Source organism: Pinus tabuliformis, chromosome 5_1 (genome assembly GCF_031772625.1).
Source record: "Pinus tabuliformis cultivar Carrire ecotype Pingquan chromosome 5_1, CPIR1, whole genome shotgun sequence".
Lineage (NCBI taxonomy): Eukaryota > Viridiplantae > Streptophyta > Pinopsida > Pinales > Pinaceae > Pinus > Pinus tabuliformis.
Genome location: NC_142305.1, coordinates 396,446,355 through 396,518,443, shown reverse-complemented (window position 1 = coordinate 396,518,443; position 72,089 = coordinate 396,446,355). Strand labels below are relative to the sequence as shown.

The window sequence follows — 72,089 nt, the reverse complement described above, 5'->3', positions numbered from 1 at the left end:
CATTCAAATTTTGGAGCATATTTCACTATCGTATCTAGTTGTCGCTTTGGTCATCAAGTTTCATTCAGGTTATCCTATATGTTTCAAGTGTTCTTTATTTTTATCATGTGTCATCGCACTAGTTAGAATGTCTTTAGTGCATTTCATGGCCAAGACACCTTTGTTGTTACAAAACGACACTTTTTGGTCGCAGTCACACACACTTTGTTCATTGCACTTGGGGAATGTATGTAAAGTGGTGTTTTTATGTATATTTATCCTTGTTCAAGCTTGTCTATGTTTTCTTTATGAGTTGGTATGTGTCACACATGGTTTTATGTATGAATTCATCATGTTCGCCCTTGTCCCATCTTCCAGAATTAGACAAATTTTGGTTGCAAAGTGAACCTATTAAGACAAGAAGCGCATGGATGCACTTTTAAGCCTTGATTAGCAATACTTCATTGTTCAGAAGTGTGCCATGCACCCTCAAAAATTGCATAGTACACTCCTCAAGCATCATTCCCCTTCCATGTTCCAAAACATGCCCTTTGAGAAACTAAGTCTTCCTTTGAGCACACTCCTTCGACTTGAAGGAATGCACCCTCCTTGAGCACATGAGCGCATCTCGAAGGCCTTAAGGTCCACCCTTCAACTTCCATGATGCTCCATGTTCCCTCTTGACCATTTGAGTGCATGAGCGTACTTAGGAAGCTCGAAGCCTTCTCCTTCATCCTTCAGACTTGCGCCATGTGCGCTACCTTGATTGCTTCTTTATTTTGAGTGCATGAGCACAAGCCGAAGCCTTGAAACCTCTTCCCTTTAACCCTTGAGCCTTACGAAGTGTCCCCTTTCTCCGATAAGCTCTCCTTTCTCTTTCTAAGTTCACTAATAAGGCATGAACATAAAATCTACGTAAATCATGTTATAATAAGATATTTTGAGGCTGATGGTTTCTTTCCATGAGTGATTGCAGCTACAAATATTTCAGGAGCATCACGGAAAGCATGCATAAAGAATCTCGGACAAAGAAGGAACTAAAGGAACCATTAAAATAAAAATAACTCATTGAAGTATTAAGGATTGAAGCACCCAGAAATCTCCACAAGATCGAAGACCCTTTGGAGGGTGAAGACATCAACAATCAGAAGATGCATCTAGAACAAAGACATAAGTGGCAGTCATGTCATCATTGAAGAAAATCCATGTCATTAGTCACTATTAGTCCTAGTCATCAAGGATAGTGACTTGTCATGTCCCATATCATAATGATGTGGATGTCATGATGTAAATATGTAATCATTGTAAAGAGAAATAAGTAGAAGTCCAAGATTCATGTATGGACAATAGAACCATGGAAGTCCAAATGACATGTAATACCAAAATCCACTTAGAAGTCCAAAGGTTGTAGAAATCAAAAGGTAATTATGATTTGGAAATTCAAGAGTCACGGGGATGTGAAAGTTTGTGTGTCAAGTTATAAAAAAACCCTCATTACTCATGCAAAGGACTTTTAATCTTGAGTTCTCTCACAAGGCATTTGTTAGGTCCCTATAATACTAGTGATTCCCCTATTACTATTGTCATTGTGGCCCTTATTGTTATTGTTGTGCCCATATTGTCCCCGTATTGTTATTATAATGCCCCATATAAGCCCACTATTGTTATTTTTGTGCCCTTATATTATTATTGTTATGTCGGCTTTGATTATATTGTGACACCTTAGACTCCTATATATAGAAAGGAGGTTGTCATTTGTATCATCCAATAATTGTTCATTTGTGTAATGTAAATGAGGTTTCCTCTTCGAAGAGGCTAATTTCAAATTCGTTGATCTATCTTTTCTATCTTTTTGTGAGCTGGTTTCATAACATTTGGTATCAGAGCTTTGGATTCTAGGGTTTCGCTACTCCAAAATAGGTCATCCTGGAATTTTTGCTGTAAAGTTTTTTCAGCGACGTTTCAGAAGCTTAGAAAAAAACCCATTTGATCAGAAATTTCACTGATCCTCGAGTCAAAATTGCAGATCTTGTCCTGCTATATTTTCATAGATATGATCCAAGGAAGTTAGGGTTTTTCAAGCTCCCGAATTACATTCCAATAGGTGACATTGGGAAAAGGGTCATAACTTTCTCTCTGAGTATCGAACTAAAATTTCATAAGAAGTTTCAAAAAGTGGATGGACTGTAGTTTTTTGTGTATCTTTTTCAGGTTCAAAGGTTGAAATAGTGACACGCGGAAATTCATACAATTTTGCTCTACTAAAAAAAGTGTATAATCAGGGCATTTTGGGAGATTGGGCATAATGCTTTCTTGGGGAATCCAATTTCGATCAAACTTGTGGCATTGGAAAGAGAACATAGAGGACTACTATAGGTCGTAATTTTAGACCATGGAGATCCGAAATTTTAGAGATACATCAGATACAATATCGAGTGCCTACAAAGTAAAAAAAATTGTGTAGTTTTTGTAAATTTTTGCACAAGTTTGGTTTGAAAAATTAGTTTGAAGGAATTCAAAGGGCATAGTGAAGCATAATTATTATTAATTGATGCCCCGAAGAAAAAAAATGAAAACAACTAGTAAGAAACCTGAAAGCTCTAGCATGACTCATGAAGAAGAGGAAGAAATGCAACATGATATATCAAAATTACGAGACCAAGTGTAACAAAATTCACTCTCACAAAAGGTAACAAAAGCTAAGATGGATGGTTTAAAGGAAGACATGGAAGATAAGATGGATGGTTTAAAAAAATGTGTGGAAGTTAAGATGGATGGTTTAAAGAAAGGCGTAGAATCTAAGATGAATGACGTGGAAGTTAAGATGAATGATGTGGAAGCTAAGATGGATGGCATGGAAGCTAAGATGGATGGTTTAAAGAAAGGTGTGGAAGCTAAGATGGAATATTTGAAGACAAATTTGACAACATTTCTATAACAAATGCTTACTAATGGGAAAAGGGTAGTAAAGGAAACTCATGATGAGAACAAAATAAATGTTAATCACGATTTCATAAAATCTAACATTGGATTGAAAACCCACCATGTTCCAAAGATCGATATGAGGAAGTTTGATGGCAAGGATCTCGTAACATGGATACTACAGATGGAGAAATATTTCAATCTCCATAATGTGAAAAACACAGAAAAAGTTCACATTGTAACTTTATATTTGGAAACAAATTAGTTTGTATGGTATCAATGTCTTTGTTCTCACAAACAAATTGTCACTTGGGCAAGTTTTATAGATGAAATGATAGCACATTATGAGGATACAAAAGAAACACTTTTTTTAGCCAATTGATTAATCTAAAAAAAAAGGTTCAATGATGGAGCACATTGAGGACTTCCAAAAATTGAATATAAGGGTAAAAGATATTCCAAAAGAGCATAGGATTGATGTGTTCATAGGGACTTTAAAGGATAACATCCAACATTAGGTTCGGCTTTGGGAACCTGATTCATTGGAGAAGGCATTCAAGTTGGCAAGAAAAATGTAAAGAAAAATTATGGCAACAAGGAAGCCTACCACTCACAATTATAAAGATGGAAGTGTTGTTGCCCCTAACCTTCCACAACCTACAAGATTGACACCACAACAATCAGAAAAAAAAAAAAAAAAAAAAAAAAAAAAAAAAAAAAAAAAAAAAAGAGAAAAAGGGCTTTGTTACAGCTGTGATAGAAAATACACTAAAGTTCATAAGTGTGCTGAGAAGGAATTATTTTACGTAGATTGTGAAGAGGAGGAAGAAAATGAACAAAAACTGTCAAGAAAAGAGGATATATACCAGGAAAAAACCCTAGATAAAGAAGAAATGAATCCGACCATATCTTGTAATGCATTGGCTGGAATTACCACTCCTCAAACTATCAAGATAGAAGGACATATCAAGAAGAAAAAGGTAATAGTGTTGATTGATTTGGGCAGTACCCATAATTTTATTCATTGTAAGATAGCCAAGGAATTGAATTTCTTCCTGTATCTAGCACCAGAGTGTCAAGTGATGGTTGCAAGTGGAGGAACCATAAATTGCTCTGGAAAGTGACATAATATCAAGCTATCCATGGGAGAATATGTATTGAATAGTTGAATGCTTTCCATTCCAATGGGTGGTCTTGATGTTGTACTAGGAGTCCAATGGCTATAATCCTTGGGTACAATAGCTTTTAATTTTCAAGAACTTTTCATGAAATTTTCTTCAGAAGGAAAGGAAGTTGAATTAAGGGGTATCGCAGGGAAACTGGGAAAGATAATCAACTCTAACAGAATGAAAAATGTTGTAAAGTAATAACAACGAGGCATAATTGCACAATTATGTTCACTAGAGGCTCCCACATCGAAATCATCTATTTCTCTAGATCTCCAAAATGTCTTGGACAATCATTCCAAGGTACTTGAGACTCCCAAAGGCTTCCCACCTATTAGTGATCATGATCATGCTATTCATTTGATTCCAGTAAGTGTTCCTCCAAACAACAGGCCTTACAGATATCCCTATGCCCAAAAGAGTGAAATTGAACGTATGGTTGCAGAAATGCTAGAGGCTGGTAAAATTCAACCTAGTCAAATTTCTTTCTCTGCTCCAGTAGTATTGGTTCACAAGAAGGATGTGTCATGGTGCATGTGTTTGGATTATAGGGAACTCAACAAGCTCACTATTAAAGATAAATTTCCCATTCCTGTCATTGATGAATTATTGGATGAATTGCATGGATCAATTTACTTCACCAAGTAAGATCTTTAAGTAAACAGTAGTTGGGTCGTATTCTGTATGGGACTCCTGCACCAAACAGTGTGAGGTCTAATTGGGACCTCATATCGGGGATATCCCTTTTATATTGTTGGTGGTATCCAGCACTATCAACACTTGGAAGTTGAGGGTTTGGGACATGCTATCAATTTTTTTATAGTAGAGAGGAAACTTAAGAGACTCAAGTTGTTTGAGGAAGAAGATCTGACCTCCCAACAATAGTTTGTCAATGACATAATGTTAATGGGATGTCCTACTATCAGGGAAGCCCTAAAATTTTCTAAGGTGTTGGAATAATTTATGGCTACTTGTATGATTGGGATTAATCTTGTCAAATATGAAATATTGTTCTTGAACACTGCACCAACTATTCAAGGACATATCACTAGAATTATGGGGAATAAGTGATGCAAGATAACTTCCAAATACCTAGGATCCCCTCTCATTACAAAATATCTCAAGATAAAACATTGGACTAAAATCATTCATAATATAACAAATCAGTTAGACAGTTGGACATTCCATTCTCTTAACATAGTAGGCCAACTTGTGCTTCTCAAAGTGGTTATCCAAGCTATTCCCATGTATCTATTCCTCATCCAATGTTGCTCCTAATTGTATCTTGAGTCAAATTTACTCACTGTAATTCTCTTTTCTGAGGGGGCGGGGGGTGCGGGCAGGGGCGGGTCACCCTCATGTGAAAGGAAATGGGCTTTAGTATCATAGGAAAGACTACACCTCCTTAAATCCAAGGGCATGCTTGGACTATGAGATCCATAAAATCTTAAGAAAAATTTGGGTGCAATTTGATGGTGGTGATGGCTCCAAGGAGGTAAGTGGTTTAAATATGGAACAAAAAATATAGTGAAAATATACCAAGCCAAAAACATGTCAAGATCCAACATTTCCCCATGGGCTCGTCCATATTGAACCTTGCTTTTGAAGGAAAGCACCTTATTCAAGATCATTGTTTCTAGGAGGTAAAGAATGGAAAAACTGCTCAAGTTTGGAATGTTTCTTTGCATCAATTTCCCAAATTTTCTCCTCGAGTCGAGTTTGAAGACCTCATTCCATTATGAAGTCTCATCAAATCCTCTTAGTAGCTAACTATTTTAGTGGATCCTCAACATAAGCCAACTAAGATTCATGGAAGTCCAAAGACTCATGTAGTGTCATGCCAACACACATATACATGGGCATGCTTAGGGATATTCATTAGTAAAGGCACATCTCTCTCTCTCTGAAGATCCAAGTAAATTGAGGTAGGGATAGACCTCTCAATGCACTTTATTTGTCAAGGAGGCCTATCAAATTGAAGCCAAACAATATCAAACCCCTCACTTACAAATATGGTCATAGATTTCAGGACAAAATTATGCCATAACATCACTCATTTTGTCTAGCTTCTTGCTCATAAGAAAACTTCGACATGGGACAAGCCCCTATGCAAAGGATTTGAAGGCCCTTCCATGTGTTTCTTCTATCACATCTCATAAGAAACCAATGAACACCTACTTAATCTCTGTCCAGTTTTAGGAAACCTTTGGCAAATATTTCTAACTATATTTGATCAAACTAGCATATATTCAACTTGCATCATTAACACGTCATCTTCTTGGTGATCCTCCCCCCTTTCAAAATCGATTCTCAATAGGGCTTGGACTCTACTCTTGGGGTTCCTTTTGTGGGCCATATGGAAAGAAAGAAACACTAGGATCTTCCAAGGCTCCAATTCATTAGTGGAATCTCTCTGGAATCTCCTTTTCAATTACTTCTAGGAAACCATTCTTATTTGCTCATAGTCATCATCTAACAGGGAAGTCATTCAAGAAGAAGTGCTTATTTTAAGAGGTTGGAAACTCTCTCCAAATGTTAGGGCACTCTATCACTCCATTAGTATATTTCTTCAATCATCTCTACAACATTGGTCAAGCCCTCTTATGAATTTTTCTAAGTTCAATTTTGATGGTGAATTAAAGGACAACACTGGAAAGGTTAGGTTTGGTAGGGTGTTCCATTCACACATAGGTGTAATCCTATATCTGTAGGTAGGTCATATGGGGGTAAACATTAATAATTCCCCAAAACTCTACGCCCTTGAGTTTGGACTCATCCAAGCTATCAAATTGAACCTTGCCAAACTCTACATGGAAGGTGACTCTCAACTAAGTAGTTGCTAAGTTGGTTCACACTCACTTATGGTTCATCTTCACTACAAATCTTGTATAGTTGGTGGTTGAAAATTTTCCTATCTAGAATTGCTCCATTTCTCCTTCAGGTTTTGGTGGTTCTCCCTTCCCATATAAGATGTAGTGGGAAGAAGCTAGTAGAAAAGCTTGCTAATGAAGGGTGTCAAACTTCTTCCTCCTTAATCAACTTCCTATCTAATTCTAACCCTACCTCTTAGCTTAAGGAGGACATCTCTATTATGGACTAGAAATATCTATCTTCCCCAATTAGGGTGACCAACGGGGGGCATGGAATAGGATGTTTTATAGTGTTCCACTTCCCTATGCCATATCACCCTCTAGTTCACCACCCTGATTGACGTAGCACTAAATGGTGTCTCGAAGGAGTCACTTGCCAAACTGCATGTCACTTTGCATTGATTTCCTCTTTTGTGGTAGTCTCCATCTCTTGTTTTGACGTATTGCTTTCTATTCTCATATTGATAACCATCCTTTGGTTGTTTCTCCTTCGCCTACCATGACTTTCAGTTGCAATTCTTATCCATATTTATGAAGAAATGAAATGAAATATAGATATAAATAGAAACACAAAGATACAACGAAAGCAAAAGTTCAATTCATTAATAACAAAGTACTTAAAATTGTTTATATGCGGAATGGAAATAAATTAGCTTAGGCGATGATAGCTTATCTCTGAGAAGAGATGTGGCAACTACATGCCTTTTGAACTATGTTATAATGAGGATCGAAGGTCTATTTATTATTAAGAAACAATGGAAAACCCAAAACATCCAAAAACCTAACCCTAAGAGATGAGGCACAAAAAGTTTGTGGGCCCTGCTGGGGTAAATTGGTACAACAACTTCCCAGGGTTGTAACTTTGGTATACGATCTTCGTTTGACGTGTATGATACCTTGTTAGAAAGATCAACCCAATAACTAAAATTTTCGACTACAAACCCTATGCTATTATCAATGAGTTTGCCCGTTTTCCAAAAAAACGTCATTTAGGGCCTCAAAATGACTCTGGAAGTTTAGGACCTGAAAAACTACCAAAAATAGTAAATTGTGCTACAATTAATGAAATTGAAAGAAACAATGGTGGGGGTCCAAGTGGAATAGGTGGGTGGCCATTAACACCCACTTGGATCAAAATTTTGCCTGCTTTTTTCCTCCTCTTGGTTATCTTACTCCGACATTCCTCTCACCTTCGTTTGTGTTGATAGGAAGCACAAGAATATCTACAGTGCTCTCCAACTTGTCCTTTGTATTATAGGAGAGCATTACCATTTTCTTTGGTTTGCATTTTGTCCTTTGGTCTTATAGAATCTCTTCCTTTCTCAGTTCGTTCTCCTCTTGATATCCATGATGCACTAGAGAGCTATATGTCACCGTGGTGATGGAGGATGTGGCAATATTGGGGGTTCACGAGCTCAATTTCATGTTAAGGCCTATGCGTGACATTATCATGCCCATACACCCCCTAAGATACAATCACAGTACATGTAATTGAGGAAGAGGTTCCATAAGAGAGATAGGGTATACTGGACTTTGAGGTGGTGGATAACATTGCAACTTGGATCCCTGACATGGGGAATGCCAAGGAAAGACAAAATCACTACTTTGTAGATAGTGTAATTGTATTGGCACATCAAACTACTCTCGAACAAAGTGTTGGTTAACAAACCAGAGGACAGGGACAATATCCTACATAGTTTAGATGAACTGAAGTTGTTGATGACTTGCTCACCTAGAAAGTCTTATATAGTTTAGATGATGTTGATGACTTGCTCACCTAGAAATGTGTTCACTCCAGGCCTAGTAGTGGAGCCCCGTTGCAAGAATGCAAACTATCCCATCAATCTGGACAATTCTTTATCAACTTGATATCATGTTTCTCTATTTGTTGTTATATATATGACACTTAAATTCTTGTTCAAATAGTTACTATTCGTTTAGTTGGTTGTTCCTACATATAGTAGGACTATCTTCTTTTTGTTACCTTCTTGTCATACTCTAAATTAATATGACAGCAATATCAATTGTGTAAGGGCAACAATAGTAACCTTTACTGAAACCAAAAACTTAAAATTACAAAATTAAAAATGTGTAGGTAATGAAGATGAAATTGATACACAGGACCAAAAATAGGTTACATGCACTCGAGTTCGTTGAATGAAAGAATGCGGGTAACATGTGTCCACTTCATTGATGAAAGAATGCTAACGGTTTGAGGATGTTGCCTCAATGGACGCCTACAAATATTACGTCAACCTTGAACTATGGACTGTAACTGCCATCATCACCAGTGGGCGAAACATAATTCGTCTATTACAGTAACTGCCATCATCACCAGTGGGCGAAACACAATTCGTCTATGACAGCGCTCTGTATTGTTAAAGCTGGGAAAGAATAATCTCAAAATGAATCATTCTATCTCTATATTTTCTGCGAATTCTTTATTATTATGTGCAGTGAGGATGTGGCCATGGTGGGATTAACAGATAATTTTTCTTTAAGGTCTACACAGGTAGTAATGAAAGTCTGGGATTAATTGATCAAAAAATTGGAGGGCGACCATCAGTTTGTAAAAGGACTGAAATTGGTGATTGTATCAGTGAGAGTTCCACCAGTACAACTCAATCAAATCAGGTTTGCTTCTCTGGGCATTCTTGAATGGATCTTACACAATTTTCAGTTCAGTTGATGAGAATTCAGGTTAAAGCCGTAGATTTTATAACCAGTTAATGTTAAAATTAATGAAATTGTTTTTTTAGAGTAATTATGTTGATTTATTTAAATTTTCGGACTATTTAATGTTGTTCATCCTAACGATCAGATAATGTAGTTCATAATGACTACCACATTTTTTTGGAAATAAACTGTATTCACAGTTTTGAAACTTATAATGAATTGAATTGGGCGTCTGTCGGTTAGCCTGGTTTTGAATTAGCAACAAACTTTAAATTCAGGGGGAACTAAAATTTGATTCTTCAAAAAGTTATCAATGCTGCAGGTTGTTCACAGCTGTTAAGTTTGATATAATCTTGAGTTGAAACTTTTTAGGTTCTGGGTTTGACTGAGGTAAAGTGTGTGGGCTGTGCTGTTAATGGAGTTTCAGCCATGGCGAAACAGAGAAAGAGAGCTAGGAAGGTGGAGGGATCAGTGGTGGGGTTGGTGAAGTGTATGGCGACTGTAGTAGAACGAACGCTGCTTTTGACACCATTGTTCTTTATTTTTTTTATATGTTTTTGGGCTATCAGAAACATGTTGCCTTTATCTGTTCTCCATGTCTGTCTTTCGAGCAGTAAGTTGAATAGGTATTGCTTGTCGGCCAGCACTACGCGCTTCCCACTTGAGGATGGCAAGATTAGTCTTGGTAGTGATGAGGAGAATCAAGAGCTCAGGCTGGCGAGTTCTGGCTTGAAGCTTGGGTCGCCATTGGTAAATGAGACTGTTAATGCGCTTGGAGGGTCTCTGAAACTGGAGATTACAGATACCAATGTGGAGATTTCATCGCCACAGAAATTTGGAAATGTGTCAAATGAATTGACCATAATTGGGAATAAGAGCATTGGTGGAGAAAACGTTACATTTGCTCGTGAATTGGTGAAAATATATGGAGCAATGTCACAGTCTGATTCCATTGTTCAATCTCTGTGATTATTTTACAAATGGAGGAATGGGGAAGGTCATCGAAAATTTTTATGAGCATTGGTATCAGACTTATCAATATGCCCTAGAGATTGCCTTCCATTCCAGAATCTCAAAGCACCCATGTCTGATTTCAAATCCCGAGGAGGCCAATTTGTTCTACATTCCCTTCTATGGAGGCCTCGATGTGCTGAGATGGAACTTCAGGGAAAATATCAGTAGCCAGAAACGAGATGAACTCGCCATGGAGCTTGCGAATTGGCTTCAAGGTCAGCCATGGTGGAGGAGGTATGAGGGAAGAGATCATGTTCTGGTTCTGGGCAAGATCTCGTGGGATTTCAGGCGATTTCGGGATGGGGACCATTGGGGAAGCAGGCTGTTACACTTGCCTGAAATGCAGCTGGTTACGAAGCTTCTGATTGAACGCCATCCATGGGATGTGAATGAAATTGGAGTCCCACATCCCACTTTCTTCCATCCTCGTTCTGATAAAGATATTTGGCAATGGCAATGGCAGATCAACATGGCACAGAGACCTCATCTGATGAGCTTCGCAGGTGCCCGGAGACTCAACAGCGAAGAAAGCATTCGTTCCATCCTCATCGACCAGTGTTTACGCAGACCCGAGAGTTGCGAATATTTTAATCGCAATCCCGGCGTTTGTGAGACTTCTGAAAGCGCAGTGAAACTCTTCATGAAAATCAATTGTTATTTATGGTTTATAAATTTATAAAAATCAATTGGTATAAAGGAGACAGTGGAGAGAAGCTTGGGAAGATTGGGTAGTCGAATTAGAAAAACATTTTATCTTGGACTGTGATGCTTTCAATTTCACAGGGGAAAGAACCTTCAGAAGATTTTGGCTAGTGGAATCAGAAAAACATTTCATTTTGGACTGTGATGCTTTCAGAACATTATGACAATATATTAGCAACAATTTTTTGGCATTATCTAAATTTTAAAATAAAGAACTAAAAAATATCAACCAACTCATCATCAATTTAAATAAAAAAAAATTAAAATGCAAAAAAACATGAACTTTAAAATCTCATTAATATTATTAGATATTAAGCAAATCTCGTTTATTTTTAAATAAATTATTTCATCTTGAAAATATTTTCATCTTTTTATTATCATATAATTAAATTATAATAAATAATAATATCATTTTACAATTTAATTATAATAAATATAAGTTGGGGTCGTCCAAAACTGAAATTGGTTTTTTGTTATTTGAATTTGAATATTAAAATATCCCCAATATATGCTGTCGCAATATTGATTTTTATCTATGGTGTGCGGGTAATCTCTACGAACTAATATTGCAGAGTAGCGAAATTCTATGGTCTGAGCCACAGACTCTCCCTTTCGTGTATAGATTGCGGACTAGCGAAATTCTGTGGTCTGAGCCAGAGACTCTCCCGTTTGTATAGATTTAATCCCTGAGGTGCAGGTTTCGCTTGGTTGAAATCATTTTCTTATTAGTAATAATTAATTGAGTTTATTCGAGCAGAAAAGAGAGTGCACTGCAGTTACTGGTGTGTGCGTGATATCCGCAGAATGACCTGAAAAGTACAGGCATAGTCGCCAATCTTTCGGAGATCTGGCCGCTATTATCTTCCCTCAATTTGAGAGATTTGAACTAACAATCACGTTGCAGTGTCTGGGAAAACCACGGAGGCAGAACCCTAGCAGGCACTGATATTTATAAATGAAGATCTCATTCATTTGAACTTAAGAAATAAGTAAAAAAGTCAAGGAGAGTTGTAATGATCATAAATTAGATATACTTAGGAAATCCCCAAGCCTAAACGGAACAAACATATTTATAAATGAAGATCTCATTCAGTTGAACTTAAGAAATAAGTACAAAAAGTCAAGGAGGCAAGAAAAGAAAAGAAATGGGCAATCATTAGTAATTGAAAAGCTATTATTAGAGTCTGAAATACGAGTGATAAATAGGGAATAACATCACTCTGGATCCTTTTCTGGAACTGTCGTGGTTTTCCACGGTGTGAAGGTCCTATGTTAAGTTGGATCCTGATTGATATTGATCTTATTCTTTTAGTTGATCTTATTCTTTTAGTTGAAACTAGGGAGCATGACGAATCTAAGGTCCCTTTCACTCTTTGGTCTGTTTGGAATATGAAATCCTCTAGGAGAGGTTTTGGTGGTATAGCCTATTATATTAGGAACATTGTTTCCTCTCACATCTGGCTTCATAAAACCGACCCATTCAATCAATACATTTGGATCAAGATCTCTGATTCTATAACCAATAGGATCTTTCTTGCAATCTATTATTTCGCGCCTATTAACTCTACATCCTATAAGAAAAACAACCTCGATAAGAATTGTCCTTTCAATACCTTAGAAAAAAATATCTACAACCTTAGGAATGAAGGCAATATCCTTTTGCTTGGAGACTGTAATGCTTGAACTATCACTAAACAAGTTGTTTGTTAAGAAACAACTCTAACCCCGACCCCTTGTGGCTTGATGAGGATGGTAACTTAACTAATACATTCAAGAGAAAATTTGAAGACATGATCGAGAACTTATTCAACACCGAGCTCCTCAAACTTTGTAGCTCCTAGGACCTAATCATTTGTAATGGTATTAATAAATGGCATCTCTCCAGTTAGATCACTTGTTTTCATGGGCTGGGTAGCAGCGTCGTGGATTATGCAATTTTTGACATCGATGTCCTCAACCATATTACAAACTTTTATCTTTTTAATGGGTACACGCAACCTGACTCTAACCACATACCTTTGTCTTTACCCCTCAATCTTGTTGTTCATACCATCCACATGCAGGAGAACAGTGAAAGAAAAAGTCATATTCCTTTCGATAGAAGTAAGGTTGACATTTTCTTAAGGGATTTGGAAAGGGATTTAGGCTCCTTGATTGACAATAACAACATTGACCAAATCTATTACCATTTTACTACTATCCTTTCCACTGCCATTAGCAAATTCTCTGATAAGACTTCATATGAGAAAAATACTAGAACTTCTAATCCTTGGTATGACAAAGATTGTAAGATTGCCAAGAAAGAAATCAGAGATGCCCCTAATGAAAGAATTAAGCTCCACAATATAAGTATTTACAAAGCTCTCGTTAAGAGGAAGAAGTGGTCATATATTAATAAGAGACAAGATCATATTCACAACCTTTCTAAAGTTTCACTCATAAAGTTTTGGCGAAATGTGCTTGTTCATAAAACTAAAGATAATCATTCTATCCCCCTAAAAAATTGGGATAACTATCTTAAGAAGTTATATGACTCTCCGGACACCATGGGCATCATCTTCAACACTCCTATTACGGATGATATTTTTTCTCTGGAAGACGTTGAGTCTGGGATTAATAAGCTCGATAATGGGAAAGCCAAAGATATTAAAGGTTACCAAGCTGAGATATTTAAAATGGGAAAATCTATCCTCATTCCTCATCTTCACAAGCTTCTCAATTTCGTTGTAAATAATGGCTTCCCTGAGCTTTGGACACAAAGCCTTATTGTTCCTATCTTCAAAAATGGGGACAAATGCATTCCCTCTAATTACAGGACCATTATGATTAGCCACATCCTAGGACCATTGGGGTTGCAATATATCTAGAGAGTCGTGGAGAAGGATTGAGATGATCTAAAAGAAATTCATAACCTATAACCTCAAGATCAAGGGAAATACTCCCTATCCTATCCTCTTATCGAAATTGGCCTGTCCCCCATTGAAAGTGAAACTATGTTTAGATATATGCTGCATAAGAATAAGCTTCACAATATGGAATACAAGAGGCTCCCAAAAATTGCTTCTAAATTTAGTCAAAACCCCCACCTGTCCCTCAAGCACGGGTGGCATCATGATGCTTAGTCTTGGCTCAACCTTTGGGGGATTAAGGAGGAGATCATCATGGGAAACAATGACAGTATCAAAGATAGAATTATCTCTAGTTTTAAGGACAAGATGTGGGTTGCTAAGGAGCTGGAAGGTAAAAGGAAGTTAAGGTACTATAAGGAGGTGATCAACCCCACCCTTGATAACCAAAATTATCTCTCTATGTTGACTAGCAATAAGAAGAAAATGAACATCACTAGGATTAGAACTAACTTTCATGAGCTTCGGAGTGAGACAGGGTGGTGGTCTACTCCCAAGACTCAATGAGACGATATAATCTGTCAGATTTATGATACTAAGAAAGTGCAAGATGAAAATAACTTCTTTTTAGACTTCCCGGGTCTTGCCCACATCTGCTCTCAATTCCCTATCATCAGCGACACCTCCAATCTTCTTGAATTATTAAGTCAACCCAACTATAGCAATCTTGGAATGCTTATTTCCTTGCTCCTTGATCATAGAAACAAGATTTTGAAGAATGACAACTAGACTCTCTTTTCTTGAGGTCTGATAGACCACTTTGGTCTTAGTGGATGTTAATCATCATCATTATCATCAATATTATCATACCTTCTAATAAATTATAAAAATAATAATATTTTATATTATCATATAATTTAATTATAATAAATAATAATATTATTTTACAGTTTAATTATAATAAATATAATTTTATTTTTTTTACAAGAACAGTTATGGGATTTCATTAACTGATTGGCTAAGAGCCACAAATTTGGTTACAAAAGGAGAAGCAGATTTCTGCATAACTTTCCAACAAGAGGAATATAACGCCTACTCTAATCAGGTTCCTCTTTTTACATTTAATATAGTGCACTTCTGCTGCGAATTTCCCGAGCTGAAAGATACACGCAAACTGTTGCAAAAGAATGCAATAAAACTTGGATCTTAAGGGGATTGGTTCCCAAAGGATTTCCTTATCTCTGAGAATAGTACCGGCAGCTAAATGGACTGCCTTGTTTGCCTCAATGTCTACTTCTTTGTTATTTGTTCTCAAAAAATGAAAATAATTCAAATTTAGAGACTTTGCCATGCCTTTGATCCTTGTAATTATCCTTGCTAGCTACAGGCCACTGGATTAGAATTGGTCGCCACTGCTTTGATGATAACCTAGGAGTCCCCAAATACATTTGCCTCCTCAAGGCCTAGCTCTTTGAGGAGTTTGATTCCTTGAAAAAGGGTCATCGCTTCAGCTTGTATGCTTGAGGAATGGCCTAATCCCCAAGCAAATATGTGCGAAGATGTGTCATCTGGGTTAATGATGAGCTGTCCAGCTCCAGCAATTCCTGGATTCCCTTTGGCTGCCCCATCAAAGAAGAGAGAGGGAAGAGGCTGATTAGACAGCCAGGATTGAAAATATTCTTTGTTTTTCTTGATTTTCCATTCTTTGAGGGATGACAGATAGCTGTTCGATTTTTGAAACTTGAAATTGAGGGCAGTACCCAAATCTATGTCCTGCTGGCTTAGATTTGAATCATCTCCTTTGTCTTCTATCCATTCAACTAGCTGACTTTTCATTGAGTTGGCAACTATTCTGTAGTCCTGTTCATTATTCCAGAATATCCTTATGTTCCTTTCCAGTCAGACTTGCCAGCTGATGAATTTTGGCAGAGCACTCCACGCTGTCCTGATTGTTTTATTTTTTGGAAATGGGCCTAGATATTTGGCCATCCAGCTCGCGAACAGATCCGAAACTGAGGAGGGGAAGATGAACTTGTATTTCCAGGAAACAAGAAGCTCCTGCCATATGGAAGCTGCGAACTTGCACTCGATCATGAGATGGAAGGCGGATTCTAAGTTTTCCTTGCAAAGCATGCATCTAGAAGGCCCATAGATGCCCCTTTTCTGAAGCCTGTCTTCAGTGAGAATTTTTTGATGGCAAAGAAGCCAACAGAAGTGGTCAACTTTTGGAATTGAAGGGATTTTCCATATGCCTACCCAGGGGGCAGGGTTGGGAGGCACGTGGGGTCACTCTAGACATTTAACATATCCCTGAGCTATCGTGTAGCCTGCCGGATTTGTGCCCCAACCTCTCACGTCCTGCCTGCGCACATGAATAGGAGCCAGCCCGTGCATCTTCGTGGTGAGCGTTACCAGCTCTGAATGCAAGTCGGGAGGAACTGGGAGTTGTTTCTAGCCCGTCCAAGCATCATCCTTCCAGTTCGAGAGGTCCCACAGTGTGTTGATGCTAGCATCTAACATCCAACGTTTCAACTCTGTCATGTCTCTCGATTCTGCGAGCGAAGGTCTATTCAAGATACTGTCATTCCACAGGTGGATACGTTTTCCATTTCCTAGTATCCAGAAGGAGTGATTTCTTATCAGCGAGCCAATTCTGTTGATGAACATGCTGAAAGGAGTTTTGAGTTGATTTTTGGGCTGATCCAGGCATCTAAGTCTCATTCCTCTGAAGTATTTCCTCCACAGTGCAACTTGTACCCAACCTGGATTAGGAGCTATTATTTTCCAAATCAATTTGGCTCCCATGGCTAGGTTTTGAGCACTAAGATCTTTGAAGTTCAGTCCTCCCTCCTGAATTGGTCTGGTGACTGTTTCCCAATTGACTAGGGAAATTCTCTTCTCATTATATTTGCCTCCTTTCCAGAAAAACTGTCTGATTAGCTCCTCCATCTTTTTGATGATTCCCACAGGCGCCAAGAGAACAAATAATTTGAATAACGGAAGGCTGTTGAGCACTGCTTTAATGAGCACTGATTTTCCGGCAATGTTGAGCCAAGAGGATCCCCAAGCTTGCATTTTTGCTTTGAATTTGTCTAACTGAGGATACCAGTCTTTGCTCAAGGCCCTCTTATGAAAGATGGGCAGACCAAGATATTTAAATGAGGACCAAGAAGTTGAGGCTGCAAATCCGAGGCATCTGGCAATGGAGCTAGCAGTTGAAGCATGAATATTCCAACAGTAGATGTGGCATTTGCATTGTTTAATATGCTGCCTGAGACCTTACAGTAGTCTTCCAGTACATCTTTGAATTTAATAGTTGAATGAAGAGAAGCAACCCCCAGTAGTAATGTATCATCAGCGAAGAGGGCGTGAATGATGCTTTTCACCCCTCTTTCAATGCACATGCCAGCGATGTCTTGATCTTGCTGCTTTTTATCTAGATAAAAGATGAGGATAGAGGCCTATAGGACGAATAGGAGGGGTGAAAGGGGACACCCCTGCCTCAGCCCTCTAGAGGCTTTGAAAAATTCAGCAGCCCTACCATTCACCAGGGGGGAAATCCAAGGCTCCGAAATACATGCTCTGATCCACTTGATGAAATTTTGACCGAACCCCAGTTTGTGCAAGACATCAAACAAAAACCTATGTCTAACACGATCAAAAGCATTTGCTAGATCTAATTTAATAACCATACCTTTTTCCTTTCAATGTAGGCTGGAATGAATTGCCTCTTGAACCAGAACGAAGTTGTCCACCAGCTGCCTGCCATGAATAAATCCACCTTGATTATCCAGGATGATTTTGGGGAGAATTCTTTTCAACCTATTAGCTATCACTTTGTACCCAATATTGCATAAGGAGATTGGGCGAAATCTGCTGAAAGAGTTTGCTCCTTTCTCTTTGGGAATGAGGGTGAGAAAGGCTGAATTTGTGTAGCCTCCAATCTTCTGACAGTCTTGGGACTTCTGAATCATTTTGTAGAACTCCTTCTCAACAATCTGCCAACAGGTCTGGAGAAATCTAGGCGTAAAACCGTTCGGTCCTGGAGCTTTATCGGGATCCATTGCAAAAAGGGCCTCCTTGACTTCCTTTTGCATGATTTTTCTTTCAAGTTCCTGGTTCATCTTGGAGGTGATAAGGCTAGGGACAACGTCCAACAAAATGTCATTTTTCCCAGCTCCTAGATCTTCCCTATACAGCTTCTCAAAGTGCTCTGAGGCTGCCTTTTTTATGCTTGCAAAGTCCTTCAGTATGCAGTTGTCTTCTTTTATTTCAATGATGGAATTGCGGCCTTTCCTGGCTTGGGCTTGTTTATGGAAAAAGGAGGAGTTTCTATTGCCAGATTTGAGCCAAAGACTTCTGGACTTGAGCCTCCAATATTCTTCTTCTGCCAGACAGGCCTTATGGAAACTTTGCTGAAGCTTGGCCTCCTTATCCAACTCGTCTTTAGTGATTTCAGCTGCTTCAAGATGGAGATGCTGACTTTCTAGAGCGATTTGTATTTTTTTCCTTTCCGCAGCAGGGTTGGGTAGGGTCTTAGCCCAATTTTTTAGCATGGCTTTAACCCTTCTGAGTTTTTCCTCCCAAACAAAAAAGGTTGATCCCTTGACTGGATCTTTCCAGCAGTCTCTGACCTTTTCCATGAAGTCTGTCTCTTTGGTCCAGAGAGAGCTGAATCTGAAAGGAATAGGCCCCAGATCCTTGGGGGGCAGTAGCTCTAGGCTAATAGGCTTGTGATCTGATACGTTGTTGTGAAGAATGCGCATTCTAGCTTCTAGTCCAAGAAGTAGGAAGGAGCTTTGCACCAAAAATCTGTCAAGTCTTGCCGCTATGTAACCCAGGCCGACTCTCTTATTTGACCACGTGAACTTGCCAGTAGTCGGCTTAATGTCTATCAGATCCCAATCTTGCATGAGATCTTCCGCTAATTCTCTTGCCAGATCCTTGACGATACTGCCTCCTCTTTTTTCTGACGAGAGGAGGGTGAGGTTGAGGTCTCTGGTTATGATTATATTCTCTAGATTCTCTAGATCTGCTAATTTTTTGATGGAATCCCAGCATAATTTTTTCTCACCTACATTATTAGGAGCAAATACATTGAACAGGTAAATAATTTCCTTAGATTCTAAGTGCTGCATTTTTAACAAAATCCAATGAGTGTTTAGGGACTCAGAGATTAATGAGAACTTATTTGGATTCTAGAGCGACCCAAGTCCTCCTGATGCTCCATAGGAAAAGGTTGCTTGTGCTTCGTCTTTCTTCCAAAATTTTTTGCTTGCCTAGAGGAAGACTGAATCCTCCAATTTAGTCTCCTGGATGAGAAGAATGTCTGGGGCTTCCAGTCTTATTAAACTATTCATTGCTTCTTCCTTAGCTTTAGTGCCCATTCCCCTACAGTTCCAGGAGACTATCTTCATCATTTACTTTTGTTGTGATGAGCTCCTTTGGAGCTCTGGGTTTGGATCCTCTTCATCTTCGGGGTTTTTGCTAGGAGTTTCTCTAGCGTTGGCTGGCTGCCCTGAAGCTTGTCCTTGTAAGTTTCTTGGTCTCTTTTTTCCTTTGCTGACATGCGCCCTCTTGTAGATCTTCTAGGGGTAGACTGTGATTCACCTATTTCCCCTTCTTCCTCTGATTCCTCGGACTCTTGGGTTTCCTCTTCTTCTTCTGACATCCTCCCTTTGGATCTCTCTGGTACACTTTTGGATTTAGATGGAGAGATCTCCTTTGGGATTTCTGTCTCCTGCGTGTTCATGATTTCTGATCCAAGGATCTCAAATTTATTCCCTTGGCTTTCCATGGATGGTTTCTGGGCAGGGCCCGCTTGGGGAGCTTTTGCATTTGCATTTGCATTCTTCCTGTGTGAAGTTTTGGGTCGCTTTGCCTGATTCCATCCTTCTTCCTTCCCTTTTTCTTCTACCCCTTTGGACGGGCAGTCTCTGGCGAAGTGTCCGTAGACGTGACACTTCCGACATTTGAATGGCAGCTGTTCATAGTCCAATTTCTGTACATGCGTCCAGGGACCTACAATTATTTTGATGGCTTCTGGTAGTCCGACCTCCAAATCTACCTCCACACAAATTCTGGCGCAATCATACTGATCTTTGTTGTTGGCCTTGTCTATAAATTTCCCAAGAGTGTTTCCTATATGTTTCAAAGAGTCCCAGTTCCAGCGGTGAACGGGAAGATTAGGGAGTCTTACCCACACCGAGACCGTTGAAGGCACATCCACCACCGGATCGAAGTCTAGCATCCATTTATTTAAATACAGGTCTTTAGGGCCCATGAAGTAGGGGCCATTCCTGAAAATGAGATCTTTGTCCTCTTTTTCAGAAAATTCAAATAAGAAATATCCTCTTCTGAGGAAGTAAGAGGTTACCTTGTTTTTTTTCAGAGGAGCCCAGTTCCTAGCGACCCAGTTCTCTGTTGATTTCAGGGAAGGCCAAAGACCTATAAACTAACCAACCAGAGCACGATCTGCCATAGATAAGACTACCTGAATCGGACCTTCAAGCGGAAGGGCGATCTTGGGGATATCTTCTAATTGTTTCACGAAATTAGCAGCTTCCACGCATTTCTTCTTAGGTAGAGAGGCCAGCAAGGTTCTGAAGGCCTTAGCGGTAGAAGGCGGAGGAGGGGAGGAAGAACCCTAGGGGGAGTCATCTTCCTCCCCTCCTCCATGAAGGGCTAGCAAATCCAACCAGATTGGTTGCAGCTTGAAGCGAAGCCCTTAGTGGACACGCCCGTAGGGATCAGTATTTGCAGAGAGCGGGCACGCTCGCAGTCTTTAGATCGTGCGGAATGCGGATCTCGTAGGTTGCAGAGCGGGAGCCGAACCAAGAAAATCAGATATTATGTTATTGCTCGACTATAATAAATATAATATTATCATAACTTCTACTAAAAAAATAAAAATAAATAAAATAAAATAAAAAATTATATAATAAAAAAATATTATTTATTATTATAATAATAAAAATCATATTTATAATATTTTTATATAATAAACCAATATTATTTATCTTTAAATAATAAAAAGATAATATTTATATATAATAATAAAAATTTATAGGATTTTTTTTTTTTCAATTTTTTTCATTTCGTTTTTTAATATTTATTTCGAATGTGCTATTTCCATTAAAAAGCTCTGATTTGAAAAAGTTATATAGTCAAATTTCCACATTTAAGATTTTGACGTGTTGTGTCTTATTATGTAAACATTTTGTATAAAAATAAGAATAAGAATTAAATAATAATAATTAAAATAAAATTGTGGTAAATGAATTAATTTATTGTTGGTTTAGATGCATATTAATTGCTAAGATTTGATTCTTTATCATTTAATATTTTAGAAATTTTTAATAGTCTTTTTAGTATGAAAACATCTAAAACATTGTTTTATATCATATTCAAAAGCGTGATATATCTACTCAATTTTTTTTTATAAATATTTCATTTTATTTTTATAAGTATTTTCTTTTCTTTTTAAATATATACTACAAATTGTTTATGGGTTTTGGATAGATGTGGATCGGGTGCTCTTTAAGGTACTTTTTGATGTGAAGTCACATGTTCAATTCCCTGCCCTAATCGGGGTGATATATTGGACATGATGAAGATGTAGTCCTGCCAAGCTTACAAAAAAAATTAGTCCACGAGGTATTGGATAGATGTTGATGGAGTTCTTTGTTAAAGCACTCCTTGATGTGAAGTCACCAATTCTGGATAGACGTTTATCGAGTGCTTTGTTAAGGCACTCCTTGATGTGAAGTCATCTATTCAATTCCTTACCCAGATCAAAATGATATATTAAACATGATTAACATATAATCCTGTAAAACCAGTCTCATCAAAACCATGATATCATGTTATGCTCTATATATAACGATATGATAGTTATTAAAAACTTATTTTGGTGTGGTAGATTGTTATTTGTTTTTCTTCTCATATTAATTTTATAATGTGTTTTTTATTCTTTATTTATTTTTACATATTATTATTTTATAGGTTGACAAATAATTTTATGTATTAATAGATATTAATTTTTATATATAGATATTAATGTAAATTTTATGTATTAATAGATATTAATTTAAAAGAATATATATATATATATATATATATATATATATATATATATTTATTTATTTATTTATTAATTAATTAATGTAAATAATATATATATAAAATTGAAGGTCTCTGTCTTTCCATTTTCTTATACTAAATAATAAAAATGTTTGAATATTTTCATTCTTTATCATGGTGTCCTTATTCTTTTTCACAACCCTTGTGGCGTCCCAATTCCCTTTTTACAAACCTTTTATTACATTGCGCTTTCTCTATCTTATCAATGAATACTCTATTCTTCATCTACCTTTCAATTAATGATCAGTTGGATTATACTTCTTAAATATGTACCTAAGTACCATGCAGTGGAGACATGGAGGTCATGGCGGCAGTAGAAGTAAGATTGGTCATATGAATAAAAATTTTTAAGCAATTGTATAATTGGAAACCAATATATATTTCCCAATATGTATATATTTTATTGAATGAGAAATACACACTAGGTTCTAGATGTATGGTATAATTTCAATCGATCATAAAAATACTTTTAAAATCAAATTATTAAGTAATATTCCTTTATTTATATAGCTATCAAATATTTGCATCACTAGAATGAGTTGTCCCTTAATTTTTTATCCACACACAAAAGTAGAAAGAGACCAAGTTACATATAGTTGAAATATAATGGTTTCCATTAATTTTAATTGTATACATCATTACATATTTAGAACTCATTATTTAATTCTAACATTCTTCACTGGTCCCTTATTAGTCCCTGCCCCTTCGGGGCTGCAGGGACTATAGTAATCGTTTGTAGTCCCACTATTGGCTGGGCACAAAAATCAAAGAAGCTTTTTAGTCTTTAACCAAAGTACAAAAATCAAAGAAACTTTTTAGTCTTTAACCAAAGTATTTTTTCAATATTTAAATGAGTATTCGTTATCATCTAATGAACATGCGTTAATATTCGTTATGATCCAATCGACAAGTTTTTCATCTTAGTTGGCCTCATATCGAGGCAAATTTTAAATAAACGAGAAGTTTTTTTTATCTTATTTGGCTTCATATCGAAGCATACTTTAGATAAACGTCATATATATTTTAGATAAATGTTATATATACTTTAGATAAAGTTAGGATATGAGGTTAATTTAGATAAACGTCATATATACTTTAGATAAAGTTAGGATATGAGGCCAACTTTAGATAAATGTCATATATATTTTAAATAAAGGTAGAATAAACCGTAGATTTGATGAACGGTTTTTTGGGTTAAAATAACGCTATATTACTTGGCTAATACCCAATGCTAAGTTTGTTTAATTATTTTGTTTCCATTACCTATGACATCTAAGTTTCATAGGTCCATCTGATATCTGCTTCTTTGTGACAGGTGACATTTGCTTCTCTGTGACATCTGCCGGTCTTTGTGATAGGTGACATCTGCTTTGTGACATCTACAAACACAAAGGAGCTCGCATAAGGCGTTTGTGCCCAGGGCGTCTGTGACATCTGCCAGCATAAGGCGTCTGTGGAAAAGGCGCCTATGACATCTGCCAACACATAGGAGCTCGCATAAGGCGTTTGTGACCTCTGCCACATCTGCCAGACATCTGCCAACACATAGGTCATCTTCCTGGTGTTGTGTTGTTACCTCTGTTGTGGTAAACAATTCATTTTGCAACTTAATCTGCAATGGGATGGCCGGAACAGTTGCTGGTAGTTTTGCAACTGAATTGCAAGGAGATTGGCCATATCGCACAGAACTTCCCTTTGCCCAGAAGATTGTGGTGCAACCATTGCAAAATAATAGACCAGACCACCGAACACTGCCCGAACCTTCTTGAAAGGTGGAAGGCTCATAAGGCAACGAAATGAAAACTTGGTTAACTTTGAACCAAGGACACCAAGTAGATAAGCTGGATCAACAATGAATGTTAGTACTACAGGAGGAACGAGGATCAGAGTAGACAAAGAGAACACAAAACCTGCATAGATCAAGAAAGATGGCACAGGAGCGTTCGATCCCACACAAAACAAACAATTTTGAAAGGTTGCGGTGGTGAGACCGGGAAGGTCTATGTCAGTTTAGGCAACTACTACTCCCGTTCCAATGTCTACAACAGCCGCTATTCTTGTGCCTAGGCCTCATTCTTTCCCTGAGTGAGTTCCGTGCGAAGTCATTCTCGAAAGCTACCCTTCCTTCCAGCCTGCCATCAATCCTAATCTGATAGTCGGAACTCGCCCGCCAGCGTAGCGTACCAACTGAAAGCCCACTCGGAAACAGCGAGCAGCGAGTGAAGGGATTGAACCTTAACCTTAGGGTTTGAATTTCAGTTTCATTACTTTCACGCTGGAAATGCATTTTCTTGAGAATAAGCCTGCTTTCTGTTTTCAAGAATGTTTCTATTTCTGTATTTTCACTTTCTGCTTTCAAACTTGAAAAAATGATTCTATTTCTTCTTGCAATTTTGAAGAGACTGTTTCTATTTCTATTTGCAAGGGTATTCATGCTTTCTGCTTTCTATGACAAATTAATCAACACAGAATAAAAGCTCGATTTTCATCTAAAGATTTCACAATAAAGCTATGTACTTTGTTGAATTGTAAACTCAAACAATCTTAACCAATTAACAGAAATAATAGGAATAACAAATCCGCAATTTCAACTACAATTGAAAATGAGAAAAAAACCAACAACTACAATTGAAAATGAGAAAAAAACCAACAACTACAAAATGACTGAAACTGAAAAATTTAGCACCTGCTATGAGGAGTGGGACCTGCCTCCTTGGAACAGAGTGCTGTGGAAAGACTTAAGGAGTTACTAAATGAACTTATTCAATGCACACAAAAACTGTCAGATTGCAAACCAACTTCTTCTATTAATCAAGCCAATATAGGTAATGTATCATAGCGCAGTCTAGCCTCTTTCATGAAGAGAGACTCTATGCTAAGAAAATATTGATAATATGATAGATTCTCAAGCTGTTATAACTAATAGTTATACAAAGAGTCTTCAAAAAGTATCTTAGTTTACGAATGCCAGAAAAGACCAGAATCGGGGGAAGGAGGTGTCCTTAAATGGGCTCTCACTTGACGAATGCGCCTTACTGTAACGAAGTGTACACTAGACCCTTATCTCCTTGGCTGGCTGGAATGACACAGGAGAATTCGTACGACCTTCCTTAGACCTGTAATAGCAGTTGTTGCACAAATTCCGACTTCCTTCCTTAATGGCTTGCCAGGAAGCCTAGGATCCATAGTTCATTCGCCAAGCTTGCCTACTGCTTGCCTAACTTGCTTACTAACTTTCAATAATTTGCTAAAGGACTTGCTAAGCGGTCATGGCCAGGGTCTTTGTGCACACCAATCTTCGACCACGCAAATGCAACCACGATCACGCCTAAGTTCTTTGTGCACACCCAGCGGCCAACCAACACATTAACTGATGTTCAAAAGGATCTCCACGCACAACGTCAACGCAGACGATCATCAACAACATTTGGCATTCAACATTAAAACATATGCACAACTCAATGTTGAACGCAGAAACTGGATTTCGAGGATTTCCTACTTGGGAAAAGAGGGCATGTAATGCGAGTGCCATTTAAGAAACAGAAAAAATCACAATCACTAAAGCTATATTAAATTTTAAACGCACTTCCTTAACCCAAGTGCCTGAGCTCTACTGTATCGCCTCGCCTGGAATTGCTTGGGCTTGAATTCAAAGATTTTGAGCGCTTACCTATTCTGTAACCCAAATCATCGTCAGACAACATGGGTTCATTCACATTGGGAAGAAAATGTAAGGTTGATAAGGTAAGGTTGTACGAGTAAACGACGTAGATGATCCAAAGTGTGGTAACTAATGGAGCACCAAAGGACACGTGAAGTGCATGTAAGCTCCCCGTCACAAGTCAAGTATTTTCCTTCTTTCTTTTGGCATAATAATAGACGATCATTATTTCCAAAGTGCCACATCATATGCTTGTTTGAAGGTAAACCCTTATCTCGATTGCAGGGTCTCATTACATACTTACGTGGTTATTTGGGCCCACCTCTCCGTACATCGAGAATTCTCAAAGACGGACATTGAGAATTCGTTATCGGAATTGTTTATCGTCTAAATGGTTTCTTGTAGCCAGATGTTTTACCTCTGACATCTGTCATTGTCTCCGCACCGTTTGTTGGGAGCTCGAGGCATGGAAATCAATTCAACCTACCATGCTACACCGACCCGCTCGCAAATTCCCAATCAAATAGTTAACGCATTGTAATTTAGGTGAACAAATAGCTATCCTACTCCATACTCCATAGAGTAGTTCGCTTTAACACTCATGGTAAGTCAATTTATTTATAATTATTAGAATTTTTATAAGAATGAATTGTATTGATTTAGGATAATGTTAGGTTTTAAAAAAAATTATAAATATTAATATTAGAGAAATTATTATTAATAATTATTGAATTGAGGCTTCAGTGATCCATATCAAGTTTAAGAGAAATTTTTCTGCATAAATCATTAGATATATCATCTGTCCACGCGTTTCGAACCAACCAGTTCATCGTCAGGACAAGTTGAAAAATCAGTAAAATTAGATCCATCTTTCCCTGTTAAATAGTTTGAGCAGAGCCTCCAACAGCTAACTAGGACAACGGCTAAATTTGACTTGGGACCAAGGTCAAACAAACTAGTTATAAATAAAAGTAAGTTAGTTATAATAAGGGACCTTACCTTTACATGAATATAATATAATTTATACATATATAAATTATATGTCTAAATTATATGTATAAAGTAATTTTAATTAAATTGGTGGTTGAGTTAATAAATAGTTAAAAGTATTAACTATTTAATAGATAAATAGAAAATATAAATATTAGAGTAGAACGTATAACTAAGATATAGAGGTATAACTAACTAATTAAAAAGTTAAAAATATATATATAAATTATATGTATATGTATATAATTTTTAAAAATAGTAGGTTAAGTAAAAAGTTAGTTGAAAAAAAAATAAAATAAAACAAAAATAAAAATAAAAATAAAAATAAAATAGAATAAATAATAAAATAAATAAATAAATATATTAGAATAAAATAATATTCACTTTAAAAAAAATCTTATCAAATCAAATTTTATGAATATATATATGAAATAAATAAATAAATTAAGATGGTAGATACTTAAAAAAATAAAAATAAAAAATAAATAAATATTAGAATAAAATAATATACAGTTAATTGAAAAAAAAATAACAGATAAAAGAATATACATGAAGGATTAAACTACCTTACAAAATTAAATTTATATATATGTATATATAATAAATTAATTAATTAAGAGGGTAGATAGTTATAAAGGCACTTAAAAAAAAGAAGGCCAAGGGGGAACAAAATAAAATATTTTAACTAATCAGAAAAATAATTGTATATATTTTAATAATCTAATAGATCAGGAAGAAAGCGACTAGGAAAAGAGAGCTGGGACCCGACACCTACTGATTTTCCAGCCATCCTCTTTATTGAGATTGCTCGGCCTCTTTTCAATCTCAAGAGCTTCTCTGAATTTCCGATGATGGAACTGCGAAACATGATGATTGGTTTTTTCCGCATGCTCAGCTAAAGCGGAAGACTTTGATCTCCTATGCTTGAGGTCAGCTACATGTTCACTGATCCTTTGATTGATGGAGCGACCTGTCTCACCAATATAGGGGGTCCCACAGGAACAAGGGATAATATATACCCCTTTCATATCTTTAGGGTCGATAGGATCCTTTGTTGATCTGAGGGACATACGAATGGTGTTAAGGGGCCTAAAGGTCATAGGGACACTATGCATCTTGAGAATCCTTGCAATCTTATCAGTGGTCCCTTGAACAAACGGAAGATGGACACCTATAATCCGCTCCTTCGGTTCCCTTTTAACAAGAGAATTCTTGGCAGCTTTTAGGAAAGCCTTCTGACCCATGTATCTACTATAAACATTCTCAAAAAAGACATCAAGGAGATGGGATTTTTCCTTCTCAAAACTCTTTTTATCCGAGATCCTTAGGGCCCGAGTAGCAAGGGTATTGAGAACACCCATCTTCTGAGTTTGGAAATGGTGGGAACTGGCATGAAGATATTGCTCCGTATGCATTTTCTTTCGAAAAACTTGGTGGGAAAGGGAACCATCACTATTCTTAGAAATAAGAATATTAAAGAAAGGGAGGCAACCATCAACTTCCTGCTCTTTAGTGAACTTAATGGCTGAGGATTGATTGTTGAGATGATCGAAGAAGAGATCTAATTCCTCTTGGCCGTGAGACAAGATAACATTGGTGTCATCCACATACCTTTTCCAAAGCTTGGGCAGGAGACGAAAAGAGTTTAGAGCCTTAGACTCAAAGTCTTCCATAAAAAGATTCGCAACGACAAGGGATAGGGGTGAGTCCCTGGCAACTCCACAGGTTTTCTCAAAGAACTCTCCCTCAAAACTGAAAAAGGTGGAAGTGAGGCAGATCTCAACTAATCGAGCGTTGTCAGGATCTGTTAGGCAGTTGATAACCTCCAAGGCCTCATTAATAGGGATGCAGGTGAACAGGGAAACCACATCAAAACTAACAAGAATGTCCCCAGGGTCAAGCTTAATGTCCTTAAGTTCATCAATAAAGGAAGCAGAGTCTTTTATGAAGGACTTCGTACGACCAACTAAGGGCTTAAGCCTTAACGCAAGGAACTTAGCAAGAAGGTAGGTAGACCTCCAATGGTGTTGACGATGGGCCTCAATGGAGCTCCTTCCTTGTGAATTTTGGGGAGACCATAGATCCTAGGAGTGATAGGGTTGCTCTTAATGAGTTTATGGTGCAAGGAACTCACCGAGCTAATGGATTTAATGGCAAGAGCCACATTCGTAGCAACCTTTTTTAATGGGTTTTTGGAAGGAAAAATCCCATCTCCTTGATGTCTTTGTTGAGAATGGTTATAGTAGATACATGGGTCAGAAGGCTTTCCTAAAAGCTGCCAAGAATTCTCTTGTTAAAAGGGAACCGAAGGAGTGGATTCCAGGTGTCCATCTTCCATTTGTTCAAGGGACCACTGATAAGATTGCAAGGATTCTCAAGATGCATAATGTCCCTGTGACCTTTAGGCCCCTTAACACCATTTGTATGTCCCTTAGATCAGCAAAGGATCCTATCGACCCTAAAGATATGAAAGGGGTATATATTATCTCTTGTTCATGTTGGACCTCCTATATTGGTGAGACGGATCGCTCCATCAATCAAAGGATTAGTGAACACACAGCTGACCTCAAGCATAGGAGATCAAAGTCTTCCGCTTTAGCTAAGCATGTGGAAAAAACCAATCACCATGTTTGTATTGAGGAGGCTAGTGTCATTGTTAGAGTTTCGCAGTTCCATCATCGGAAATTCAGAGAATCTCTTGAGATTGAAAAGAGGCTGAGCAATCTCAATAGAGAGGATGGCTGGAAAATCAGTAGGTGTTGTGTCCCAGCTCTCTCTTCCTAGTGGCTTCTCTTCCTAGTAGCTTTCTTCTTGATCTATTAGATTATTAAAATATATACAATTATTTTTTCTGATTAGCTAAAATATTTTATTCTATTCCCCCTGGCCGTTTTTTTTAGTTCCTTTATAACTATCTACCCTCTTAATTAATTAATATATATATAAATTTAATTTTGTAAGGTAGTTTAATCCTTCAGTTATATTCTTTTTTTTTTTTTAAGTATCTACCATCTTAATTAATTAATTAATTTCATATATATATATATATATATATATATAATTTTTAATTTGGTAAGATTTTTTTTTTTTTTACTGAATATTATTTTATTCTAATTTATTTATTTATTTATTTTATTTTATTTTATGTTTATTTTTATTTTTATTTTTATTTTCTTTTCAACTAACTTTTAACTTAACCTCCTATTTTTAAAAATTATATATATAATTAGTTAGTTATACCTCTATATCTCGTTAGTTATACGTTCTACTCTAATATTTATATTTTATATTTATCTATTAAATAGTTAATACTTTTAACTATTTATTAACTCAACAACCAATTTATTTAAAATTACTTTATACATATAATTTATATATTTATGTAAAGGTAAGGTCCCTTATTGTAACTAATTTACTTTTAATTTATAACTGTTTTGTTTGACTCTGGTCCCAAGTCAAATTTAGTCGTTGTCCTAGTTAGCCGTTGGAAGCTCTGCTCAAACTATTTAATAGGCAAAGAAGGATCTGATTTTTCAACTTATCCTGACTATGAACCACACTAGTTGGTTTGAAACGCGTCGACAAATGATATATCTTGTGATTTACCCCGAAAAATTTCTATTAATAATTATTTTAAAAGTTATATTTAAATAGTTTTATATTTTAAAATTAATAAAAAAATCAATTTAGAAGAGTCAGTATATGAATATCGTTTGTATATATATATATATATATATATATATATATATATTCTAAATAAAAAATAATGTTGATCGTAATTAAAAAGAAAAATAAACATTCTCGATCTGGGTTAGACTCCCTAACCTTCCGGCGCATTTATGGAGCTATGTTGTATTTGAAGCCATCGGCAACACCTTAGGTCGTTTCCTTGAAACAGATACCTCAAGAGGGCTTAAAGGATTTTATACCTACGCCAGAATCTGTGCAGAAATAGACATAAGCAAAGGACTTCCTGATCAGATCATTCTCAAAATAGGAAATCTATATATATATATATATATATATATATATATATTCTAAATAAAAAATAATGTTGATCGTAATTAAAAAGAAAAATAAACATTCCCGATCTGGGTTAGACTCCCTAACCTTCCGGCGCATTTATGGAGCTATGTTGTATTTGAAGCCATCGGCAACTCCTTAGGTCGTTTCCTTGAAACAGATACCTCAAGAGGGAGTAAAGGATTTTATACCTACGCCAGAATCTGTGCAGAAATAGACATAAGCAAAGGACTTCCTGATCAGATCATTCTCAAAATAGGTGATTTCCATTGGTCTCAACCCCTGGATTTCGAGAATACAGCATTTCGATGCCGAAATTGTCATCTCACAGGGCACCTTCAAAGTTCGTGTCCTACATTGCCCTTCCAAAAAAAGAAAGCCAAGGCCAAGCCAAAATCTAAAAGCTGGAAACTTCATGATCCTCCTCCAGTGCACGTTGTTTCCAGCTCAGATGATGAGGACGTGGAGGAAGATGTGGAAGTCGTAGAAGAAATGTCAGAACAGGTTTCTCCCACAGTGCGTCTCGAGGAAGCATCAGTTCCTCCCAGCTCTCAGAAACGAACTCATGAGTCTTCTCCCTCGGAGTCAGACAAGGAGCTATCGTCTCCAGTCCAACACAGTTTACAAATTGTTCTGAACCATCAAGATCCAAATGGTTGGGTCAAAGTCGGCAAAAAGAAAGGGAAAAAAAGTCGACCAAGTGATTCCACCCTCGGTGGGTAGTTTCTTTGGCTTGGACCGGACTCCCTTCTTCTTCTGGTTCTGTTTGTTCAGCTCTGTTTTTGTCTCTTCTTCTCTTGGGAGCCGAGGTGGATTTTATCCTTTCCGGCTGCCCTTTCAGTCTTTTGGTTCTTGCCACCCTGCGTGGTGGGCAGTCGTCTCTTTCTTGCTCCCTGTAGTCCAGTTGGATCTCCTTTTGTCTTTTGGAAGTATAGGTCCCTCAGCTCTGTTTTCCCTTCGGGGCAGACTGAGGCCCTAAGCTATGTACTTTTATAATGGTTGTAGATAATAGAATTACCGCAGCTTACAAAAAAAAAAAAAAAAAAAAAAAACATATTTATTTGGTTTGTGGTTTTTTAATTAAATACATAATTTATAAAACATCAATAATCTCTTTTTCATTGTGTTTACTGGATTTTTTTTGTTGACATTACGACTAAGAAGATGTGGTAAGAATATTTCACTATCACTCTCAACCATAAATAAAAGACATAGTCTAACTCACGAAATGACCATTTTCTGAGATATCAATATATATGTTAAGATGTTATGTTGATGTATACACTATGTATATGTATGGTATATATACAAGTATATATACCAACTAGAACAAAATGTATATCCATACCATCATGTATTCAGTCATAGATTAGAGCCAAGTTATAAGCCCATTTTCAGTGATTTTAGCCACACTATCCACCAAAATACATGACCATTGAACAAACTTGACTAGACAATGACCTATTATATTAGGCCACGTCAAATTGAGCACATGTATAAACTGATATATTGTTATAAATCGATGTATTGACATATTGATATCGATGTGTTGTCAGTATATATATATATATATATATATATATATATATATATATATATATATATATATATATATATATATATATATATATATATACATATACATATATACATATATATATGCATATATATATATATATATACATATATACATATATGCATATATGCATATACATATATACATATATGCATATATGCATATACATATATACATATATACATATACATATACATACATACATACATACATACATACATACATATATATATATATATATAGCTAAATGCTTCTATGAATTCATCCAAAGATTACACCATGGATGTCCAATATTCACTATTCTTTTGGCCTCTCTCCTACCTAATTTGTTGGCCATAAGAGAAGCATAAAAACTAATTACAAATTGTCAGAATTGACTAAGAACCCAAAAATAGAAAGATCATAATGTCCAAAAGACCCCTAAGATAAAGATAACCCACATAAATCAAGGCGTAGGAGGATTAACCAGATGGTTACGCATTGAATTTGGATTCCTGTGTTCCCCGTGGACATGGAATTCTAAATGACCCAATCTCCCCCATGTGTTCAATTATCTTAGATAGTCTCCTCTGGTCCACCAAAGTGGAGCCAAACGATCCTGAATATTTCATTGATTGTGCTACAAATCATTCATGAAACTTATGACTTAATTATGATCATCATGATGGTTTTTCCCCAGTTGTTCCAGGAGAAGGGTGACATGCCACAACTAGTACTTCAAGGTGCCAAAAGGTGCAGGAAGAGCTACATGAACAAGAGAAGGGTCAAATTATGAGCCACCACCTCCTCTAATTCTGCTTCCATTCCTCCTTCTCCCTCCATCTCCATAGCTTCCCACAGTGTGCTCAGCTCTCTGCCCTCTTGGTTCTATCCCTTTTCACACTCTATCATGTTGCTTGTACATTTTCAAACCAACCCTAGCCTGTTGATACCAACACCTTACCTCTAATGTTACATGAAGATCCGACAATACCTCCAAACCCCAGTACCTGACACTGAATTTTTGGAAAAGCCAATTCCATACCTCTATTAAGAAAGGCAACCCCCAACAAGAGTTGTTACCTTTCTTTGTCGAATTGCTTTCACATGATGGCAATGTCCTCTTGCCCACAATGACTTCGTCACCAACCAAATTAATAAAACAACACCTAGAATAGAAGTGTTGATTAAGAAGCTATGAATACAAATGAGATGATGGGGTCTACAATAATCAACACTAGGATGAGGAGTCCTGCTTGCAGGATAATTGCATAAACATAAATACACATGGAAAAGAACATTGGGCTCCCTATGCATACTACCACATCAACCCCTATCTCCTCCCTCAACTAGAGGGCATTTAAGCCAAACCAAACTCCCATGTAACCAACTCAAACCTCGGGGACCAAGCATATGCTTTTGGCCCTCAATTGCAACCACAATTGACCTTGTTGCCTCCAAAACCCAAGCTTCCCTCAACAGAAAATGGGAGCGCAAGATGAAAACATAGCTAAATGACTCCACCCCCCAACTAAAGAAAAGAACTACACTATGAAGGCTGAAGGAAAAACCAAGGAATCTTACTAGATTGATTGATACAGAACACCAGTTCAGAAATGCCCCACCATTTGTTGAATTTAGAGTGTGCTCTCTTCGCTCTGAAATTTTCTAGTGGAAACATGAACCCCAACTATTAGCCTCACTAAGATCCCAAACTTGGTACGACTGGCCTCCAACAATACCATAGGGAAATCCCCACTTGCATACAAAAATCTTTATTGAAGAGTACCATAATCTAAGGAGCATGCACAGGTTGGTGACCTGCACAAACTCTTCACATTCTTTGCCACCATCGAAACCATCTATACCCAAGCTTGCAAACACCAAGATTAACTTCGCCATCTCGCATATAGGCCTACCACCCAAGATCTCAAAACTTCCATGTGTTATGTTATGCATGTTGCCCATACACCACATGTACCCTAGTTCAAATAATGAGAAGGGGATGAGCCCCTCCCCCATCCCCCATATGACCTTGATCATCTACCTCCATTGGGGGCTTTGTGTCACTCTCCAGGATACTACTCAACTACTCGGTTCAAATATTGAAATTTTGGGGTAGCAAATTCTGAGTGAGCTCCAGGCTAGAATCTTGGATTCCCTAATTCACCAAAAAATCTGAAGCTTTGTTCCCCAGTCATTTTGAATGTGTCGTGATGACATAAGGGAAGGAGATCACTAGGTTTTGAATTCTATTCACCAAAATATCAAGGCACCAACTCTTAATGACTTTTTGAATCAGAGATCCATTGATTATTTTTGAACCACATTCACAACCAACTATGAATCTCCATTAGCCTATTACTTGGTATATCCTTCTTCATGAGCCAGGAATAGACCTATTTCGAGAGCTTTTAATTCCACCATGTTATTACTAGTATACCCAAATTATCCAACATAAAACCTAAAAGGATGGTCGCGATCATCACGAAATATTCCCCCATACCCAGTAGGCCCAAGATTTTCTTTAGAGGCCCCATCGAAATTAAGCTTGATAAATCCTTATGGAGGAAGGGAAAATGTTGTTGGAGACAAGCCAATACCACTAACTCACTGAGAGTCATCCAATGCCACCATATTTTGCAAGATTTCTAAGTCTCGTAAAATTTGAGCTTCCTCGCCTTCCACATTCCAATCGTCTTCTGCCTACTTCTTAGTCAGTATCATTTCTTTCATATTAAGCTTCGTGTATTGCCATATAGAATCCTTTGTGTTATTTAGATCCTTGAATATGATTCTATTATGTTATTTCCATACGTTCCACAAAAGGAAACCCAAAACCAAACCACAAACCCTATTCACAATCAGATTTTTTAAATGAGAGGGGTTCCAAGATTCAATTGTTTCCCACAAACTCTTAGGGGAGAAGTCTAAATAGCCAAAAAGGCTACAAATCCTGAACCAGAGAAGTTCCATGCTTGAAAAAGTGTTGAACAGATGGTTAATGCTTTCCTCATATTGTTGAGAGATGGGGCACCACGATGGTCCTATATAGCATTTTCTCCTCAAAAAGTCCCATGTTAGGAGTCGACATCAACCAACTAACTAGAGGAAGCTCGCTACCTTCGACCATAACTTTCCTTCCCAAATATTCCATTGGAGGGGATCCTTTGGGATTTCCTTGTGATTTTCCATAATTCCATAAGTCTCTTTGATGGTGAACAAAGCCTATGTTTGATATCCCCATCTCATCTTGTCTCCACCTCGTATTGCTTGAATATTTCGTTATTTTTGTTGTGTATCCATAATTTGTTATTCCTGTTAAAAATGTTCCTCATCCCAATTATCTTGCATTTCCATTCTCACCACTAATCTTGCAAGGATATTTCTTTCCAGAAATTAGGGGCCAGTACTGCCCTTGTCCTTGTGGTGTAATCTTTAAGATATCAAAACTCCTCTCCTCTCTCCAGCCTTGGGAGTTGTTGTCAAGAATTTTCCCAAAACTTGGTTGTTCCACCATCTCTAATCTCTTAGAATAGGTGATATTTTATAAAAGGATTTTGTTCCAATGTTATATTGCATATTAATGACCCTGATGGGAAATATTACTATCACACTTTATTAGCTTGAGCAAGCACCAGATTGCATTTCCTATTGCATATTAGTTTCCACAACTCTTGACCTCCCTGGAGCCATCTCCACCATAATTTGGCTCCCATGGTTCTATTAAGAGTTCTAGGGTCCCTCAAACCAAGACCACCCCCCCATTTTGGTAGACACACCTTCTCCCAAGACTCTAGAGTCCATTTTTTGGTGTGTTGATCCCCTTGCCACAAGAATTTATGAAAACTAGAAACGGTGTTCTTATATACTCCCTTGGGTGTAAGTAGATTGGCAACTGATAAATCAGAATGGCTTGTAGAACAACCTTAAGTAGACTAATTTGAATGGGAAGATTCAATGCTTTGAAGGTCTAGTTGTCCAACCACTTAGAGACCTTTTCCTTGATCTCCAACTAACATGAAACTCGTAGTTAATTAGTGACAAGAGGGATGCCAAGGTATTTGGTTGGTAGGGAACCCATTTAAAATTCAATATTTCTCACCAGATTCCTTTGCACCAAATTATTGCTATTGAATAAATACATGCAAGATTTCTCCCCATTTATCATCATGCTAGAGGACACTTGAAAATTTGAGAGGATCATATCTAATGCCCATATCTCTTGAATAGTTGGCTCAATAAATAAATTAATATTGTCCATGAATTATTAATGAGTGGTGGGAAAATTGTAACACTACTACAAATTCCACTAAAATTTGATGACCTAGTGTTGGACATTCAATAGGATTCTATCATGACTCCAACGGGCCTCATTTTCTAGGATTGTCGGTGGAACTCGGTTGAATAATTGGTAGGACAAATGGCCATCAAATATCCGATTATAGCCTCTATTCAGATAAACGACGACAAGAAGATGAATAATGTATCAAGTATCTGACGCGACATCCATCAGATAACCCACAACATCCTTCCAAACAATCCACAAATTAGATGATCAAAATCCAATGACGAGGCATCAAATAGTCGATGGCAAATATTTTAGCCTCTAGTGAGATAAATGAAAAATAACAGATGAATAGTCTGTCAGGTATCTAACCCCATGCTAACAGGGAGTTCCACAAATTCAACAATAAGATTCCATTGACATCCGTCAAATAGTCGATGGACCTCTCGTCTGAACCAAAGGCCAAGTTGCACATCCCACTAGGTTTTTTGACATGCCATTATCGAAACACCAATGGATAATCTGAAGGATGTGATTTATATATGATGACCAGTTATGATCTTTGTAGGTCGCAAAATCGACGACTACTGTTTTGCTTCCGACTGTTCCGTTATACATCCGACGACCACTTCTGACCTTCTGTGTCAGGAAGCTAACAATTTGTCTAGTGACCCAGATTTTTAGCCAATAGAATAAATGGGAAATCCAACATTTCCTTTATGTATCTGATAGGTTTTGCATCATAAATCTGATGGTTAATGGACTACTAAAAAAATGATATTCAGAGAACCAGGATTCCTAGTTTTGATAGGCAGTATCACATCGATCAAGGGGTGTTTTTTTGGGAATTATTTTATGTCCAATACCCATCATCATGACACCATGTCGACCCAACAATGGGGCTAACACCTCCCATCAGATTGTTCAACCTTCGCTCATATCTTTGCATCCAATATCATCAAGCGATTGTAAATCCCTTAATCCTATAGCTGATAAGGTGCATTACCCACAAACTTGCACACATTTCAATTCTATTTTAACTCCCAACATGATCTGATGACCCACACTCATTCCATCCAATGGTCAATGTGTCACATTGGATGAGAAGATGAGGCTTTTATAACGCCTTTTCGTCAAGCAATATGATCCAATGGTTGTGAGTGATGCATATCAATGACTTCCATGATATATCAGAATGTTAGGTGTGTGGGAGTTAAAGACCCCGACTTGACCCGATATGTTGTTGCTATGACCTATAGCAACCGAATTGGCCAGCAAATACAAAAGGTTTAATGAAAGGGGTAAATTCAGAACTTAACTCACATTCTAGTTGATCCTACTGCATTGTCGAACCCTCTGGACCATGATAAAAAGCCAAGTGACCGACCTACCCCAACTTCCACCATTAGAGAATTTTAGTATTCCTATAAGTTGTCTTAATGCCAATTCAGGATAAAGGGATGAGTCACGACCCTTTAGGTGAAATCCTTGTCAACCCCCTGGTATATCGGCCTTGTCTCCAAGTCATGTCATTTGATTAGCATGGGAAAAATACTATTATAAGCAGCTCGAATTTCATTCTAGACACATAATTTGGCATTTCATCTGAAGTACAACAAAAAGTGAAAAAAAGAGAAGTAGAAGCCTCTCTTCCAGCACAAGAAGAAGGAGAATAATCCGAGTTGTATAGGCAGTATTTTGGTTACCTGTTCCTTGCACGTGTGACATATATTAAAGGTTTTGTAGTAGGATTTCCTCAGTTAGCGAAGAAGCCAAGAAGAATATCTTTATCTCAGCATATATCACATACGAGGTCATAAGATTGAGTCTCCTAGTTAAGCGAAGAAGGAAGATACCTCCAAACAGCTCACATGTGAGAATTGCAAGGGTATAAGATAAGTTGAGGTTGTATATATATGGATGAAACCGAAATTGTAGTAGTGCAGATAGTTTGACTTGCATTGACCATAGGAGAAGGAAAGAACAACAAGAAGGATTTCATCAAGGAAGGTTTGTAACTTGGTCTTGGAGTGGCAAAAAGGTCTAGGGTCTTAGTCTTGATATTCATCTATTGGAATCTCTATAAGAAGAATAATTTGTTCATGTTTCACTCTCAAGAAGGAGAGGTTTTGGCCCTCGATGATAGCCTATATTCTGTGTCTCTTGTCTCTTTATGGTTTATGCTTTGGTAGTTGTTTGATGAAGAATAACACTATAATAACATAAGTAAAAGAAGATCATAATCTAAGAAGTAAAAAGCATTCACAAGTAGTTATCAAATTGAAGAGAAATACCCTAATCTCAATGCCTAAGATTTCTCAACATAGTCATTCTTTGGCATAACCCATGTGCTAACTTTACAAAAGGTAACTCTTGTGTCCTTGTATTGAGAACCTAATCAATCTTTTTTGGTAATGATGGAATTGTGAATGGGAAAAGGATTATATTGTTCCACTCTAAAACCATAAAAATGGATGATGAATAATATATTGATTGAATCCAAATCGAATTATGCAAACTTATATTGAATATACAAAAGAGCATGCTCTTTGATGCTCTTTTGTATATGTGCACTTCCATATATACATTCACATGCGGAAGATACTTAAGAATCCATATATGAAAAAAAAGAGTGTATACACTTTTTTTATATATGCACAATTTTGTTTATTCTATATATCACTAGACCAATCTCCCATATAACCAACTCAAACTCTAGGGACCAAGCATATGCTTTTAACCCCCAATTTCCATATATATTTTGTATATGCACGCATATACGAAATTGCCTTGGGCATTGCTAGGGGTTGAAATAAAATCACCTTAAGTGTTGCTGCAATGTGGGATGGTGCAAGCAGCGGTGTAAGAGAAGTTGACCTCATCAATCCCAAGATAAAAATAAAGCAGAGAAGTGTGAATCCCGCAATATTGTCAAAAAATAGTTATATAGAAGTGATGCATATACAAACGTGGTGCATTTTGTACAAGATGGGATATGTACATTTTTTCACAATTTTGTATATTATGTATATGTACACAGATATAGAAGCCACACATGTATGGAAGCAGGATTTCATATATGCACAAATGAAAGCTATATCTAATTTTCTATGTGCAATTATAGTTTTGTATGTGTCAGTTTGGTATATGCATTAATTGTTGTATATGCAACAGTTTCTATATACATGTATCTAGAATATACTCTTGTATATACACACATATATGTATATGTATAGATATATGAAAGTGTAAAAATATATATGGAAGCAATGCATATATATAGCTTCCATGAAGCACATATATGAAAGCTTGGTTCTCTATATGGAAGTGATTCGTATCTGAAAGTCGGGACATATATTGAGGTGGCACATATGTAAAAGTGCCAAATAAATGGAAGTGAATATAGCTTCCATGTGCACATATACAAAAGATTTCTTCCATCGATAACAAAAATATTGATAAGATTCTAAATACAGGTATGCAAGAGTTGGAGTGTGTAAAGTTAGAACTTAGGGTATATTAAAGAATGGCTACACATAGAGTATAAATTTTAGAGCATATTTACCATCAATTGTTTCTCAAATCAATATTGGTAATCAAGTACTTCCTTGGCTTTGCATTGAAGGCCCATTGATGTGGATCTTTCACTAATCAATGATCTTGGGACTTAATCTTTATGTTATCCACATTTTTTAAAATATAACAATACAATAAATATAACTTCTTTTTACAATATAACAAATGTAAACTATGGGATGGGTTCTAAAAATAGGTATTCATGGTATATATGGGAGACAAAGGATACACAAAACCAACCAGCAAGGGTAAGACTAATTTAACAATATAAATGTAATAACTAAATGCCAAAATCTTAGTAGGATCTCAAGTTATTATCGTCACATTTTCAATTATGAGAAAACCTCAATGAAGGGGAATCCTCATTAACACTGATGGGGGAAATCCCATGTTATGGTGGCTATTCTTTTATTTATGAGAAACTCTCATATACATTGATAGAGGGAATCTCACAAAGTTCTACACCATTCGGAATTATTATCAACATCATGTATCAACCCATATCAAACTTCATTTTTGCATTATTTCAACATCGATTATGCATGGTGAAAACATTGGAATAGTCTTCCCCTTATTAGACTTCTAAATAAATGCATATTGGTGACATGTATAGATACCTTATCTTTATGAGATAAGGCTATACATATTGCTTATATTCAAAACAAGCCATATGGATGATCTTAAAATTATGTTACATTATAGTGACGTTTAAGAATTTTTGTTGTAACGCTTTTTTAGTGACGTTTAAGAAGCATAGAAAAAACCCATTTGATCAAAAATTTCACTGATCCTTGGGTCAAAAACACAGATCTTGTCCCGCTATATTTTTGGAGATATGATCCAAGGAATGTAGGGTTTTATAGGCTCCCGAATTACATTCCAAACAAGTGACATTGGAAAAAGGGTCATAACTCTCTCTCTGAGTATCGAACTAAAATTTCGTAAGAAGTTTCAAAAAGAGGATGGACTGTAGTTTTTTGTGTATCTTTTTTAGGTTCGAAGGTTGAAATAGTGACACGCAAAAATTCATACAAGTTTGCTCTACTAAAAAAAGTGTATAACTAGGTCATTTTGGGAGATTGGGCATAATGCTTTCTTGGAGAATCCAATTTTGATCAAACTTGTGGCATTGGAAAGATAACACAGAGGACTACTATAGGTCGCAATTTCAGACCATGGAGATCCAGAATTTTAGAGATACATCAGATACAATATCGAGCACCTACAAAGTAAAAAAGGTTGTGTAGTTTTTGTAAATTTTTGCACAAGTTTGGTTTGAAAAATTAGTTTGAAGGAATTCAAAGGGCATAGTGAAGCATAATTATCATTAATTGATGCCCCAAAGAAAGAAAATGGAAACACCTAGTAAGAAACCTGAAAGCTCTAGCATGACTCATGAAGAAGAGGAAGAAATGCAACATGATATATCAAAATTACGAGACCAAGTGTAACAAAATTCACTCTTACAAAAAGTAACAGAAGCTAAGATGGATGGCTTAAAGAAAGACATGGAAGCTAAGATGGATGGTTTAAAAAAATGTGTGGAAGTTAAGATGGATGGTTTAAAGAAAGGCGTAGAATCTAAGATGAATGACGTGGAAGCTAAGATGAATGATGTGGAAGCTAAGATGGATGGCATGGAAGCTAAGATGGATGGTTTAAATAAAGGTGTGGAAGCTAAGATGGAAGATTTGAAAACAGATTTGACAACATTTCTATAAGAAATGCTTACTAATGGGAAAAGGGTAGTAAATGAAACTCATGATGAGAACAAAATAAATGTTAATCATGATTTCATAGAATCTAACATTGGATTGAAGACCCACCATGTTCCAAAGATAGATATGAGGAAGTTTGATGGCAAGGATCCAGTAACATGGATACTACAGATGGAGAAATACTTCAAACTCCATAATGTGAAAAACACAGAAAAGGTTCACATTGTAACTTTATATTTGGAACCAAATTAGTTTGTATGGTATCAATGGATTTGCTCTCATAAACAAATTTTCGTTTGGGCAAGTTTTATAGATGAGATGATAGCACATTATGAGGATACAAAAAGAAACACTTTTTTTAGCCAATTGATAAATCTAAAAGAAAGGGTTCAATGATGGAGCACATTGAGGACTTCCAAAAATTGAATATAAGGGTAAGAAGAGCATAGGATTGATGTGTTCATAGGGACTTTAAGGATAACATCCAACATTATTTTCGCCTTTGGGAACCTGATTCATTGGAGAAGGCATTCAAGTTGGGAAGAAAAATGGAAAGAAAAATTATGGCAACAAGGAAGCCTACCACTCACAATTATAAATATGGAAGTGTTGTTGCCCCTAACCTTCCACAACCTACAAGATTGACACCACAACAATCAGAAGAAAAAATAGAAAAAGGGCTTTGTTACAGTTGTGATAGAAAATACACTAAAGGTCATAAGTGTGCTGAGAAGGAATTATTTTACATAGATTGTGAAGAGGAGGAAGAAAAGGAACAAGAACTATCAAAAGAAGAGGATATACACCAGGAACAAACCCTAGATAAAGAAGAAATGAATCTGGCCATATCTTGTAATGCATTGGTTGGAATTACCACTCCTCAAACTATCAAGATAGAAGGACAAATCAAGAAGAAAAAGGCAATAGTGTTAATTGATTTGGCTAGTACCCATAATTTTATTCATTGTAAGATAGCCAAGGAATTGAATTTCTTCCTATATCTAGCACTAGAGTGTCAAGTGATGGTTGCAAGTGGAGGAACCATAAATTGCTCTAGAAAGTGACATAATATCAAGCTATCCATGGGAGAATATGTATTGAATAGCCAAATGCTTTCCATTCCAATGGGTGGTGTTGATGTTGTACTAGGAGTCCAATGGCTATAATCCTTGGGTACAATAGCTTTTAATTTTCATGAAATTTTCTTCAGAAGGAAAGAAAGTAGAATTAAGGGGTATCGCAGGGAAACTAGGAAAGATAATTAACTCTAATGGAATGAAAAATCTTCTAAATAAATAAGAACGAGGTGTAATTGCACAATTATGTTCACTAGAGGTTCCCACATCGAAATCATCTATTTCTCAAGATCTCCAAAAAGCCTTGGATAATCATTCCAAGGTATTTGAGACTCCCAAAGGCCTCCCACCTATTCGTGATCATGATCATACTATTCATTTGATTCCAGTAAGTGTTCCTCCAAACACCAGGCCTTATAGATATCCCTATGCCAAAAAGAGTGAAATTGAACGTATGGCTGCAGAAATGTTAGAGGTTGGTAAAATTCAACTTAGTCAAAGTTCTTTCTCTGCTCCAGTAGTATTGGTTCACAAGAAGGAAGGGTCATGGTGCATGTGTTTGGATTATATGGAACTCAACAAGCTCACTATTAAATATAAATTTCTCATTCCTGTCATTGATGAATTATTGGATGAATTGCATGGATAAATTTACTTCACCATGTTGGATCTTTAAGTAAATGGTAGTTGGGTCGTATTCTGTATGGGATTCCTGTACCAAACAATGTGAGGTCTAATTGGGACCTCATATCGGGGATATCCCTTTTATATTGTTGGCGGTATCCAACACTATCAACACTTAGCAGTTGAGGGTTTGGGACATGCTATCAATGTTTTTATAGTAGAGAGGAAACTTAAGAGACTCAAGTTATTTGAGGAAGAATATCTGACCTCCCAACAATAGTTTGTCAATGACATAATGTTAATGGGATGTCTTACTATTAAGGAAGCCCTAAAATTTTCTAAGGTGTTGGAAGAATTTATGGCTACTTGTATGACTGGGATTAATCTCGTCAAATATGAAATATTGTTCTTGAACACTGCACCAATTATTCAGGGACATGTACTAGAATTATGGGGAATAAGTGATGCAAGATAACTTCCAAATACCTAGGATCCCCTCTCATTACAACATATCTCAAGATAAAACATTGGACTAAAATCATTCATAATATAACAAATCAGTTAGACAGTTGGACATTCCATTCTCTTAACATAGCAGGCCAACTTGTGCTTCTCAAAGTGGTTATCCAAGCTATTCCCATGTATCTATTCCTCATCCAATGTTGCTCCTAATTGTATCTTGAGTCAAATTTACTCACTGTAATTCTCTTTTATGTTTGAGGGGGGGGGGGGGGGGGGGGGTGGTGGGGGCTCATGTGAAAGGAAATGGGCTTTAGTATCATAGGAAAGACTACACCTCCTTAAATCCAAGGGCATGCTTGGACTATGAGATCCAGAAACTCTTAACAAAAATTTGGGTGCAATTTTATGGTGGTGATGGCTCCAAGGAGGTAAGTGGTTTAAATATGGAACAAAAAATATAGTGAAAATATACCAAGCCAAAAACATGTCAAGATCCAACATTTCCCCATGGGCTCATCCATATTGAACCTTGCTTGTGAAGGAAAGCACCTTATTCAAGATCATTGTTTCTAGGAGGTAAAGAATGGAAAAATTGCTCAAGTTTGGAATGTTTCTTTGCATCAATTTCCCAAATTTTCTCCTCGAGTCGAGTTTCAAGACCTCATTCCATTATGAAGTCTCATCAAATCCTCTCAGTAGCTAATTATTGTAGTGGATCCTCAACATAAGCCAACTAATATTCATGGAAGTCCAAAGACTTATGTAGTGTCATGCCAACACACATATACATGGGCATGCTTAGGGATATTCATTAGTAAAGGCACATCTCTCTCTCTCTGAAGATCTAGGTAAATTGAGGTAGGGATAAACCTCTCAATGCACTTTATTTGTCAAGGAGGCCTATCAAATCAAAGCCAAAAAATATCAAACCCCTCACTTACAAATATGTTCATAGATTTCAGGACAAGATTATGCCATAACATCACTCATTTTGTCTAGCTTCTTTCCAATAAGAAAACTTCGACATGGGACAGGCTCCTATGCAAAAGGATTTGAAGGCCCTTCCATGTGTTTCTTCTATCACATCTCATAAGAAACCAATGAAAACCTACTTAATCTCTGTCCAATTTTAGGAAACCTTTGGCAAATATTTCTAACTATATTTCATCAAACTAGCATATATTCAACTTGCATCATTAACACGTCATCTTCTTGGTGATCCTCCCCCCTTTCAAACTGGATTCTCAATAGGGCTTGGACTCTACTCTTGGGGTTCCTTTTGTGGACCATATGGAAAGAAAGAAACACTAGGATCTTCCAAGGCTCCAATTCATTAGTGGAATCTCTCTGGAATCTCCTTTTCAATTACCTCTAGGAAACCATTCTTATTTCCTCATAGTCATCATCTAACAGGGAAGTCATTCAAGAATAAGTGCTTATTTTAAGAGGTTGGAAACTCGCTCCAAATGTTAGGGAACTCTATCACTCCATTAGTATATTTCTTCAATCATCTCTACAACATTGGTCATGCCCTCTTATGAATTTTTCTAAGCTCAATTTTGCTGGTGAACTAAAGGACAACACTGGAAAGGTCGGGTTTGGTAGAGTCCATTCACACATAGGTGTAATCCTATATCTGTAGGTAGGTCATATGGGGGTAAACATTAATAACTCCCCAAAACTCTATGCCCTTGAGTTTGGACTCATCCAAGCTCTCAAATTGAACCTCGTCAAACTCTACATGGAAGGTGACTCTCAACTAAGTAGTTGCTAAGTTGGTTCACACTCACTTATGGTTCATCTTCACTACAAATCTTGTATAGTTGGTGGTTGAAAATTTTCCTATCTAGAATTGCTCCATTTCTCCTTCGGGTTTTGGTGGTTCTCCCTTCCCATATAAGATGTAGTGGGAAGAAGCTAGTAGAAAAGCTTGCTAATGAAGGGTGTCAAACTTCTTCCTCCTTAATCAACTTCCTATCTGATTCTATCCCTACCTCTTAGCTTAAGGAGGACATCTCTATTATGGACTAGAAAGATCTATCTTCCCCAATTAGGGTGACCAACAGGGGGCATGGAATAGGATGTTTTATAGTGTTCCACTTCCCTATGCCATATCACCCTCTAGTTCACCACCCCGATTGACATAGCACTAAATGGTGTCTCAAAGGAGTCACCTGCCAAACTGCATGTTACTTTGCATTGATTTCCTCTTTTGTGGTAGTCTCCATCTCTTGTTTTGACGTAATGCTTTCTATTCTCATATTAACAACCATCCTTTGGTTGTTTCTCCTTCGCCTACCATGAATTTCAGTTGCAATTATTATCCATATTTATGAAGAAATGAAATGAAATACAGATATAAATAGAAACGCAGAGATACAACAAAAGAAAAAGTTCAATTCATTAATAACAAAGTACTTAAAATTGTTTTTATGCAGAATGGAAATAAATTAGCTTAGGCGATGATAGCTTATCTCTAAGAAGAGGTGTGGCAACTACATGCCTTCTGAACTATGCTATAATGAGGATCGAAGGTCTATTTATTATTAAGAAACAATGGAAAACCCAAAACATACAAAAACCTAACCCTAAGAGATGAGTCACAAAAAGTCTGTGGGCCCTGCTAGGTTAAATTGGTACAACAACTTCCCAGGGTTGTAACTTTGGTATACGATCTTCGTTTGACATGCACAATACCTTGTTAGAAAGATCAACCCGATAACTACAATTTTCGACTACAAACCTCATGCTATTGTCTATGGGTTTGCTCATTTTCCAAAAAAACGTCATTTAGGGCCTCAAAACGAATCTAGAAGTTTAGGACCCGAAAAACTGCCAAAAATAGTAAATTGTGCTACAATTAATGAAATTGAAAGAAACGATGGTGGGGGTTCAAGTGGAATAGGTGGGTGGCCATTAGCACCCACTTGGATCAAAATTTTGCCTGCGTTTTTCCTCCTCTTGGTTATCTTACTCCGACATTCCTCTCATCTTCGTTTGTGTTGATAGGAAGCACAAGAATATCTACAGTGCTCTCCAACTTGACCTTTGTCTTATAGGAGAGCATTATCATTTTCTTTGGTTTGCATTTTGTCCTGTGGTCTTATAGAATCTCTTCCTTTCTCAGTTCGTTCTCCTCTTGATATCCATGATGCACTAGAGAGCTATATGTCACCGTGGTGATGGAGGATGTGGCAATATTGGGGGTTCACGAGCTCAATTTCATGTTAAGGCCTATGCGTGACATTATCATGCCCATACACCCCCTAAGATACAATCATAGTACATGTAATTGAGGAAGAGGTTCCATAAGAGAGATAGGGTATGCTGGACTTTGAGGTGATGGATAACATTGCAACTTGGATCCCTGACACGGGGAATGCCAAGGAAAGACAAAATCACTATTTGTAGATAGTGTAATTGTATTGGCACATCAAACTACTCTCGAACAAAGTGTTGGTTAACAAACCAGAGGCCAGGGACAATATCCTACATAGTTTAGATGAACTGAAGTTGTTGATGACTTGGTCACCTAGAAAGTCTTATATAGTTTAGATGATGTTGATGACTTGCTCACCTAGAAATGTGTTCACTCCGGGCCTAGTAGTGGAGCCCCGTTGCAAGAATGCAAACTATCCCATCAATCTGGACAATTCTTTATCAACTTGATATCATGTTTCTCTATTTGTTATTATATATATGACACTTAAATTCTTGTTCAAGTAGTTACTATTCGTTTAGTTGGTTGTTCCTACATATAGTAGGACTATCTTCTTTTTGTTACCTTCTTGTCATACTCTAAATTAATATGACAGCAATATCAATTGTGTAAGGGCAACAATAGTAACCTTTACTGAAACCAAAAACTTAAAATTACAAAATTAAAAATTTGTAGGTAATGAAGATGAAATTGATACACAGGACCAAAAATAGGTTACATGCACTCGAGTTCGTTGAATGAAAGAATGCGGGTAACATGTGTCCACTTCATTGATGAAAGAATGCTAACGGTTTGAGGATGTTTCCTCAATGGACGCCTACAAATATTAACTCAACCTTGAACTATGGACTGTAACTGCCATCATCACCAGTGGGCGAAACATAATTCGTCTATTACAGTAACTGCCATCATCACCAGTGGGCGAAACACAATTCGTCTATTACAGCGCTCTGTATTGTTAAAGCTGGGAAAGAATAATCTCAAAATGAATCATTCTATCTCTATATTTTCTGCGAATTCTTTATTATTATGTGCAGTGAGGATGTGGCCATGGTGCGATTAACAGATAATTTTTCTTTAAGGTCTACACAGGTAGGAATGAAAGTCTGGGATTAATTGATCAAAAAATTGGAGGGCGACCATCAGTTTGTAAAAGGACTGAAATTGGTGATTGTATCAGTGAGAGTTCCACCAGTACAACTCAATCAAATCAGGTTTGCTTCTCTGGGCATTCTTGTATGGATGTTAAAGCCGTAGATTTTTACAACTAGTTAATGTTAAAATTAATGAAATTGTCTTTTAGAGTAATTATGTTGATTTATTTAAATTTTCGAACTATTTGATGTGGTTCATCCTAGCCACCGAATAATGTAGTTCACAGTGGCTACAACAATTTTTTTTGGGAAATAAACTGTATTCACAGTTTTGAAACTTATAATGAATTGAATTGGGCGTCTGTCGGTTAGTCTGGTTTTGAATTAGCAACAAACTTTAAATTCAAAGGGGAACTAAAATTTGATTCTTCAAAAAGTTATCAATGCTGCAGGTTGTTCACAGCTGTTAAGTTTGATATAATCTTGAGTTGAAACTTTTTAGGTTGTGGGTTTGACTGAGGTAAAGTGTGTGGGCTGTGCTGTTAATGGAGTTTCAGCCATGGCGAAAAAGAGAAAGAGAGCTAGGAAGGTGGAGGGATCAGTGGTGGGGTTGGTGAAGTGTATGGCGACTGTAGTAGAACGAACGCTGCTTTTGACACCATTGTTCTTTATTTTTGTTATATGTTTTTGGGCTATCAGAAACATGTTGCCTTTATCTGTTCTCCATGTCTGTCTTTCGAGCAGTAAGTTGAATAGGTATTGCTTGTCGGCCAGCACTACGCGCTTCCCACTTGAGGATGGCAAGATTAGTCTTGGTAGTGATGAGGAGAATCAAGAGGTCAGGCTGGCGAGTTCTGGCTTGAAGCTTGGGTCGCCATTGGTAAATGAGACTGTTAATGCGCTTGGAGGGTCTCTGAAACTGGAGATTACAGATACCAATATGGAGATTTCATCGCCACAGAAATTTGGAAATGTGTCAAATGAATTGACCATAATTGGGAACAAGAGTATTGATGGAGAAAACGTTACATTTGCTCGTGAATTGGTGAAAATATATGTGGAAGCTATTAGGTCTGACTCTATGCCTGCAGGCATGAAGGATCCAAGACATAAACAATGCAGAGGAAGGCAAATATATGTCTATGATATGCCCAAAAAGTTCAACTCAGAATTGCTAGAGCAATGTCACAGTCTGATTCCATTGTTCAATCTCTGTGATTATTTTACAAATGGAGGAATGGGGAAGGTCATGGAAAATTTTTATGAGCATTGGTATCAGACTTATCAATATGCCCTAGAGATTGCCTTACATTCCAGAATCTCAAAGCACCCATGTCTGATTTCAAATCCCGAGGAGGCCAATTTGTTCTACATTCCCTTCTATGGAGGCCTCGATGTGCTGAGATGGAACTTCAGGGAAAATATCAGTAGCCAGAAACGAGATGAACTCGCCATGGAGTTTGCCAATTGGCTTCAAGGTCAGCCATGGTGGAGGAGGTATGAGGGAAGAGATCATGTTCTGGTTCTGGGCAAGATCTCGTGGGATTTCAGGCGATTTCAGGATGGGGACTATTGGGGAAGCAGGCTGTTACACTTGCCTGAAATGCAGCTGGTTACGAAGCTTCTGATTGAACGCCATCCATGGGATGTGAATGAAATTGGAGTCCCACATCCCACTTTCTTCCATCCTCGTTCTGATAAAGATATTTGGCAATGGCAATGGCAGATCAACACGGCACAGAGACCTCATCTGGTGAGCTTCGCAGGTGCCCCGAGACTCAACAGCGAAGAAAGCATTCGTTCCATCCTCATCGACCAGTGTTTAAGCAGACCCGAGAGTTGCGAATATTTTAATTGCAATCCCGGCGTTTGTGAGACTTCTGAAAGCGCAGTGAAACTCTTCATGAAATCCGAATTCTGCCTTCAACCTACTGGTGACAGCCCTACTCGAAGATCCTTTTTCGATTCGCTTATATGTTGGGTATTTTTGATGGGGAAAATACCAAAAACCAAACATTCAAACACACACAGAGACAATGCTCTGTTTTACTTTACTCCAGGATCCTTTTGTGCACAGAAGACTTAAAAAAATTCACTGAGAGACAGAGTATTTCACCACCATAAAACATTCTATTCATTAAAACTTCATACAAAACCACACATGGTTTTCGCTACTTAAAAAAACTTCACAAAACATTACTGAATGTATTCGTGCACTGCTGTGCATACATCCTCTGGTTCTCTTCTTCTTTTACCGCACCATCAACGTTTTTCACTGCTGTGAATACGCATATATTTTACCTCCCGTGTGCAATACATAATGAAAAGTCAACACACTCAAAAAACATATTACATACGATTTTTTATTTTTAATACATGCCGTAAAAGTCATAGGCTTCTATTAAAACGTGCCCATACCTATGTTTTAAATGCACCATACCTTTTCATAAAAAAGAAACTTACGTGCTATATAAAAAAATATATTGTAATGTGCCCATACTCATATTAAAACGGGCCACCAAAATCTTGTACCAACATTAACTCTTTCACCTACGGCGGTCAACCAAAAGTTTAATCCACGCAAGCCTTTAATGCACCTCGTATGCAGCTTTAGTTCATCAACGGTGGAGAGCGATGGAGTAAATCCGACGGAGGTCAACAATATCGGAAGACCAACAAGTGCTGAAAGTTAACCTCCGAGAAAATGACGTTGCGTTACGTCAGGGCTGAACCACGTGTCAGCTCCAAATTGTATCGGAGCTCCTTCCCGGATTATTCCTTCATCGGCAAATCGCTCCGAGAAAATCCGGTGAACGGTTTCTGGCTTGGTTCACGGTTTCTGGTGGTCTGCGTTGAAATTAGATTTCAACACTCCCCTTTAATTTCAACAGCTGGGCATTCAGTCATACCCAGACACTTTCTCAAAAATTCAAAGCTCTTCTGATCAAGTGGCTTTGTCAAGATGTCTGCTACCTGTTCTTGAGTCCTGCAATGTTCTAGGACAATTTCTCCATTGTTCACTAATCCTCTGATGTAGTGAAACCTTGTATCAATGTGTTTCGTTCTCTTATGAAACACTGAATTCTTTGACAATGCAATAGCTGAGCTATTGTCACAAAAGATGACTGTCGCTTTTGCCTGCTCTTGGCCTAAGCTTCTCAACATTCTTCTCATCCACACTGCTTGACATGCTGCTGCTGTAGCTGCCACATATTCAGCCTCTGCTGTAGACAATGCTACAATGGACTGCTTCTTAGAAGCCCATGAAATGGCTCCTGAACCCATATGAAAAAACATAACCGGAAGTGCTCTTTCGATCATCTACACTTCCAGCCCAATCGCTATCAGTGTAACCAACCAAATCTGAACTTTTTGAGACACTATATAATATGCCAAACATTTTGGTACCTTTGACATACCTCAAAATTCTCTTTGCTGCCTGCCAATGTGCCTCCTTCGGCCTCTCCATAAATCTGGAAATTAAACTAACAGCATACATTAAATCAGGCCTAGTTGCTGTTAAATACATAAGGCTGCCTACAATACTTTTGTACAGGCTAGGATCAAAATCCTTGCTGCTGTCCTCTCTGCTGAGTTTTAATCCCATTACTGTGGGAGTGATTGCTGCCTTGCATTCTTCCATCTTAAATCTGTCCAAAACTTGATTTACATATCTTGCTTGAGATATAAAAATTCCTTTTTCATTTTGATCTACTTCTATGCCTAAGAAGTATCTCAAGAAACCCATGTCAGTCATTTCAAATTCATCCTTCATGACTGATTTAAAATTCTTAATGAGCTGATCATCATTACCTGTGAAAATAACATCATCAACATATAAGACAACAATTAAAATTTTACCATCCTTTTCTTTGATGTAGACTGTGGGTTCTCCTTCACATTTGTCAAATTCATTATCTAATAGATATGAATCTATCCGGCTGTACCATGCTCTTGGCGCTTGCTTCAGCCCATAAAGAGCTTTCTTCAATTTGCACACTTTGTGCTCTTCACCTTTCTTCTCATATCCAAGAGGCTGTTCCACATAGACCTCTTCCATTAACACTCCATTTAGGAATGCTGACTTCACGTCCATTTGGTAGACTTTCCATTTGTTTTGAGCTGCTATGGACAGCACTGCTCTCACGGTTTCCATTCTTGCAACCGGGGCGAAAGTCTCCTCATAATCTCTCCCATACTGCTGCTTGTAGCCTTTGACAACCAGCCTTGCCTTGTGCCTTTCAATCTTGCCTTCAGCATTGCTCTTGGTCTTGTAGACCCATTTCACACCAATGACTTCTTTGCCTTTTGGTAACTCAACCAAATCCCATGTTTTGTTTCTCTCTATGGCATTCATCTCCTCATCCATAGCTTCTATCCATTTCTTATCTTTAATAGCTTCTTCAAAATGAATAGGATCATCAACATGACAATACAAGGCAAATAAGGAATTCATTCCTTCTTCATAAATTTCACTTAGATTTCTAAACTTCTTACCTCGTTCACTTGGTGTGCAAGTGCTTGAAGATGCACTTGAATTTCCTCCTTGTGGTGTGCTTGGAGAAGCACTCTCATTGATCCTCAATGGTGTACCTTGCTGTCCTTGTGTTGGCGCTGTTGTTTGGGGATTCATTTCAGCCACCTCCTCTTCATCTTCATCATGAGACAAACAGTTCTTGACATTGACTGTTTTCTCTATGCTTCCATCCCAAGCTTCCTCTTCTATGAATTGAACATCCCTGCTGACAAAGAACTTCTTGGTAGATGGAATGTACAGCCTGTAGGCTTTGGATTCATCACTGTATCCAATGAAGATGCATTTCTCCCCTTTGCTGTCCAACTTCCTCCTTAGCTGATCTGGTATGTGTGCATAGCCCACACACCCAAAAACTCTCATGTGGGTGACTCCTTGCTTTCTCCCACTCCATGCCTCTTCTGGCACTTTGTTCATGACTGCTTTTGTAGGACACCTGTTCAATATATAAACTGCACAATGTACAGCTTCAGCCCAATACTCATTTGGCAAATGCTTTGCCTTCAACATGCTCCTTGCCATCTCCATGATGGTTCTGTTCTTCCTTTCAGCAACTCCATTTTGCTGTGGGGTGTACCGAGTTGTAAACTGTTTATGAATTCCATTTTCTCTACAAAATCTTAGGAATTCCTTGGAGATATATTCACCTCCTCTATCAGTTCTCAAAACTTTAATGTGCAGCCCGCTTTGGTTTTCAACAAATGCTTTGAAGTTTTGGAATTTCTCAAAGACTTCACTTTTGTTCTTGAGGAAATATATCCAAGTCTTTCTTGTAAAATCATCAATGAATGTCAAGAAATATAGGCTGCCTGCTAATGATGGAGCTTGCATTGGTCCACACAAATCTGAGTGGATAATCTCTAAGGGTGTCTTTGCCCTTATACTCTTCCCTGATGGAAAACTTTCTCTATGTTGTTTTCCCAAAATGCAGCCTTCACATAGGCTGTCCGGTTTCTCTATCAATGGTAATCCCTTTACCATTCCTTTTCTGCTCAATAAGTTTAGACCTCCAAAATTTAGATGCCCAAATCTCAAGTGCCATAACCAGTTCTCATCCTTTGGCACGCTTTGGAAGGCCTCTTCGGTGACTGCTGCCATTTCCCTTTTGTTCTTCATGTCTGCCCTGATCCGGAGAGGGAACATCCTGTTCCTTGTCATCTTCACTTCAGCAATGCATCTTTTGCTGGGTGGTATATCCATGATGGTGCACACATCATTTTTAAAGAAAACATTGTAGCCCTTATGGACAAGCTGTCCAATACTCAAGAGATTACATCTCATTCCGGGGACATAGTAGACATCTGCTATGGTTTTCCTTTCTCCTTGCTTTGAAAGTATTTTTATTTCTCCTTTTCCCATAACAGACACTTTACTATCAGTTCCTAGTGTGACTTCTGATTTCACATTTTTATCTAGAGCAGAAAAGAAGGCTATATTTCCGGTCATATGGTTGCTGCAACCTGAGTCTAAAAACCATATGTCCTCACTATGTGTTTCAGCCATGTTACAAGCTAACAGAACATTTTCTTGACTGCTGTTTTCTCTTGTAACATTTGCATTTTGTCTGCTGTTCATATCATGTTGTTTCTTTCTGCAATCACTAGCATAATGTCCATACTTTTTGCAATAATAGCATTGAACATTGGATTTATCATACCTTTGTCCTTGAGCATGATGTTGATCTCTTTGTTGGCTGCTGCCTTGGCCTTGGTTCTGATTTGGATTGCTGCCTCTTCCTTGTGCATTTGATGGGTTGTTCCTTCCTCCTCTGTTCTGGCTTCTGCCTCTTCCTCTTTTGTTTCCTCTGCCTTGACCTCTGCCTCTTCCAAAGGACATCTGGGTCTTGAAGGCTTGCTCAAGAGATGAGTTTTCATTCCTACTCAACCTCTGCTCATGTGTTATCAGTGATGCATGCAGCTCATCAACTGAATAGCTTGAGAGATCCTTTGTCTCTTCAATGGTGGTGACTATGGCATCAAACCTTGAGGGTAAGACCCTCAATATTTTCTCCACAATTCTTCTGTCTTCAATGGTTTCTCCATGAGTTCTCATTTGTGTGATTACACCAATCACATGAGTGAAGAATGAGTCAATGTTATCTGACTCCTTCATGTTCAAGTTCTCAAAATCCTTTCTCAGCAATTGTAGCTTTGCTGTCTTCACTCTCTCCATGCCTTGATAGGCTGTCTTGAGGGTTTGCCATGCTTCATTGGCTGTCTTAGCTGCTGCTAACCTTGGAAACATACTCTGGTCTACTGCTAGATACAACAACACACGGGCTTTTGAATCTTTCTTCCTATTGTTCTTCAGCAGATCCTTCTCTCCTTGAGTTAATGCATTGAACTCAGTTTCATCTGCTGGTTCTTCAAAGCCTTCTTCAACTATTTCCCATAAATCTTGGGAAGCAAGCAGAGCTGTCATAGTTATTGACCAGTAGTCATAGTTCTTCCCATTAAACTGTGGGAGCTGGGTGTTAAACAAACCCATACCAGTGCTTGTGCTGGCCATTCCTTGTATTCTGATCTATGCCTCTAAATCCTTGACTGTGTGTTTAAAACAAATCACTGCTTCTTCAGCAACACAAAAAAAAAACTTTTTTGGAATACCTGAATCTTTTGATGTCTGAGTCTTCTGTCTGCCTGAGAAGTTTTGCTGCTGCAACAACCTTCTCCCTTCAGCTTCTTTGTCTCCTCAAAGAGCCTAAGCCTGCTCTGATACCACTGTTGGGGATTTTTGATGGGGAAAATACCAAAAACCAAACATTCAAACACACACAGAGACAATGCTCTGTTTTACTTTACTCCAGGATCCTTTTGTGCACAGAAGACTTAAAAAAATTCACTGAGAGACAGAGTATTTCACCACCATAAAACATTCTATTCATTAAAACTTCATACAAAACCACACATGGTTTTCGCTACTTAAAAAAACTTCACAAAACATTACTGAATGTATTCGTGCACTGCTGTGCATACATCCTCTGGTTCTCTTCTTCTTTTACCGCACCATCAACGTTTTTCACTGCTGTGAATACGCATATATTTTACCTCCCGTGTGCAATACATAATGAAAAGTCAACACACTCAAAAAACATATTACATACGATTTTTTATTTTTAATACATGCCGTAAAAGTCATAGGCTTCTATTAAAACGTGCCCATACCTATGTTTTAAATGCACCATACCTTTTCATAAAAAAGAAACTTACGTGCTATATAAAAAAATATATTGTAATGTGCCCATACTCATATTAAAACGGGCCACCAAAATCTTGTACCAACATTAACTCTTTCACCTACGGCGGTCAACCAAAAGTTTAATCCACGCAAGCCTTTAATGCACCTCGTATGCAGCTTTAGTTCATCAACGGTGGAGAGCGATGGAGTAAATCCGACGGAGGTCAACAATATCGGAAGACCAACAAGTGCTGAAAGTTAACCTCCGAGAAAATGACGTTGCGTTACGTCAGGGCTGAACCACGTGTCAGCTCCAAATTGTATCGGAGCTCCTTCCCGGATTATTCCTTCGTTGGCAAATCGCTCCGAGAAAATCCGGTGAACGGTTTCTGGCTTGGTTCACGGTTTCTGGTGGTCTGCGTTGAAATTAGATTTCAACATTATAGCAGGATGCATTCCCGTACTGTTCAATCCCTTTACAGCATATTATCAGTATCCATGGCATCTGCCTGCTAATGAGAGCTCCTATTCAGTTTACATAGCAGAAGAGACTGTTAAAGAAAGGAAGATAAATGTAATAGAGGTTCTGCAGAAGATGAACAAAGGAAGGAAATGAGAAAGACCATAATCCAGGAAATTATGCCTCGTGTAGTATATGGTGACCCAGATTCAAGGTTTGATGAATTCCAGGATGCTTTTATGATTTCCTTGGACAATATTTTCTGGAGAACAGAGAAGGCCCGTATCTAAATGAAATGAACCAAGAATGAACCCGATTGGGTCCATGATAATTCCATGTGTGTGTTGGCAACAAGGGCAGAGAAGCCCATATACACCACCTCTCTTTTTCTTTTTTGATCGACAGGGTTTTTTTTTATTGCAGGAATCTTGAATTTCATTATTAACCGAATACTTCATAATACTGGTATGAATCTTGAATTTCATTATTAACGGAATACTTCATAATACAGGTATTGCCAATTAAGCCGCCCATGTGCTAAGTCATGGAAATATTGTTTTGTACTAGGCATGATTGAACAATCTGGCGTTCCCTGTATTTGTATTTGCAAATGAAACCATTGAAATGGCGAGGCAACTGTCATTAGAAATTGCACAGACGTTTAAAGAGCAGAATTGATGGATTCGCAGAATAAATTCTCATGTATTTATATGATTTTCTAAAATTTTAAATATAATAATTTTCTTTATCATAATTCAGTTGTTAAATTAACCATGAGAATAACCAGCAGTGAGAACAGTTATGACTGACTGCTATATTGTTTTTGCCTATCACTCACTCAAAATGTTTTCTCAATTGGTATTGGTTTTTTTATGGTTTATAAATTTATAAAAATCAATGGGCATCAACTTTGGTGTGAAATGAGATAGTGGAAAGAAGCTTCAGAAGATTGGGTGTGTACTTTTTTTCCTTCTCTGGTGGAATCAGAAAAACATTTCATTTTGGACTGTTATGTTTTCAGGGCATTATGGCAATATATTAACAACCGTTTTTTGGCACTGTTTGAATTTTAAGATAAAGAACTAAAAATATCAACCAACCGATCATCAATTTGAATAAGAAAACTATTAAAATGCAAAAAAAAACCTGAACTTTAGATATTAAGCAATCTCATTCATTTTTAAATAAATTATTTCATCTTTAAAATATTTTCACCTTTTTATTATCATATAATTTAATTATAATAAATAATAATATCATTTTACCATTTAATTATAATAAATATAAGTTGGGGTTGTCCAAAACTGAAATTGGTGTTTTGGTATTTGAATTTGAATATTAAAATATCCCCAATATATGCTGTCGCAATATTGATTTTTATCTATGGTGTGCGGGTAATCCCTACGAACTAATATTGCAGAGTAGCGAAATTCTATGGTCTGAGCCACAGACTCTCCCTTTCGTGTATAGATTGCGGACTAGCGAAATTCTGTGGTCGGAGCCAGAGACTCTCCCGTTTGTGTATAGATTTAATCCCTGCGGTGCAGGTTTCGCTCGGTTGTAAACATTTTCTTTTCTTAATAGTAATAATAAATATTATAATAAATTGAGTTTATTCGAGCAGAAAAGAGAGTGCACTGCAGTTACTGGTGTGTGCGTGATACCCGCAGAAAAGATAGAATGACCTGAAAAGTACAGGCGTAGTCGCCAATCTTTCGGAGATCTGGCCGCTATTTGTTGGAATGTTAATTCCAACTTCAGGTTGCAGACAACCGCTCCTCCAAAACCACCAGTATATCGGATCGCCTTCGACCAGCAGGTAGTTTTCGTATGTTCGAATCCGATGCAATCAACCGTGGATGCGTGTTCCTCCCTCTTCGTCATTATCTCTGACATTTCGGGACGTAATGGTCAGTAATGTAATGGCTCCCGATATCTCCATCCACCGTCCAATTATTTTCATCGCTCTCCACCGTCGATTGCTCCAAACCTGCATACGTGCAACATTTAATACTTGCGTGGAGTAATTTGAAGTTTGATTGACCGCCGTAAAACATTCAATGCATAGTTATGTGGTTCGTAAGTGTTTGGTAAAACATTGAATATTAACTACACTAGCGGTATGGTCACATATTATGTGTCTTATTTTTTTAAAAAAGAGCGTTGACCATATGTATTGAAAAACCCACGGTAGTAGAATTTTTTTTATAACGAGCCATAAAAAATATGCTTGTGTGGTATTGTTGCACACGGGAGAGAGTATGTGCAGCATTGAATATTAACTACACTAGCGGTATGGTCACATATTATGTGTCTTATTTTTTTAAAAAAGAGCGTTGACCATATGTATTGAAAAACCCACGGTAGTAGAATTTTTTTTATAACGAGCCATAAAAAATATGCTTGTGTGGTATTGTTGCACACGGGAGAGAGTATGTGCAGCAGCGAAAGTCATGGTATTGCACAGCAGTGCATATGAAAAAAACAAGGGAAGCACACGTATGTTTTTCATTTTTGATATAACGAGCCAAATGAATAATGCTCGAAGTTGTGATGTGCAGTGCATATGAAAAAAAACAAGGGAAGCACATGTATGTTTTTCATTTTTGATATAACGAGCCAAATGAATAATGCTCGAAGTTGTAATATTTTACATCAGCACATGTTGTGAAATGAGAAAGGCGCAGCACGGAAAGAGGAGTGAAGCAAGGTAAATATTGCACAGCAGTGTGGGGAGTATATGCATATAATTGTTATTTGTGGAGCTGCATATAAATTTTTTTTCAGCAGTATGTGTTAAAAATATTTTTCACAGCAGTGGATGTAAAAGGGGTTTTACAGCAGTAAACCCAGCACAGTAAATTCTCAGGAGGAGACAGAGTTTTGTTTTTGATGGGTGAAAGTAATTTTGGTGAATCCCTCTCAGTAAAAGAGGATGAATGTTGTTTCAGGCATTTTATATTTTAATGAATACAAGGATTTTTATGGCTGTGTAATACTCTGTTCTGAGAATTTTTATTAGAAGGCTTCCCTGTGCAAAAGATCCCGTTGAGAGGAAACAGAGCATTGCCTCTGTGGAGTTCATTTTGTTTGTTTTTGGGATTTTCTCAGAAAAATCCCCAACAGTGGTATCAGAGCTGGTCCAGGCTCTTTGATGGTGACAGAGCAGGTTCAGGCTCTTTGAAGTGTCAAAGAAGCTGAAGGAAGGTTTCTTTGTTGCAGCAGCTTCTCCAGCAGCGTGAAGACTCAGCAAAAGGATTCAGGTATTTCTCAGATTAATTTTCTGTGTTGCTGTTGAAGAAACAGTGAGTCATTTTAAAAACACAGTCAGCTATTTTAAGCATAGTTAAGAATGGCAAGGTCAAAGAAAAAGGTCTCCAAACCTCCTAAGGTTGTGTCTCCCTCTACTATTAAAATAGAAGACAATTTATTTGAAAGCATTCTATTTGAGGCTCCAAGGTTCGATGGGAACTTTGATATGTGGGAAATAAAAATGAGGGCTTTCTTAAAGTCTGAAGGGATTGAAATTTGGGAATCAGTGATTGATGATAGCAAGAAGGATAAAGAATCCAAGAAGTGTAATGCACAAGCAGCAAAAATAATCTTGGATGGACTCCCTGATTCTATAAAGAAGAATCTAGGAAAATATTCATCAGCAAAGGAGATATGGGACAGACTTCATGACCTTCATGCAAAGGGAGCACTGACCATGACCATCAGTGAAGAAGAAAATTCTGAACCCATCATAGAAGCTGAAAATGAGAAGGTTGACCTCATCAAGCTTCAAGTAAAAGAAAGGGATGAAGAGCTCGTCAAGCTTAAGAAGGAACTTGATCAATGCAAGAGGAAACATCATGAAGAAGTCATATCTATGACAAATCAGCTGAATAAAGCAAAGAAGCAGGAAGATGTCTTGTCAAGTCAACTTGAACAAAGGCACAAGAGAGTGAACAAGCTTGTAGAAGAGATTGGACAGTACAAGGTAGAGGTCTCCTCCCTTAAGTCTGAATTACAAGAAGCCAAGAAGCAGGCACAAGAAGCTAAGAAGAAAATGGAGAGCAGTCAAGCAGAAATCTCCAAAATGAAGTCAGATATAATCTCCCTTAAAATAGCAGCAGCTGAAGCTACTCGTAGCAAGGAAGAAACTGAGGAACAACTTGCAAAGAAGAATGATGAATGTGAAAAATTAGAAGAAGAGATTGTCCTCCTCAGGAAAAAGGTTGAAGGGATGAACAAAATCATGAAGAGCTCTCAAGCCTTGGATGACATGCTCAGCTATCATAGATCTCCATCTGATAAATCAGGACTTGGGTATGTAGGTGAACCCTCAAACAAGAATGAAAATGCTTTAAGCAAAGGAGATGTGAAGAAGCCAGAAAGAAATTGTGATGCTCCTAGTTCCAGCAAAGGCAAGGAGAAAGATCAAGGCTACAATAGAAGAAATCCTACTCCAAGTAGAAAACCAGCTCCAAGAAGAAATGTAGCTGATGTCAAAGAGGCAAGATGCAATGGTTATCATCAAAGAATCTCAAGGCAGCAAGGCTTCAGAAGCACATCAAGGAAACCTCCATCTCCAAGGTACCAAAGTTCATTTTTTGGTTATTGTTATTCTTGCTCAAATTTTGGCCATAAGGCAAAAGACTGTAGAGCATTTCATGGAGATAGATGTTATGGTCTCCGACAATCTCCAAGAAACAATTTTACAAGAAGAAATCATGAATTCTTATTCATTAACAATGTAGAATGTTTCAAGTGTCATAACATTGGGCATATGGCACGTGATTGTAACTTAACATGCGCTCCTATGCAAGCTAGACCCACACAAAAGAAGAAAGTTACACAAGTATGGAGAATGAAGGAAATACAGCCTGAAAGCCCCTTGAGCTCCCTAGTTGATCTAAGGTTCTTTTGAGAAAACTTTGCTGAAAGAAAACAAGGCATACAGTTAAGGGGAGCCTGTAATTTTTTTTATCATAATTGCTGAACTGTTTTAACAGTCATTCTTTGATGAAGATCTTGTTATAGGGGAGAGATATGGAATTAAATCTGCCATAACAGCGAAAAAAAAAAAGTCTGCAGGGCATGGAGATTGTGTGGAGGATGTATTGCAGCGCAGCAGTCGCAAATGAAATCTTTTTGTTAATCGCTCTGAAATGTAATATGCAGCAGTATTGAAAAATGTAATTTTTTTATCACATATGCAATGCAATATGCACAAAAGTGCATAAAGAAAAACAGGGGCAGCGTTGAAATGTAAAGTGCAGCAGCGCGATAAGAAAAATGCAAAGCAAGGAGACCCGCACAACAGTGCAAAGGCAGAACATAGAACAGGGGCAGCGTGGAAACTTTTGTGTGTGGAGCACATGGATTAGATGCACAGCAGTGCATTGTGTAAATAAAAAAAATGAAGACGAAGATTGTGTGAAGCAAGGGTGTAAAAAGGAACAGGGGCAGCCCGTGTTAATTTTTTTTGTGTGGAGAATGAAGCGCAACAGCGTGAGGATGATTCCTTTTATATGCAAGTAACACAGTGTAATGAGTGAAACGAAAAGGGCAGCAAATGAAGAAAATAGAATGAGATGCATAGAAGTGCAGTGAGGGTAACGGACACAGCAGTGTGAGAAATTTTTTACGCACAACAGTGCAAATTGCAGAGGCAACGCAGCAGCGAATAAAAACCCAGAGGAGACAGAGTCTATGGTTATGGGTATGGACAGTAGTGCATAAGAAAAAGGCAGCAGCGTGATGGCAAGAAGAAGAAGCACAACAGTGCAAAGAAAATGAAACCAGAGAAGTGAGAATGAAGAAATGTGTTTTTACACATCAGTGAAAAGGTGAATGAAGCAAGAGGATTTTTATTTACAGCAGGAAATGTAAGTAAATATTTTGATTACAACAGTATAAGCAAAACTCTGTTTTACAGCAGTTAATGTAAATGAGATTTTTACACAACAGCAATGTAAAATCTCATGAGGAAAACAGAGTAATATTTTCGGTTTTTTTGGAACTGCATCTAAAGCAGTGTCTGGTTGTAATCCCTCTGTGAGAGGAAGTGAAGTTCTTGTTGAATCCCTCTGTTAAAGAGGAAGGTGCTTTTCAGCACAGTGTCATGGTGAATCCCTCAGTCAAGAGGAAGATGCTTTTCAGCATAGTGTGGTAAATCCCTCTCTCAAGAGGAAGATGCTTGTTAGCATATACTGGTGAATCCCTCTGTCAAGAGGAAGGTGCTCTTCAGCACAGTCTCAGGTGAATCCCTCTGTTAAGAGGAAGACTATTTTAATTGGTTGTGGAACTGCATCAGAAGCAGTGTTGGTGAATCCCTCTATGTGAGGAAGATATTTTTATAACAGCAGTGTTGGTGAATCCCTCTATGTGAGGAAGTGTTTGGGTATGACTGAATGCCCAACAGTTGAAATTAAAGGGGAGTGTTGGAATGTTAATTCCAACTGCAGGTTGCAGACACCGTGCAGGCGGACGTGGACAACAACGAACTGCACGAAACCGCTCCTCCAAAACCACCAGTATATCGGATCGCCTTCGACCAGCAGGTAGTTTCTGTATGTTCGAACCCGATGCAATCAACCGTGGACGCGTGTTCCTCCCTCTACGTCATCATCTCTGACATTTCGGGACGTAATGGTCAGTCATGTAATGGCTCCCGATATCTCCGTCCACCGTCCGATTGTTTCCATCACTCTCCACCGTCCGATTGTTTCCATCACTCTCCACCGTCGATTGCTCCAAACCTGCATACGGGCAACATTTAATACTTGCGTGGAGTAATTTGAAGTTTGATTGACCGCCGTAAAACATTCAATGCATAGTTATGTGGTTCGTAAGTGTTTGGTAAAACATTGAATATTAACTACACTAGCGGTATGGGCACATATTATGTGTGTTATTTTTTTAAAAAGGAGCGTTGACCATATGTATTGAAAAACCCACGGTAGTAGAATTTTTTTTATAACGAGCCATAAAAAATATGCTTGTGTTGTGGTATTGTTGCACACGGGAGAGAGGTATGTGCAGCAGCGAAAGTCATGGTATTGCACAGCAGTGCATATGAAAAAAACAGGGGAAGCACATGTATGTTTTTCATTTTTGATATAACGAGCCAAATGAATAATGCTCGAAGTTGTAATATTTTACATCAGCACATGTTGTGAAATGAGAAAGGCGCAGTAGCGAAAGAGGGGGAGCAGCAAGAATGTTTTTTTGTTTTGACCAGAGTGAAGCAAGGTAAATATTGCACAACAGTGCGGGGAGTATATGCATATAATTGTTATTTGTGGAGCTGCATATAATTTTTTTTTCAGCAGTATGTGTTAAAAATATTTTTCACAGCAGTGAATGTAAAAGGGGTTTTACAGCAGTAAACCCAGCACAGTAAATTCTCAGGAGGAGACAGAGTTTTTTTTTTGATGGGTGAAAGTAATTTTGGTGAATCCCTCTCAGTAAAAGAGGATGAATGTTGTTTCAGGCATTTTATATTTTAATGAATACAAGGATTTTTATGGCTGTGTAATACTCTGTTCTGAGAATTTTTATTAGAAGGTTTCCCTGTGCAAAAGATCCTGTGGAGAGGAAACAGAGCATTGCCTCTGTGGAGTTCATTTTGTTTGTTTTTGGGATTTTCTCAGAAAAATCCCCAACACTATTATCTTCCCTCAATTTGAGAGATTTGTACTAACAATCACGTTGCAGTGTCTGGGAAAACCACGGAGGCATAACCCTAGGAGGCACTGCATACCCGAGCAACGCAAGCCTTGAAAGCATGGAATTCTACCAATGATACAGACAATATGCTTTGCTCTCACTGAAAAATCGGGAATACGATCTACAGAAAAACATTTCGTCGGAGCTCATTCTCTCCCCCGAAAATTCCGATGTTGGAACCTGAAATTTTTATCTCTAAGTCACCACAAATTTGATTTCAGAATTTGACCTATTTAAGAATTCTTTAGCAGGATAAGAAAAATCACAGCACGAATCCAGTGAGGCGCAATTACTGAGTCAATTCGAGGCAGGAATAGAGTTTCGATATCTTTCCAATCGTGATCACGACGACGCCAGCAATCTGATCAAATCTAATCTCTGTAGTGCAAGGCCCTAACCAATCTCTGCGGTGTGACGATACAATCTAATTTCAGACAGGTGCATATGTTTTCACTTACTCTCCCCTAGTTAAGTTTTGCTTATTTCCACCATCATTACATCCCTTTATTTTCTAAATTTTTATTTAGCAAAGTGAGACCAAGTAAAATTACTTTAGAGAGCTCTTATGAATACATTGAATTTTTAGAAAGACAAAGAGAACAAAGATAACTATTTTAAATTAGAGTTAACTACAATGTTTGACAATAACCACAAATCATTAGAAAATAAAATACATATACATACTCACTTGAGACTGAACTCCAAGGAATGAAAGGTAGAATGAACATAACAAACAAGCAATCATTAAAGAAAATGGCATTTTCAAAAGGCAGATTAAAAATCTAAAAACACAACTACATAATAATTCAGCCCTAAATAATACAAAAGATAAATTAGATATTAAAGCTATAACATAAGAAATTAATAAACTAATTGTATTGGACCATGAGCGCCACAAAAGAGCCTTACACCTGAACTCCACAAAAGAGCCTTACACCTTATAATTACTAGTATAGAAGAAAAAAACAATGAAGACACATTAGTATTAGTTAAAGAATAATTAGAGACAAAATTTCAAATTCAAACAACTTATCTCACCGAAGTAATAAGGGTAGGAAAGATACTTGAGAATAAGCATAGACTAATCCGTGTCAGGGTAAGTTGTAATGATCATAAATTAGATATATTTAAGAAATCCGTAAGCCTAAAGGGAACAAACATATTTATAAATGAAGATCTCATTCTAGAAGTCTAGAAGACCAAGTTGGACTTAAGAAAGAAGTACAAAAAGTCAAGGAGGCAAGAAAAGAAGGGAAATGGGAAATCATTAGGAATTGAAAAGTTATTATTAGAGATAGAGTCTGAAATACGAGTGATAAATAGGGAATAACATCACTCTGGATCCTCTTCTGGAACTGTCATGGCTTTCCACGATGTGAAGGTCCTATGTTAAGTTGGATCCTGATTGATATTGATCTTATTCTTTTAGTTGAAACTTGAGAGCATGACGAATCTAAGGTTCCTCACCTTGATGGTTTCACTCTTTGGTCTATCTGGAATAAGAAATCCTCTAAGAGAGGTTTTGGTGGTATAGCCTATTATATTAGGAACATTGTTTCCTCTCACATATGGCTTCATAAAATTGACCCCTTCAATCAATACATTTGGATCAAGATCTCTGATTCTATAACCAATAGGATCTTTCTTGCAATCTATTATTTCGCCCCTATCAACTCTACATCCTATAAGAAAAACAACCTCAATAAGAATTGTCCTTTCAATACCTTAGAAAAAAATATCTACAACCTTAGGAATGAAGGCAATATCCTTTTGCTTGGAGACTGTAATGCTTGAACTGTCACTAAACAAGTTGTTATGTTAACAAACAACTCTAACCCCGACCCCTTGTGGCTTGATGAGGATGGTAACTTAACTAATACATTCAAGAGAAAATTTGAAGACATGATTGAGAACTTATTCAACACCAAGCTCCTCAAACTTTGTAGCTCCTAGGACCTAATCATTTGTAATGGTATTAATAAATGGCCTCTCTCCAGTTAGATGACTTGTTTTCATGGGCTGGGTAGCAGCATCGTGGATTATGCAAATTTTGACATCGATGTCCTCAACCATATTACAAACTTTTATCTTTTTAATGGGTACACGCAACCTGACTCTAACCACATGCCTTTGTCTTCACCCCTCAATCTTGTTGATCATACCATCCACATGCAGGAGAACAGTGAAAGAAAAGTCATATTCCTTTCGATAGAAGTAAGGTTGACATTTTCTTAAGGGATTTGGAAAGGGATTTAGGCTCCCTGATTGACAATAACAACATTGACCAAATCTATTACCATTTTACTACTATCCTTTCCACTGCCATTAGAAAATTCTCTGATAAGACTTCATATGAGAAAAATACTAGAACTTCTAATCCTTGGTATGACAAAGATTGTAAGATTGCCAAGAAAGAAATTAGAGACGCCCCTAATGAAAGCATTAAGCTCCACAATATAAGTATTTACAAAGCTCTCATTAAGAGGAAGAAGAGGTCATATATTAATAAGAGACAAGATCATATTCACAACCTTTCTAAAGTTTCACTCATAAAGTTTTGGCGGAATGTGTTTGTTCATAAAACTAAAGATAATCATTCTATCCCCCTAAAAAATTGGGATAACTATCTTAAGAAGTTATATGACTCTCCGGACACCATGGGCATCATCTTCAACACTCCTATTACAGATGATATTTTTTCTCTGGAAGACGTTGAGTCTGGGATTAATAAGCTCGATAATGGGAAAGCCAAAGATATTGAAGGTTACCAAGCTGAGATACTTAAAATGGGAAAATCTATCCTCATTCCTCATCTTCACAAGCTTCTCAATTTCGTTGTAAATAATGGCTTCCTTGAGCTTTGGACACAAAGCCTTATTGTTACTATCTTCAAAAATGGGGACAAATGCATTCCCTCTAATTACAGGACCATTATGATTAGCCACATCCTAGGACCATTGGGGTTGGAATATATCTAGAGAGTCGTGGAGAAGGATTGAGATGATCTAAAAGAAATTCATAACCTATAACCTCAAGATCAAGGGAAATACTCCTATCCTATCCTCTTATTGAAATTGGCCTGTCCCCCATTGAAAGTGAAACTATGTTTAGATATATGATGCATAAGAATAAGCTTCACAATATGGAATACAAGAGGCTCCCAAAAATTGCTTCTAACTTTAGTCAAAACCCCCACATGTCCCTCAAGCACGGGTGGCATCATGATGCTTAGTCTTGGCTCAACCTTTGGGGGATTAAGGAGGAGATCATGATGGGAAACAATGACAGTATCAAAGATACAATTATCTCTAGTTTTAAGGACAAGATGTGGGTTGCTAAGGAGCTGGAAGGTAAAAGGAAGTTAAGGTACTATAAGGAGGTGATCAACCCCACCCTTGATAACCAAAATTATCTCTCTATGTTGACTAGCACTAAGAAGAAAATGAACATCACTAGGATTAGAACTAACTCTCATGAGCTTCGGAGTGAGACAAGGTGGTGGTCTACTCCCAAGACTCAATGAGACGATATAATCTGTCAGATTTGTGATACTAAGAAAGTGCAAGATGAAAATAACTTCTTTTTAGACTTCCCGGGTCTTGCCCACATCTGCTCTCAATTCCCTATCATCAGCGACACCTCCAATCTTCTTGAATGATTAAGTCAACCCAACTATAGCAATCTTGGAATGCTTATTTCCTTGCTCCTTGATCATAGAAATGAGATTTTGAAGAATGACAACTAGACTCTCTTTTCTTGAGGTCTGATAGACCACTTTGGTCTTAGTGGATGTTAATCATCATCATTATCATCAATATTATCATACCTTCTAATAAATTATAAAAATAGTAATATTTTATATTATCATATAATTTAATTATAACAAATAATAATATTATTTTACAGTTTAATTATAATAAATATAATTTTATTTTCTTTACAAGAACAGTTATGGGATTTCATTAATTGATTGGCTAAGAGCCACAAATTTGGTTACAAAAGGAGAAGCAGATTTCTGCATAACTTTCCAACAAGAGGAATATAACGCTTACTCTAATCAGGTTCCTCTTTTTACATTTAATATAGAGCACTTCTGCTGCTAATTTCCCGATCTGAAAGATACACGCAAACTGTTGCAAAAGAATGCAATAAAACATGGATCTTTAGGGGATTGGTTCCCAAAGGATTTCCTTATCTCTGAGAATAGTACCGGCAGCTAAATGGACTGCCTTGTTTGCCTCAATGTCTGCTTCTTTGTTATTTGTTCTCAAAAAATGAAAATAATTCAGATTTAGAGACTTTGCCCTGCCTTTGATCCTTGTAATTATCCTTGCTAGCTATAGGTCCGCTGGATTAGAATTGGTCACCACTGCTTTGATGATAACCTAGGAGTCCCCAAATACATTTGCCTCCTCAAGGCCCAACTCTTTGAGGAGTTTGATTCCTTGAAAAAGGGTCATCGCTTCAGCTTGTATGCTTGAGGAATGGCCTAATCCCCAAGCAAATCTGTGCGAAGATGTGTCATCTGGGTTAATGATGAGCCGTCTAGCTCCAACAATTCCTGGATTCCCTTTGGCTGCCCCATCAAAGAAGAGAGAGGGAAGAGGTTGATTAGACAACCAGGATTGAAAATATTCTTTGTTTTTCTTGATTTGCCATTCTTTGAGGGATGACGGATAGTTGTTCAATTTTTGAAACTTGAAATTGAGGGCAGTACCCAAATCTATGTCCTGCTGGCTTAGATTTGAATCATCTCCTTTGTCTTCTATCCATTCAACTAGCTGACTTTTCACTGAGTTGGCAACTATTCTGTAGTCCTGTTCCTTATTCCAGAATATCCTTCTGTTCCTTTCCAGCCAGACTTGCCAGCTGATGAATTTTGGCAGAGCACTCCACGCTGTCCTGATTGTTTTATTTTTTGGAAATGGGCCTAGATATCTGGCCATCCAGCCCGCGAACAGATCCGAAACTGAGGAGGGGAAGATGAACTTGTATTTCTAGGAAACAAGAAGCTCCTTCCATATGGAAGCTGCGAACTTGCACTCGATCATGAGATGGAAGGCGGATTCTAAGTTTTCCTTGCAAAGCATGCATCTAGAAGGCCCATAGATGCCCCTTTTCTGAAGCCTGTCTTCAGTGAGAATTTTTTGATGGCAGAGAAGCCAACAGAAGTGGTCAACTTTTGGAATTGAAGGGATTTTCCATATGCCTACCCAGGGGGCAGGGTTGGGAGGCACGTGGGGTCGCTCTAGACATTTAACGTATCCCTGAGCTACCGTGTAGCTTGCCCGATTTGTGCCCCAACCTCTCACGTCCTGCCTGCGCACATGAATAGGAGCCAGCCCGTGCATCTTCGTGGTGAGCGTTACCAGCTCTAAATGCAATTCGTGAGGAACTAGGCGCTATTTCTAGCCCTTCCAAGCATCATCCTTCCAATTCGAGAGGTCCCACAATGTGTTGATGCTAGCATCTGACATCCAACGTTTCAACTCTGTCATGTCTCTCGATTCTGCCAGCGGAGGTCTATTCAAGATACTGTCATTCCACAGGTGGATACGTTTTCCATTTCCTAGTATCCAGAAGGAGTGATTTCTTATCAGCGAGCCAATTCTGTTGATGAACATGCTGAAAGGAGTTCTGAGTTGATTTTTGGGCTGATCCAGGCATCTAAGTCTCGTTCCTCTGAAGTATTTCCTCCACAGTGCAACTTGTACCCAACCTGGATTAGGAGCTATTATTTTCCAAATCAATTTGGCTCCCATGGCTAGGTTTTGAGCACTGAGATCTTTGAAGTTCAGTCCTCCCTCCTGAATTGGTCTGGTGACTGTTTCCCAATTGACTAGGGAAATTCTCTTCTCGTTTTGTTTGCCTCCTTTCCAGAAAAACTGTCTGATTAGCTCCTCCATCTTTTTGATGATTCCCACAGGCGCCAAGAGAACAAATAATTTGAATAACAGAAGGCTGTTGAGCACTGCTTTAATGAGCACTGATTTTCCAGCAATGTTGAGCCAAGAGGATCCCCAAGCTTGCATTTTTGCTTTGAATTTGTCTAACTGAGGATACCAATCTTTGCTTAAGGCCCTCTTATGAAAGATGGGCAGACCAAGATATTTAAATGAGGACCAAGAAGTTGAGGCTGCAAATCCGAGGCATCTGGCAACGGAGCTAGCAGTTGAAGCATGAATATACCAACAATAGATGTGGCATTTGCCATTGTTTAATATGCTGCTTGAGACCTTATAATAGTCTTCCAGTACTTCTTTGAATTTAATAGCTGAATGAAGAGAAGCAACCCCCAGCAGTAATGTATCATCAGCGAAGAGGGCGTGATTGATGCTTTTTACCCCTCTTGCAATGCACAGGCCAGCGATGTCTTGATCTTGCTGCTTTTTATCTAGATAAAAGCTGAGGATAGAGGCCTATAGGACGAATAAGAGGGGTGAAAGGGGACACCCCTGCCTCAGCCCTCTAGAGGCTTTGAAAAATTCAGCAGCCCTACTGTTCACCAGGGGGGCAATCCAAGGCTCCGAAATACATGCTCTGATCCACTTGATGAAATTTTGACTGAACCCCAGTTTGTGCAAGACATCAAACCAAAACCTATGTCTAACACGATCAAAAGCATTTGCTAGATCTAATTTAATAACCATACCTTTTTCCTTTTGATGTAGGTTGGAATGAATTGCCTCTTGAACCAGAATGAATTTTTCCACCCGCTGCCTGCCATGAATAAATCCACCTTGATTATCTAGGATGATTTTGGGGAGAATTCTTTTCAACCTATTAGCTATCACTTTGGTTATCACTTTGTACCCAATATTGCATAAGGAGATTGGGCGAAATCTGCTGAAACAGTTTATTCCTTTCTCTTTGGGAATGAGGGTGAGAAAGGCTGAATTTGTGTAGCCTCCAATCTTCTGATAGTCTTGGGACTTCTGAATCATTTTGTAGAACTCCTTCTCAACAATCTGCCAACAGGTCTAGAGAAATCTAGGCGTAAAACCATTTGGTCCTGGAGCTTGATCGGGATCCATTGCAAAAAGGGCCTCCTTGACTTCCTTTTGCGTGATTTTTCTTTCAAGTGCCTGGTTCATCTTGGAGGTGATAAGGCTAGGGACAACGTCCAACAAAATGTCATTTTGCCCAGCTCCTAGATCTTCCCTATATAGCTTCTCAAAGTGCTCTGAGGCTGCCTTTTTTATGCTTGCAAAGTCCTTCAGTATGCAGTTGTCTTCTTTTATTCAATGATGGAATTGCGGCCTTTCCTGGCTTGGGCTTGTTTATGGAAAAAGGAGGAGTTTCTATTGCCAGATTTGAGCCGGACTTTTGGACTTGAGCCTCCAATACTCTTCTTCTGCCAGACAGGCCTTATGGAAACTTTGTTGAAGCTTGGCCTCCTTATCCAACTTGTCTTTAGTGATTTTAGCTGCTTCAAGATGGAGATGCTGACTTTCTAGAGCGATTTGTATTTTTTTCCTTTCCGCAGCATGGTTGGGTAGGGTCTTAGCCCAATTTTTTAGCATGGCTTTAACCCTTCTGATTTTTTCCTCCCAAACAAAAAAGGCTGATCCCTTCACTGGATCTTTCCAGTAGTCTCT

General features: G+C 37.7%; 1 protein-coding gene and 1 pseudogene across 1 annotated transcript; both read left to right on the top strand.

The window, feature by feature from the left end:
* Positions 1-10,601: 10,601 nt before the first annotated feature.
* Positions 10,602-11,306, top strand: LOC149165126 (xyloglucan-specific galacturonosyltransferase 1 pseudogene; annotated as a pseudogene).
* Positions 11,307-23,939: 12,633 nt separating this feature from the next.
* On the top strand, positions 23,940-63,542 carry LOC149165125 (uncharacterized). Its single transcript, XM_089429717.1, is given in 7 exon segments — positions 23,940-23,958; positions 31,116-31,710; positions 48,548-48,602; positions 49,107-50,580; positions 56,762-56,908; positions 56,911-57,053; positions 63,228-63,542. Coding segments are annotated over 7 exon segments (2,748 nt in total).
* Positions 63,543-72,089: the final 8,547 nt, after the last annotated feature.